Source organism: Vigna unguiculata, chromosome 2 (genome assembly GCF_037176805.1).
Source record: "Vigna unguiculata cultivar grain cowpea cultivar isolate G323 ecotype 2 chromosome 2, ASM3717680v1, whole genome shotgun sequence".
Taxonomy (NCBI): domain Eukaryota; kingdom Viridiplantae; phylum Streptophyta; class Magnoliopsida; order Fabales; family Fabaceae; genus Vigna; species Vigna unguiculata.
In genome coordinates this window covers 19,453,055-19,525,143 of record NC_140793.1, presented here as the reverse complement: position 1 = coordinate 19,525,143, position 72,089 = coordinate 19,453,055, and the positions used below count along the sequence as shown (strand labels likewise).

Sequence of the window (72,089 nt, the reverse complement as noted above, 5' to 3'; positions counted from 1 at the left end):
TGAGAGATGTGTTGTGCGGTGATGAGAATGGGTGTTGTGAGGTGAAAGAATTTTGTGTAGAAGTTAATAGTGTGTGTTTTATGAGTGAGTTGAGAGAGTGCTACGTGAAACAAAAAAAAATGTGTGGGGTGTGGGTCCCATGTGTGTGAGAGAAAAGAAAGTGAGTGAGGTGTGGGTTTTATAATGATTTTTTTTAATAATTAATATGCCTTGGTTGAATCAAAACCGAGGCAGTAATGATTCAAATATGCCTCGGGTTGATAACCGAGGCATAAAGTAGTGTCTTTTTACCTCGACAATATATGCCTCGAGTGCGCACCCGAAACCAAAAGTTAAAAATAACCGCTATCATTTTGCTTTCCTGCACTGGTGTACTCTTAAACTTTACATATATATATATATATATATATATATATATATATATATATATATATATATATATATATATATATATATATATATATATATATACATTCACCACCATATAATGATAAATAATAGGAAGAATTTCAGACTAGGCTTTTCCAAGTTAGATCTGAGGTATCCTTATGTTGTGCTGATGGAACACAGGAGCAATCCTCTACTGATCCCACACAAGACGAGAATATCAGGACTAGGTGTTGGATTGAGACGGTTGGAGAAAAAATAAAGGAAGACTTTATGGGGTTGGCCAACTTGTTTCAAAATATACAAGTTCAAATGTAAGCCTGAACCAACTACCAACTTCTTCCTCCTCTAATACCGAGGACCTCACAAATATTAGGCAGCAAATCTCAAGAAGCCTAAAGGAAAATGAACAATTGAGGTCTGAGTTTTGATCCTTTCAATCACTAGTTCTGCAATATCTACCTCTTAATGTTCAAGCTCGTCTTCAACAGCCAAAACCACAACCATAAGAGTCAAACCCTACTCAACAAAACTCTGAAATCCCTCAACCACAGTCTCAACAACAAATAATGAAGACGAAGATTATGGAGAATCTTCTCCAGATTATGAAGATTATTAGCTTTTCATTTCATTAAGAAAAATATTTAGCATGTACTTTTAATAAACTTGTGTTTTATTATGTTTTTACTAGGTATTGTGGTTATGTATATATTACTTAACAAATATTGTTATGTTATGCTACAGATTATTTGGTATGTTTGGTGCAATAAATGTCATGTAGGATGGAATTTCATGGGTATAATGAAATGCTTCAATTATTTGCAATGCTGGAATTGTCTGGAATTGTGTTAGAGTTTTTTATATGCAAGTAATTGGGAAATGTTGAATAAACAAATGCTGCTGGAAACAATTATTTACGTACCGACAGATTACCGACGGTCAAATCCGTCAAAAACTACATACGGTTATGCATTGATTTTACCGACGGATGTATCCTTCGGTAAAAATCGACGATTTTTGCGAAGGATGTGTCCGTCGGTAAATAATGATGGATCTCAAGCATCTGTCGATAAATTGTTACTGACGATGCGTTAATTAACGGATTTCTGGTCATCAGTAGTCCATCGGTAATACCATTTTACCGACAGATTTGTGTCGTTATAGATGGATTACTACCATCGGTAATTGCGATTTTTCTTGTAGTTTAGGGTTTAGGGTTTGAGACCCTGGGAAGTAATGGGGGTTCAAAACCGTCGATAATTTATAAGGGTTCAAAATCGTCGATAAATTATTCTTTTCTAGGGGTTACTAAAAATTGCTAGTAATCCATTAGCTATTTTGGTTTTACTAGGAGTAAGTCAAACTGCGAGTAACACTTTTAATTGGGGTTAAAACCTCAGAAACGCTAAATATAACCCTAACTAAAACCAATTTTTGTCGTGGTGACATGCTTACATATTTTGTATAAATTCTTTAAGAAACAGTCAACATAAAAAACTACATCACAGCAATGCATATGAATCTGATTTCAATCAATACTCAACAAAGGATCAACAAAGAAAGTAATGGCTAGTGCAGGGAACTAGCAGAATTAGGCATCAGATTTTACTCAAACAAAACTGACTCTGTGATTCAAACAAAATGAAATAGCTGAATGAAAATTGGATGCAATTAATATATCAACAAATTGGATATGACACAAAGAGAGTGAAAAAAAATTGAAAAGATGTGGTGCACTGAAACTGATATAGCCAAACTCAATGTTTCACAGTGAATCCAATATTCACTCCACAATGTTGTCAAACCACAATGAGATGTAGGATATTGGACACAAATTCCTCATGTCTCAGTTTAGTGCAACAATTAAGAAACATCACTGGAACAACTTATTCAAAGCAAGATATCATGAACAAATTAGATTCAACTATCAACTAGAGCAGTTTTTTTTCACGCAAGGCTAAACACACATGGCGAAGTAGACATATGGTTAAATTGAAGAACAATGGATACTAAACCAGTACTGGAAAGAAAGATAAACACAAGTACTAGTATTCAAAGCAAATAGACATGATTGTAGTTTGTAATTCAGATTCAAATTGCCAAAGACCAATCAATATTTTCAAAATCTGGATATGAGTCAATCAAAGCAAATTTGAATTGCAAAAAGAAACACAAAACACATGGATGCTAGACTGAGGTAGCGCCCAAACTTAATCAAAGTAATAAGCGAGCAATAGCACCAAAACACATATGTCAATAATGAAACATGACAGAGTCAATGAATACAAATTGCTCAAGACAAGACACTAACACAACCTATGCATTCACATGACCAAGCTTGAGTTTCCACATATATATTTTGATACAAATCAGATAGCACAGTGGTGGAATGCTCATGAAGTGCTTCGGTCTGGATCAATCATTTGCCAACAGATGAATTTCAAATAACAACAGATTCAAACTTAACAAAAAATGCAAGAAAAAAAATCAGCACGAATGAACAAGAACAGTGAAAATATGCAGTGCAAATAGTTGCTAAAGATCTAAGGGCAACTCTCGAACATACAGAACAAACACATGAACCTAATTATGCGAATGAAAACTAAACATGAACTGAAGCAAATATGAAACAGTGAACAATACTAAAAAAATTAGGTACAATTGCTATGGAATTAACGAACATGTAAAACAGCTACACAAAAACCTAAGACAAAACATGAGATCAAAAATATTTAAAGCTAAGTAAGAAAACGAAATTAAACCTAATTGACATGCATTGAGTGCCAGAGTGAAGATCTAGACAGTTCAACATCACAATATTGATTCAAGGCACAATTAAGCAAACTAGGAGGATTTCAACGAGAAGTTTTTTTTCTGAATTTTGGTATTTTAATGAAAATGATGTTTATGCCATTGTTAAGTGATATCATTCACCACTTCCTTTAATGTCCAGAAAACAAATGAAACTTCATTGAATCATGTTGAAATTCTTGTTTATGCAATTGGGGTGGAACCAAAACAAAACCAAGAAATTGAAGATTGAAACATAGATGATTCATAGAGGGCAAATTGGGTGTGTGCAACAATGTTAGGAGCCAAAAATGGTTTAGTCTCATTTGCATTATTAGTGATGGGTGTTGGAGTTGTCAAAGAGCAGTGCTTGGAAAACAATTTCTTTAACGAATTTAGTGTTATTTTACAATATTTTAGCTTCAAGTTGTAAACTTTTTATCTATATCCAATAGTTAATGTTATATTCAATATAATACAATCATTTTAGAATATTTGTCTTTTGTCTTTTTTTAATTGTCTTAGGTATTTATGTGCATTCAAAAATGCATTAAAAAAGACAACTAATGAAATTAATAGGGTTTTGAAACCCCCATGAAAAACAACTAAAAATAAACATGCACGTAGAATGGGTTTGAAAGCCCTAAGAAATAATGGGGTTTAAGACCCTGGGAAGTAATGGGGGTTCAAAATCGTTGGTAATTTATAAGGGTTCAAAATCATCGGGAAATTATTCTTTCCTAGGGGTTACTAAAAACTGCTAGTAATCCATTAGCTATGCTGGTTTTATTAGGAGTAAGTCAAACTGCAAGTAATACTTTTAATTGGGGTTAAAACCTCAGAAACGCTAAATATAACTCCAACTAAAACCAATTTTTGTTGTGGTAATGTGCATGTCATAGTTATTTTGTTGTATGTGTAATGATGAGTCTAGAACTAGACCTACTATAATCATATCTTGTGAATTAGATTTAACATGCATTTTCTTGAGAGTCATTTATTGTAACTTCTTAAATAAGAACTAAGTGAATAAGTTGATTTTATCTTTTGAAGTTTCATTCATGTTGCTTTTTAGCCTTTTATTCTAATAGGTCTTTTTGAGATGTTTACTCCACCATGGCCTATAACAAATAATCCATTTGAAAATGGTAAGTTGTTTGGGTTATTCATTAAGCAAATGACTAGATTTTAAATGGAACTTAGGTATAACAAAAGATATATTTGTTGCTTAATGGCTTCTCCTATATACTTTTTTTATAAAAAAATGATGTTTCATGTATCTAGCTTTCAGGTTAGTGCTCCTTAAAGGAAGGAATCTAAGATTAGGTTTGTTCTCAAATTATGTGTTACATACCTTTAGGAAATTGAATGTTTGAAGCATTGTTTATGGTCTTTTAAAGTGGTTATATTTTTTTTTCTTCAATTAGGAGAAGTTTTGATGAAAATAATGGGATAATATCATGTATTATCACAAGAATTTACACAAAGTGGCTTGAGAAAATCTTTTAGGCGGTTCCTATAAGACCCCTTTTTATTTCTATTCCTTTTCTGCCCTAAGTCTTAAGGGCCTGTCCTAAGCAGATGGGCCTAATGGCTAGCCCATAGGGTGCCCAGGCCCCTAAAGCAGCCAAGACTCATATTCTGCTCTCACTTTGCCAAAATCAAACCTTGACTCCTTTCCCTTACAGAACAGTAGCTCTGCTAGGGTTTAGAGCTCTGTCATCTTCAAGCTAGCTCAGATCCATTTTCTCCCCCGTGTAAGTATTTTTTTACTAGCTTCTACTGGTCTCCATTACCCCTCTTCGTATTTCCAGTTAGGGTTTCATGGTAACCCATTTCTTGGTTCTATTCCATTATTTCTTTCAGCTCTCCAGTTCGTACCTAAAGCTGCTACACTCTCTATGCTTGGCTGCCAAAGCGTCTTTTTGACCCCTTTCTAGCTAAGGGAAGTTAGGGTTTCGAGTTTTAATTTATGTTTGGCCTGTTCTTGGGTATGCTTAGTATTTGTATGGATTGTACGTTGCTATGGATATGTGGGATGACTTCTGTGACTGTTTGGATTCGAAAATGAGACTATTGCAGGTCAGAACAAGGACGTAAATTGATAATCTCACACAGGCGAGTCAGGATCGCCTAAGCGACACTGGCAGAGGCTCGCCCAGGCCTTCTGCGTGAGCTGTTAGCTCAGGCGGGTGGTCCTTATTTTGAGCGGGAGAATTCCTCCTCAAGCTAGGATAGCTCGCCTAAGCGACCTAGTGCGATTGGCCCCTGTTCTAGATTGTCGAGCTCTCGCCTGCGAAGGGAGCTCGCCTGATCGAGAGTCCCTCTCGCCTGAGCGAGACCCTTTGGCCTGAGCGAGGAGCTGGGCGAGGGTACTGGAATGTTTGTTGTTTTCTCTATTCTTTTGTGATTGGCAACTGTTTTGAGCTGATTTGTTATATTAAAAGCATGAGGAGAATGATTATGCATGAGTAGTATGATGCATGTGATCTTGTATGAGATGAAAGTCTATATATGTGAATTGGGAAGAATGAGATGGTATGGATTGAACATGGAATACGAATGGGAAGTGGTTACAATGGTTGATATGAGGTTTGAATGCTTGATTATTGTTATTTGATTGTTTGAATATATTTGTTATGTGTCAGTGTGTAATTCCTCGAAATCTCTAGGTGAGATTTCAAGGTCGTGCTTCAGTGGTCGGGACGTAATTCCACGACTCCTGTTAGTGGGTGTTCATGGTGGTGCCCCATCCGTATAATTGGGTAAGGATTCAAGGTAAGGTTGCATCCTGACACTCTAAGGAGTTAGTTAGTCTCACTTAGAGCGGACTGACTCTTGTGGTGAGAGTAGCAGGAGGCCTGAAACTCATTAAGGGCTAACCTTGTGTGTGGGGAATTGAAACATAACACTTGTAACACTTAGCTCGATGGTGAGCAGCTCGGGGGTGAACAGAGGTATCCACCACAAGTGCAAGCATCCGCTGAATCCGACTAGATTATACATATTCGGATGAGTCGAGTCAGAGTCTAGTGTATTGCTTGAGAAGTCATAACATGATTGGATGATATATGTACTGCTTGTAGGGGCGGAGCATAGTTGAGGCAGGGAGGGGCCACGGCCCCTCCAAACTTTTTCATTCTTTCAATTTTTTAATTTTTTTTAAATTATATATGTTTAAAATTTGTTAATTATTTATTTTTAAATTTTTTTAAATGCATATCTTTTTAAATTAGCTAATAGTATATTGAAAAGTTAATAAAAATAAAATTAGGTATTTTTTATTTCTATTATAGAGTATAACATTTAATGTTAATAAATTATAAAATATAAAATCAAATATAATAAAGTAAATAAATTATTAAGATAAATTTTATTTTTTATTCTATTTGTCGTTTTAGTTTTCCACATGTTGTATTTATCTCTCACTTTTACCTAATTTCATTTTGTTATGTTATGAAGAAACAAAAAAAGTGAAGAAAAAAATTATTATTTATCTCCTCATTTTTTATATCTTCTCCTTCCATTATTAAAAAAGAAAAAAAAAATAATTTTCTCCGGTCTCACTTGGTACTGAAATACGTTTAATATTTACCACTATCTTTTTATCTCATGACCCTTTTATTTATATTTATATTTATATATATATATATATATATATATATATATATATATAGACAATTTTTAATTGTGACTTGTTTATCATAATTTTTTAGTAATTATGTCTCTCAATTATTGGTTATATTATGATAAATTATTTTTTAGTCTTGAACTTGTTTTTTAAATAGGTATATTAATGAAAAAAAATTCATTTTTTAAAATTGATAAAAAATGAGTGAAGATTACCTTGTTTTGGCTCCCCCATAAATTTTGATCAAAATCCGCCACTGACTGCTTGGATCTTGTAATAGCATGTGATTGCTTGATGTATGGTATCTACTATAACTTACCTTGTTATCTTGTTTGATTGTCTTGTATGTAGTCCTTCTTCTTTTGCAATGATCATCAACTTGTTGATGTGAGCAGATGCGAGAGGCACTCGAGGTCAACCGGGAAGAGATGATTCCGCTGCATAGTCTACTTGGGTTGGACATCACGTTTTGTTTGGGCTTTTCGTTAGGGCTATGGCCCATGTATTGCTTTACTCTTTAATACCCTATCATCTACTGTTAGTCTTTGGTTCTTGTATTCTGTTATGTTTTGGCATCGTGGTGTGCCTCGAATACTGTAAGGAGTAAGGTTTAAACTCCTGGACCGCGTTTCTACTTTTTTTTTTGTGTAACGCTTCTATTAATTATTTTTATTATTTAAATGGGGTGTTACATTTATGGTATCAGAGCGGTCATTCCTTAGGTTTGTATACTTGGATGTCCGCTTAGCTTTCTCTGTGTCTTTCTGAGTGTTCTTAGTTAAATTCTTGTCTTATCAAGCCTAACCAAGTGATCTCCTGTGTGTCAGTGAATCATGGCACCTCATCGCAAGAACTCTCAATCCTCTCAAGGCGATGCACCGGATATCGCTAGAGCTATAGAAGCCATGGTGGCGGCCATGACGCAGCAGAGTATGGCGATGATGCAATAACATTAGGCATCGATGCAGCGACAAACAGCGTCGCTAGAACAACAACAGTTGGTAATGCAGCAGAGGAAGGCTGCAAGAGTGGCTGCTGAGGATTCTCACAGGCAGCATATGGAGGCCCTCCGCTAGTTAGAGGAGAACAGGGCGGCTGCACCTGCATTTGGTCCTGAGCCACGACTGCCAGTCAGAGAGTGGAGTCTGGAAGACTTCCTGAAACACCATCCAGTGAAATTTAATGGGAAGACTAGTCCTGATGCCGCAGACCAATGGCTGAAGGATCTAGAGCGGATCTTTGATGCGAAGATGTGCCCTGTGGAGAATAGGCTGGCGTTCTCAGTGTACATGCTCACCGGGGAAGTTGAGCATCAATGGATCAGCATGAAATCCATCATGGAAGAGCGAGAGGAGCCAGTGACTTGGGAGGCCTTCAGGGGGAAATTCCTCTCGGAATATTTCCTAGACAGCGTCTGGTATGACAAGGAGGTGGAATTCCTCCAGCTGACTCAGGGAGGCAAGACCGTGGCGGATTATGCTGAGAGGTTCAAGCATCTCAGCCGCTGCTATACCTTGCCATTTGATGAGGAGTGGAGATGCCGGAAATTCGAGAACGGCCTTAGGGGAGACATCCGCTTGATGGTAGCCCCTCTATCCATCAAGGACTTTGCTGCACTGGTGGAGAAAGTGCAAGTGATGGAAAAGATGAAGAACGAAGTGGAAGGCCAGCGCCCACAGCAACCCCAGAGGATTGGTGGACCATCTGGGTCCAAGCTGAGACATGAGGAGCGAAGGAGACCATATGATAGACCCTAACATCAGTCCCAAGGGTCTAGGAGCCTTCCTCCCCAGCAAGGCCGAGTGTAGTGCTACATATGCGGAGACCCTCATCTGAGGAGCGCTTGCCCGCGCATGGAAGGCTATCGTCAGTGCAACAACTGTGGCAAGGAAGGCCACTTTGGGAAAGACTGTCCCGCCCTTGCTAGAACAGCGACACGACCTCCAGTTCAGACTCCTGCGCAAAACTAGCAGAGGAACAGAGGCAACAGGCCTCAAGCGACGGGTAAAGTTTATGCCATGACAGGAGCAGAGGCTGTCGGCTCAAGTAATCTTGTTTTAGGTCGATGCATGATTACTGGTGAATCCTTGTGTGTGCTGTATGATTTTGGAGCGACACACTCTTTTTTGTCAGATGCATTTGTGAAAAGATTGAGTCTACCGGTGTGTGAGCTATAGTGTGAACTTGTGGTGTCTACTCCAGCGTCAGGTTTGGTCAGAACATCGTCTTTGTGTGCTAGGTGTCTAGTGGAGGTCGAGAGACGCAGGTACAAAGTAAATTTGATCAGCCTACATCTACAGGAGTTGGAGGTCATCCTAGGAATGGATTGGCTCTCTACCAATCGCATCCTTATAGACTGCCGAGAGAAGAAGTTGTTATTCCCCAACTCAGAGGAACCTGAGTTGTTATCGTCTCGCGGTACCAAGAACCGGTCCAATGTCGATGGAATTCTCTAGATCTGGTACCAAGAACCGGTCCAATGTCGATGGCTCCATACCGTATGGCTCTGACAGAGTTGGTGGAACTCAAGAAACAGATAGAGGAGCTGATGGAGAAGCAGTTCATCCGACCCAGTACTTCGCGTAGGGAGCACCAATGCTGTTGGTGAAGAAAAAGGATGGGAGTTCACGTCTGTGTGTGGACTATCGACAACTGAACAAGATGACAATAAAGAAAAAGTACCCTCTCCCGAGAATTGATGACTTGATGGATCAGCTGCATGGGTCATCAGTATTCTCAAAGATAGATCTACGGTCGGGATACGATCAGATATTGGTGAAGGCTGATGATGTGCAGAAGACAGTCTTCCGATCTCGATATGGACACTACGAGTATGTGGTTATGCCTTTTGGTGTGACCAATGCTCCAACAGTGTTTATGGACTACATGAACAGAATTTTCTGGTCATTCTTAGATAAGTTTGTTGTAGTCTTTATAGACAATATACTTATCTATTCCAAGACTCAGGAGGAGCATGTAGAACACCTAAGGTTGGTGCTTGGTGTTCTGAGGGAGAAACAGTTGTATGCCAAGTTGTCCAAGTGTGAATTCTGGATGGATGAGGTACAGTTCTTGGGGCACGTGATATTCGCTCAGGGGATAGCGGTGGATCCAGAAAAGGTTGATGTGGTGGTTAAGTGGGAGAGTCCCAAATTTGCAATTGAGATTAAGAGCTTTGTGGGGTTAGCTAGCTACTATAGGAGATTCATAGAGGGATTCTCCAAGATAGTGGCACCTCTGACACAGCTTACTCGGAAGGACCAACGCTTCACTTGGACGGATAAGTGCGAGGAAAGCTTTCAAAAGCTGAAGCGGAGATTGACCAGTGCTCCGATACTAGTGATCCCGGATGTCAGGAAGCCTTTCAAGGTCTACTATGACGCATCCCATCTCGGACTTGGCTGTGTGTTAATGCAAGAAAAGAAGGCGGTGGCCTATGCTTCAAGGCAACTTAAGGTGCATGAGAGAAACTACCCACTCATGACCTAGAGTTGGTAGCTATAATGTTTGCCTTGAAAATCTTGAGGAATTATCTCTATGGTGCATAGTTTCGTGTGTTCGGCGACCACAAAAGTCCTAAGTACTTATTTGATCAGAATGAGCTGAACATGAGACAGAGGAGGTGGATGGAATTCTTGAAGGATTATGATTTCGAGCTCTTGTACCATCCAAGGAAGGCGAACGTAGTGGCAGATACTCTGAGTAGGAAGGTTGTACATACGACTCACCTTATGATCAAGGAGGTGGAGCTACTAGAGAAGTCCAGGGATATGAAGTTGCAGGTGGAGTTGGGATCCGAATCCATTAGGTGTAGTACCTTAACTATATCTAGTGATTTCCTGGATTCAGTTAGGGAGAGACAGTTGTTGGATGTCAGCTTGAACCGGGTGCGAGAACAGCTTGGGTCAGATGAAGCAAAGGATTTTGCTATGGGTGATGATGGGATACTGCGGTTCCAGGGCAGAGTGTGTGTGTCCGACAACGTCGAAGTGAAAAAGTTGATCCTTGGGGAAGGACACAAAAGTCGTCTTAGCTTGAATCCTAGCATGACTAAGATGTATCAGGATCTCAAGGAGACTTTCTGGTGGCAGGGGATGAAGAAAGATGTGGTCCAGTTTGTATCAGCCTGTCTGACCTGTCAGAAGGCAAATGTGGAGCACTAGAGACCCGATGGGATCCTACAGCCTCTGGAGATGCCGATGTGGAAATGGGATAGCATCTCCATGAATTTTGTGACCCATTTGCCACAAACTTTCAGGGTGCATCACACCATCTGGGTTATTGTGGATAGATTGACCAAGAGTGCTCATTTCTTGGCGATGAACTTGAGGATGTCCATGGTCAAGTTGGCCCAGCTGTACATTAAAGAAATTGTGAGATTGCATGGGGTGCCTTCGAGCATTGTATCAGACAGAGATCAACGGTTCACTTCACAGTTTTGGCAGACGCTACAGAGTGCCTTGGGTAGCAAGCTCACCATGAGTTCAACCTATCATCCTCAGACCGATGGTCAGTTTGAGAGGATGATTCAGTCACTTGAGGATCTATTGCGTACGTGCATATTGGATCATCTAGGGGCGTGGGATGAAGTGTTGCCTCTGATAGAGTTCACATACAACAACAGCTTCCATGCGAGTATTGGCACGGTGCCATATGAGGCTCTATACGGCAGGAAGTGTAGAACTCCCCTATGCTGGTATCAGGATGGGGAAGCAGTGCTTGTCGGACCAGAGTTGTTGGAGCAGACTACTGAGAAGGTAAGGATGGTGAGAGACAGGATGCAGGCATCTCATAGTAGACAAAAGGCTTACGCTGACCGTATGAGGAGACCTTTAGAATTCGCGGCCGGAGATCATGTGTTCCTGAGGGTGACTCAAACCACTAGTGTGGGAAGGGCTCTCCGCTCAAGGAAGCTTTCTCCTAAGTTCCTTGGCCCTATCAAATCTCCAAGAGGATTGGGCTAGTGGCTTACGAGATAGCCTTGCCCCCTCAGTTTACAAATCTTCATCCGATGTTCCATGTGTCGCAGTTGAGGAAGTATGTGTTTGATCTGGCTCATGTGTTAGAGGCTGAGGATATACGAATCCGAGAGGACCTCACTGTAGAAGTACCGCCAATCGCGTTAGAGGATAGAAAAGTTGAGGAACGTAGGGAAAAACCGGTCAGTCTTGTCAAAGTCATATGGGATCAGAGGACATGTGACTCTACGTGGGAGTTAGAGGAGGATATGAGGAAATCACACCCGCATCTTTTTACCTAGTAAGTTCAATTTTCGAGGTTTAAAATTTTCTTGTTGGGGAGAATGTAAGACCTATTTTTATTTCTATTCCTTTTTTGCCCTGAGTCTTAAAGGCCTGTCCTAAGCAGATGGGCCTAATGGCTGGCCCATAGGGTGCCAAGGCCCCTAAAGCAGCCAAGACTCCTATTCTGCTCTCACTTTGCCAAAATCAAACATTGACTCCTTTCCCTTACAAAACAGAAGCTCTGCTAGGGTTTAGAGCACCATCATCTTCAAGCTAGCTCAGATCCGTTTTACTAGCTTGTACTGGTCTCCATTACCCCTATTCGTATTTCTAGTTAGGGTTTCATGGTAACCCATTTCTTAGTTCTATTCCATTATTTCTTTCAGCTCTTCAGTTCGTTCATAGAGTTGTTGCGCTCTCTACGCTTGGCTGCCAAAGCCCCTTTTTAACCCCTTTCCAGGTAAAGGAAGTTAGGGTTTCAAGTTTTAATTTATGTTTGGCCTGTTCTTGGGTATGCTTAGTATTTGTATGGATTGTACGTTGTTATGGATATGTGGGATGCCTTGTGTGACTGTTTGGATTCGAAAATGAGACTACTACAGGTCAGAATAGGGACGGGAACTGATAATCTTGCCCAGGCCAGTGAGGCTCGCCTAAGCAAGACTGGTAGAGGCTCACCCAGGCCTTCTGCGCGAGCTGTCGCTCAGGCGGGTGGTCCTTGTTTTGAGCGAGAGAATGCCTCCTTAGGTGAGGAGAGCTCGCCTAAGCGAGCTAGTGCGATTGGCCCCTATTCCAGATTGTCGAGCTCTCACCTGGGCAAAGGGAGCTCGCCTGAGCGAGAGTCCCTCTCGCCTAAGCGAGAGCTTTGGGCCTGAGCGAGGAGTTGGGCGAGGGTACTGGAATGTTTGTTGTTTTCTCTATTCTTTGATGATTGGCAACTGTTTTGAGCTGATTTGTTATATTAAAAGCATGAGGAGAATGATTATGCATGAGTCGTATGATGCATGTGATCTTATATGAGATGAAATTCTATATGTGTGAATTGGGAAGAATGAGATGGTATGGATTCAACATGGAATACGAATGGGAAGTGGTTACAATGGTTGACATGGGGTTTGAATGCTTGATTATTGTTATTTGATTGTTTGAATATATTTGTTATGGGTCAGTGCGTAATTCCTTGAAATCTCTAGGTGAGATTTCAAGGTCGTGCTTCAGTGGTCGGGACGTAATTCCATGACTCCTGTTAGTGGGTGTTCATGGTGGTGCCCCATCCGTATAATTTGGTAAGGATTCAAGGTAAGGTTGCATCTTGACACTCTAAGGAGTCAGTTAGTCTCACTTAGAACGAACTGACTCTTGTGGTGAGAGTAGTAGGAGGCCTGAAACTCATTAAGGGCTAACCTTGTGTGTAGGGGATTGAAACATTATAACAATTGTAACACTTAGCTCAGGGGTGAGCAGAGGTATCCACCACAAGTGCAAGCATCCGCTGAATCTGACTAGATTATACATATCCGGATGAGTTCAGTCAGAGTCTAGTGTATTGCTTGAGAAGTCATAACATGATTGGATGATATATGTACTGCTTGGATCGTGTAATATCATGTGATTGCTTGATGTATGGTATCTACTCTAGCTTACCCTGTTTGCTTGTTTGATTGTCTTGTATGTGGTCATTCTTCTTTTTTGATGATCATCAACTTGTTAATGTGAGCAGATGCGAGAGACACTCGAGGTCAACCAGGAAGAGATGATTGCGCTGCATAGTCTGTCTGGGTTGGACATCACATTTTGTTTGGGCTTTTCGTTAGGGTTATGGCCTATGTATTGCTTTACTCTTTAATACCCTATCATCTATTGTTAGTCTTTGGTTCTTGTATTCTGTTATGTTTTGGCATCATGGTGTGCCTCGAATACTGTAAGGAGTAAGGTTTAAATTCTTGGAATGCGTTTCTACATTTTTTTGTGTGGCGCTTCCATTAATTATTTTTATTAATTAAATGGGGTGTTAAAGTTCCAAAATAACATACTTAAAAACATGTTTTGACTAATGAAGAGAAAATGGACAAAGTGTGTTAATAAATACATTCTTATATATTTTCCTTCTAGCATTTTTAATAACAAAAAAGAATCATAAGGAATAGCAAAATATATTAAGTTTCCATTACCTAATGATGTATAAAAATCTACCTTCTAATATTTCCTAATTTCTTTATGACCTATTGTTATTGCACAAAAATATTGTGCTATTTTATGTGTGGAGAAAATATTTTCTGTTTCAATTTATATACGTGTATGATCTACTGTAACAATTCAGTTGCCTCAACTTTTAACTTCCGAGTTAATTTTAGCTTCAAACGAGAAGGGCCATTGAATGAAAATAACTCTCCTAGATATATGCAATGTTTCAAACTTAGAGTCCCTAATGTTCTGTACCTCTTATAAATTGAGTTGCAATTGTGTATTCATCAAAACAAAAAAAAAAAAAAAAACATAAAAAAGAAAATAACTTCAAATATGGCCTCAAAACCTACAAGATTTAGCATTCAGCTGACTCTGATGGTAGTTTTTCTGACAACCCAGGTTGTGTTGTCTGCCGATACACCAATGCCTTCTGATAAGACTCAATTAGGACAATGGTTTTCAAATAATGTAAAGCCTTTAAATAACAGAAAGGGTACTCTAGACAGTCAATTAGTAGCTGCTGAACAAGGTCAGACGGTGATTAAGGTAAGGCAAGATGGCAAAGGGCAATTCAAGACCATCACCGATGCCCTTAAAAGCATACCTAACGGGAACAAGAAGCGTGTAATTTTGCATATTGGACCTGGAACTTACAAAGAGAAAATCGTTGTTCCAAATAACAAACCTTTCATCACCTTCTATGGGACCCCAGGGCAAATGCCAACATTGACCTATGGAGGCACGGCAAAACAATATGGCACTGTTGAAAGTGGGACATTGTCTGTTTTATCAGACTATTTTGTGGGGGCAAACATAATAATCCGGGTTAGTATACTATGAATGCCTCAACATTTCTGTTAAAAAATTTCTTATGTGGTTTACGAATTTGATGTTTTAGAACTCCGCACCAAGACCTGGTCTAAACACGGTAAAAGGTCAAGCAGTTGCATTACGAATTTCTGGAGACAAAGCCACATTTTATAATTGCCAGATTTATAGTTACCAAGACACATTATTGGATGATGCAAATAGACATTTTTTCAAAGACTGCTACATTCAAGGAACTGTTGATTACATTTTTGGAAGTGGAAAGTCATTATATGTGGTATATAAAAATTCCTAAACTCCATTTACATTTAATATATGGTGCTCAAAATATAGTTTCAATAAATATTGAGGTTTTATTTTCTGATGCAGAATTGTGAAATAAGAACGCTAGGTGATTCAGGGCTTACTTTTATAACCGCACAAGCAAGAAAAAGTAAGAAAGAGGACAATGGCTTCTCATTTGTCCATTGTGAACTTACTGGAACTGGAACAGGTGCTTACTTGGGAAGAGCATGGTTTGGTTATTCCACAGTGATCTTTTCTTACTGTAACATGGGCAACATTTTCAACAAGGCAGGGTGGAGTAACAATAATCACAAGGAATATGACAAGTAACTTTCTAATTTAATTTTTCATGACAATGGTTTTGTGATGCATAATACTTCCTATTTCTTTGTTTTAATTATAAACTTCTAAACAATATTTCGTTTTCATACTTGATCAACTGCAGAACTCTTTATTTTGGAGAGTATATGAACACAGGACCTGGTGCAGATGCCACAGGGCGTTCTCATTTGACAAGGAAACTTAAATACGCAGAGGTTAAGCATTACCTTGGTCTTGGTATGATAGAAGGCTCAAAATGGTTACTTCCTCCTCCCAAAGTATGATTAATTACTACTACTCAACACATTCTAGTGCATCATGAATTGCTGGAATATTGGTCACCTTCTCCGATTGTGGTGTCCTATAATTTATTTCGTCTAGCTTAGTATTTTCAAATTATAGGTGAGATCATTGTATATTATGATTAGTCCATAGCCACCTAGTGCATGCATAGTCTTAACACCCTTCAGAAAATTCATCACTCAAGAAACCTTCTCGTTCTTATTGCATAATACTTTTAAATTAGTTATTATGCCCTTGTAATTACGATTATAATATGAATTATATTTTAATTTGAAGCCCTATTGTGATTATATTTGTAATTAATTAAATACATAATCAAATTGAAATTGAAGATGGTGAACATCAACAAAGTAAGTTGCACGTACAATAAATCCTTCTCAATATTGTAAAATTATTGCATCAACATTATAAGAAATACGTTACTAAGCTACTGAATTTAACTACCTAAATAAGGTGCTTGAAATTCAGTTATCAAATTCAGGTACTAAAATAAGTTTTGAATAGGATTTACAAGAATAAGTTATATCTGAAGTAACTTTTAAATAATATGTGGATAAAAGTATTTTACCTATATGCTTAAAAATAAATTATTGAGTAGAAATTCAAAATAAATAAAATTAAAAACAACAATAACTAAAGACGCAAAGTCACTCTAGAATGTATTTCCATTAATATATTTCTTTAAGTAAAACTTAAATAAGTATTATTTATCAATTATAATTATATAAAAGAATTAAGATTAAAATCAATAGACATACAGTTACGTACATTTACTTAAGATGAAAATATAAAGATTTGGTTTGAGATTTTCCTTCGTTATTTTAAAAGACAATTATTTAATAAAACATTTAAAATAGATAAAATCATGTTGAAAATACAAAAATTGGGTGTGAGACTTTCCTTCATTGTTTTCTCTCTCGGTGTCTCTTTTATTTTTATTTTTTTCTTTTTCTCACTCCACCTTCTTTCTATAAGTTCTTGCCTGATATCTCTCCTCCTTTAAATATGAGCTCATTTCACAATAGTTGACGAATTTAGGAAATATTTTTATTCAATTAGATTTTTAAATAAAGTTTTTATTTACTCTAAAGGCATTTTTAATCTTTTTTCCTTAAGATTTTGTTATTAATTTTGGTGGAATCAGTTGAGAAAAATATATCCTCTCAACTTATTTTTGCACACACCAAAATTTGGTTATTGTTCTTATAGAGCCAAATATATAATTTATAAAGACTTCAACTCCAAACACTCCTAGATTCAATTATACACTCTTGATTGCTATGATTCGGTAGTCCTCCTCTCTAGGGTACTCATTCTCTTCCCCAGTGTCAACACCCAATTTCAATGACTCTAACTAGGCTACATGCCCATAAACCAAAAGAAGCGTTACTGGTTTTGCATATTTCTAGGTGGTTCGTTGGTCTCCTGAAAGACTAAGAAGCATAGCACCATCTCTAGGTCCTCTTTAGAAGATGAATATATGGATCTTGCAACCACTACATGTGAGATCTAGTGGATTAGCTATATCCTCCAAGACTCACAAGTTCAAACCAATCTCCTTGTTGTGCTATGATAGTCAATCAGCAAGACACATCGCTCACAACCGCACCTTCCACGAACCTACCAAGCACATTGACATTGATTGTCATGTGGTTTGCAAAAGGATTCAACATAACTTGTTTCGTCTTCTTCCGATTCGTTCAAACAATCAACTTGCTGACATTTTTACCAAGGTCCTCCACCGCACCAATTACAAAGCAAACATTTCCACGCTTGGGATGCTGAGCATTCACCATCCAGTTTGAGTTAGTTTTTGTTGGTATCACGGAGCAGAATGTTTGGCGTTTGGGCAAAAACCAGGAGGGAGGGTGAATGGGTTCTTAATAAAAATTATGCTTTCAAAATTTTCCCTTTTAATATCAAAGATCAATTAAAATTCTTTCCTTTATTTTAATAAACATAATAAAATAAAGAGAGTAGAGAAGAGAAAATTGCACAAAGTATTTATACGAGTTCGGATCAAAAGACCCTACGTCCAGTTGTTAATCTCTAAAAAATGAGATTAATTCAATCACTAAAATAAACCAAACTTACAATCAATGATAAGAAAGATTAGGGTTTAGAAAACACCTCTCTTGAATCACACAAGAGATGAAGACACCTCCCTTGAAATCCACAAGGGATGAAAACACCTTCCTTGAATCACACAAGGAATGAACACCTCCTTTGAATCACACAAAGGATCATCGACTTCTCCTAGCAATAGTAGTAGCACTCAATCACTCAAGATCCCACTTGATGAAAGTTATCGCTCTACCCCCACTAGCTTTTTTAAAGTCTTCCCACAGAGAGTTCTCAAGTACTCAGACTTCTCTAACTTCTGTATTTTGATAATGAAAGCCTACCACTCTATTTATAGAAGCCTATTTAGAAATTAGGTTAATGTTCCTGCAGAAGAACAAATAAGATAGATTAGGCACAAGCGTCACCTTACCATGTAGCCCGCTATCTCCTCAGTTGGCCTCTTCCCGGTCGATACATGTTAGCTTGGACCCAGGAGGGGTTACCTGCAGAAGAGTCTCCGAAGCTCAAGTAAGTCAAAATTATCCTAAAGTCAAATCAGTGATTAATGAATATGTACCTTTAATTGCTGGTGTCCATGTGTATTTATAGAGCATTAATGATGTCTTATCATCCCATGGGCTAGGCCTTGACTTGGGCTCTAACTTGGGCTGTGAGTGGGCCTGGGCCCTAACCCAGACCCTTAAGGTTTATTGAACGCGGGGGCTTCCATCATACTGAGTTTATTGAAGTGGTCGGCCTAGGCTCTAATCTTATCGGATATGCTGGAGTAGTCGGTCTAGGCCGGCTACTTCCCTTGATGGCTTATGTTGGTGATATGAGGTGCAGGTTGTCCCCTTAGATGTTTAGTTTAGGTTAAAACCGGTACAGGTTAGGCTAACTCGGCCTAGGCTGGATACTTGGCTGCCTTGATATGCATATTGTTTACTTATTTGGTCGAGTTTGGCTAGGTGCGGTACACCAGTCCCCCAGCCTTGTCCGATATGAGTTGTCAGCCAAGGGTGATATGTGTTAATATGCTAGCGAAACCGGTTAGGTGTGATACACCAGTCCCCCAGCCTTTAAGTGTGGTGAACAGTGTTAAGGCTAAGAATTTGTAACTGTCAGAAGGTAGGTGAAGGGGTGTCAGTTGGTCAAATCGAAAAAGTTTTGGCGCCGTCGTTTTGAAGTGTCATATCCTTCGTAATGATGGTGTCGATTGGTTTGGGGTATCATTTTGGCGGGACGATTTTCGTCGTTTGAGATCGTGGACTATAAATATGGATTTGAAAATAGATGGGAGGTTACTTGTTTCATTTGCGAGAATTCTGAATCCAGAGATCTTGTGCACGTAATACTGTCCGACTAGTTCCCACTTTCGACCGACATCTTCTCGTAAAAAACAAAACCAGGTATGTCTAGTAGTGATAGCATGTCTACGTTTAGTAGTAGCGAGAGTACTAAGTCGGAGAGGAGTAAAGATAGGTTGTGACGAGGGTACGAGTTCTATGGCTGGTACCAGTGGGATGCCAGTGGAGGTTGTGAGGGAGGTTCGGGAGGATCCCCCCGAAGAGTTAGAGGAGAGCAACTGGCCGGCGAAAGGCGACTACGGGTGAGTGGCTGGTGATGTTCGTGATCAGTCGTCTCTGTTCAGGTGGTCCCGCTTACTGAACTCTTGGTTGAATTGCACACTTGTTATCTCCAAGGGTGTCAGTAGGGGTATTGTTTCTTTGGAGAGGGTCAGTGCTATCGACCGGGTATGCCACGGGCAGGAAGGGGCTACCGAAAAGTTCTTCTACATGTACATGTCCCACTTCTCTCAACTTCATGTACGATTGCCGCTAGACGATTTTACCATGGGCGTGTTGCGGGCGTTGAATGTGGCACCCACACAGCTGCATCCGAACAGTTGGGCTTATTTGCAGGCTTTTCGCATCCTGTGCCAGTCTTTATACTTGGAGCCCACTCCTTACGCTTTTTTGTATTTCTACGATACTAGACCTCGGCGGCTGGTTACTTGGCTATCCTTGATAAGCCGCCCTAGCATCAGCAGACTGGATGCCTTCTCCTAGTCTTTCAAGCATTTCAAGGACGGGTACTTCAAAGTCATCATCAAGGAAGGGGGTAAATCTCATTTTTTGAATGCGGATGGGAGTACCAAGTTTCCCTTTAGCTGGACCAACAATCCTTCTCGATATAAAGACATGGGAGTGGAGGAGTTGTCGGCTGGTGATAAGGAGGTGGTGGGGATGTTGTTGAAGTTTGTGGATAAGTTGCCCACTAAGGGCCTAGTTAGGGTTTATAATTCGGTGCATTCGATAATAGATATTGAAGGTATCTGCTTATTACTTAAGCTGTGTTAATAATGCTAAGTTGTTTTGATCCGAGTCGTGATATGTTATTGTAGGGCATATGGCGCAATCTGGCAAGAAGAATCTGGCGCTCTTTCAATCATTGAGGAAAGAAATGGCCGCTAAGGCCAAGGCGGCTGGGAAAGCTGATTTTCCCAACCTGCAGGAATCGGTGGTGGAGGTGCACGTACATGGCGGGACAAAAAGGAAGGCTGAGCTTCCGCCTCGACCCGGGAAGGGCAAAGATGTGAAGAAGATAAGGGCAGCTATTCTTGGAACGGCTAGCGGGGCGGGGTCGGCTAGTGGGGAGAAGGGGCCTGAAGCCAGGTTGATCGAGTTGCCGGAGATATCCGTTAGGAAGGATATCTCGATCGACCTCCCGGATACCGTTGTTAACTCTATCGATAATATGGACGTGGACCATACTGTGAGAACCATGGTAGAGTTTGGGAGCAAGGCCTTAGTCCTGAGCCGGCGTGTAGGGTCTCTTTACAGAAGGGAAGTAAAGGAGGTTGGGGAGTTGCAGGGTAAGGTGGATAAGCGGGAGGAGGAGAAGGCGGCTTTAGAAAAGGAGAAAGAAGGCTGGTAAGCGGAGAGGAAAAGGCTGGCAACATGGAAGGTGTGTTGCTTGGATTCTGAGGATAAACTGAACAAGCGTATAGGGGAATTGGAGGAAGACTATGAGGACCTGAAGGATAAGTATGATGGGGCTGTTGGGGAACTTGATGATTTGAAGAACAGCGTCATCCAGGAGCATATCAATGGTTTTGAGAAGGGGTTGCGGCAGGCGGCCTTCTTCCATCCAGATGTAGACGTCTCGAATTCAAGGTTCGGTGTAGATAAGGACATAGTTGATGGAAAGTTGATGAGGGAGAATGACGGGGATGCTGAGGAGGTGGAGGAGAAGACGACAGAGGGAGAGAGGAAAGCGGATGAGGCTGCAGAGGTGGCCCATGATTTAGTAGAGTAGGACATTGATTTTTTAAATTTGTAAAAGTATTATTGAGCCTATGTCTGTATTATCTGGTATAATATGTTCGTTGCGTTGGTACATTTCTTTGCGTTCATGCTTGATGCGATTAGTTTCTGTATGTTATCGAATTTTGACGATTTGTGGTGTATGTTATGTACGGCGTAAGCGATTGTATGTTTAAGGGTGTTCGACCCGGGTCGCTTACTTGGGGTAAGGGTGGGGAACTTAAACGAATTGACCATGAGTAAAGGGTGTTCGACCCAGACCGCTTACTTGGGGTAAGGGTGGGGAACTTAAACGAATTAACCAAAAGTAAAGGGTGTTCGACCCAGACCGCTTACTTGGGGTAAGGGTGGGGAACTTAAACGAATGGACCAGAAGTAAAGGGTGTTCGACCCAGGTCGCTTACTTGGGGTAAGGGTGGGGAACTTAAACGAATGGACCATGAGTAAAGGGTATTCGACCCAGACCGCTTACTTGGGGTAAGGGTGGGGAACTTAAACGAATTAACCAAAAGTAAAGGGTGTTCGACCCAGGCCGCTTACTCGGGGTAAGGGTGGGGAACTTAAACAAATGGACCATGAGTAAAGGGTGTTTGACCCAGACCGCTTACTTGGGGTAAGGGTGGGAAACTTAAACGAATTAACCAAAAGTAAAGGGTGTTCGACCCAGGCCGCTTACTCGGGGTAAGGGTGGGGAACTTAAACGAATGAACCATGAGTAAAGGGTGTTCGACCCAGACCGCTTACTTGGGGTAAGGGTGGGGAACTTAAACGAATTAACCAAAAGTAAAGGGTGTTCGACCCAGGCCGCTTACTTGGGGTAAGGGTGGGGAACTTAAATGAATTAACCAAAAGTAAAGACATAAAGTCATAAAGTAGGGAACCCTTCTTTTTATTTATTGAATAGGGGTGCCTCGTTAAAACCTCCTTGGCCAAAACCCTCCTTAGGGAAAAAAGACCAAAGTGAGGAAAAAGAGTACACTCGGGGTTACAAGTATTGGGTTCGATTACAATATACATTTAGCTGAAGCAGAACTTGAGGTGGGATACATTCCATGTGTTGGGAATCTCTTCCCCAGATAACTGCTCTAGGCGATAAGCTCCTCCTCCTGCATCTTCTCGTATGCGGTACGGGCCGTCCCAATTGGCGGAGAACTTGCAATCCTTCTTTCTAGCACTGCTGGCCATTCTCCATACTAGGTCCTCGACTACAAATGATCGTGGGTGTAGATTTGCATTATATTTCCTAGCAGCTCGTTGTTTGGCAGCTAGATTGCGTATTTGGGCTTTTTCTCTGAGTTTGGGTAGGAGGTCGAGATGTAAGGCCATGTTTTGGTGGTTGTGGGTTGGGTCGTATAGTTCTCAGCGCAGGGATGGTTCGCCAATTTCTACTGGTATCATGGTGTCTGCGCCGTAGACTAAGCTGAATGGGGATTCGTTTGTTGATGATTGAGGGGTGCATCTGTAAGCCAATAGTACTTCTATTAACTCTTCAGGCCATCGGCCTTTGGCGGTATCCAACCTCTTGCGCAGCTCTACGAGAATAACTTTGTTTGCTGCCTCTGCTTGCCCATTGGTTTGTGGATGTTCTACAAAGCTTGTGATGTGTTTGATGCCTAGGCCGGTGTAGAATTTGGCTAACTCCTTGTCAATAAATTGTTGGCCATTGTTTGTTATAATGGTATGTGGTACACCATATCTGCATATAATGTCCTTCCACACGAATTGCTGGACTTGCTGGGCCGTGATGGTGGTTAGCGGCTTGGCCTCGATCCATTTGGTAAAATAATCAACGGCTGCAATTAAGAATTTTACTTGCCCCTTGCTGGGTGAGAAGGGGCTGAGGATGTCCATTCCCCACTTAGCGAATGGCCATGGGGACAGTATGTGGTGTAGTTGTTCCTGTTTCTGATGAATAAGGTTGTCGTGCTTCTGGCATGGCTTGCACTTCCTGACATGATCCTGGCAGTCTGCTTCTATAGTGGGCCAGAAGTATCTGGCTCTGAGAACTCTTGTAGCCATGGTGCATGCGCCTGAATGATAACCACAAATTCCTTCGTGTAATTCTTTGATGATATATTGGGCTTGCTCTGCCATGACACATTTAAGTAGGGGTTGACCGTATCCGCGTTTGTAGAGGTCATCGCCTACCATAGTGTACCTGGCGGCTTTAGCCAGCCACGTTTTGTCTGCGTCGAGGGGGAAGTTGCCGGTTTTGAGGTATTGAATGTAGGGGGTGGTCCAGTCTTGGGTTTGGGAGGGGGTGACGTTGCTTGCTGGGGTGTGGGTTAATGTTTGGCAAGTGTGTGTGATGGAAGGTGTGGAGAGTGTTTGTTGTAGTAGGGATCGATTACGGTTTCTGAGTTTGGTGCTAGCCAATTTGGAAAGGATGTCGGCTCTGACGTTGTCGGTTCTCGGGATGTGTTCGACACGGACTTGTTCGAAAGCGGATTGAATAATCGCACGGACCAGATGGTAATACTGTAGGAGGATGGGGTCTTTGATTCGGAATTCATCATTTAGATGACCTAGGGTGAGTTTGGAGTCGGTTTTGCATGTTAACTTCTTGACGCCGACTTCACGGGCTAGGGAAAGGCCGGCGAGGATGGCTTCGTACTCGGCTTGGTTATTTGACGTTTTGAAAGCAAAGTGAAGGGATTTCTCGATGAGGATGTCGTTGGAGCCTTCTAAGACGATGTCAGCACCGGCACCCCTTGGGTTTGAGGAGCCATCTACATGAAGCGTCCACTGGTCCTCAACGGGTGTTTTTTGTAGGTCGTTGACGAAGTCTAAGAGACACTGGGCTTTGATGGGGCCGTGGGGTTCATAGCAGATGTTGAATTCTGACAGTTCCACGGCCCAAGATGACATGCGTCCGGCTAGATCCGGCTTTTGTAATATTTTTTGGATTGGGTAGTCGGTCTTCAAGGTTATGGTGTGGTTTTGGAAATATGGGCGGAGGAGGCGTGCTGCGTGGACCAAGGATAGGGCTAGTTTTTCTACCATCTGATACCTGGTTTCAGGATCTTGAACTGTTCTGCTCACAAAATACACAGGATGTTGTGTGCCTTCTACTTCTTGAACAAGCGTTGCGCTGACGGTATAGTCGGTGGCCATGATATATACCAGTAAGGGTTGGCTGGTGTCTGGTTTGTGGAGGATAGGGGGTGAGGTTAGGGTTGTTTTAAGTTTTTGGAAGATCTGTTCACAATCATCAGTCCACGTGAACCGGGCGGATTTCTTTAGGAGTTGGATTATGGGTTGAGTTTGTTCAGCTAGTTTGGGTAGGAAGCGAGAGATGGCTGTGAGGCGGCCGATGAGGCGTTGGACTTCTTTGATGGTAGTGGGGCTGCACATTTCGATGATAGCCTTGCATATTTCAGGGTTAGCCTCTATGCCGCGTTGGGTTAGCATGAAACCAAGGAATTTACCCCGGTCGACGCCAAATACGCATTTGTCGGGATTTAGGCGGAGGTTATATTGGCGCAGCGCGGAGAACACTGCCGCCAGGTCTTCAGCGTGTTGATGATGGCTTGGGGACTTGACAACCATGTCATCGACGTAGACTTCGACACAGTGTCTTGTTAGATGGCTGAAGACTTTGTCCATTAGTCGCTGGTAAGTTGCCCTGGCGTTTTTGAGGCCAAAGGATATGACCCTATAGAAGTAATTGACATCGTTTGTGATGAAGGCGGTCTTGTGCATATCTGCTGTGGCCATGGGGATTTGGTTATAACCTGAATATGCATCTAAAAAGCTAAGCACCTTGTTTCCTGCCGCGCTGTCTACGAGTCGATCAATGTTGGGTAAGGGGTAGGCGTCGCGAGGGCAAGCCTTGTTCAAGTCTGTGTAGTCTACACACATCCGCCACTTGTCATTGGCTTTCTTCACCAAGACAACGTTAGAAAGCCAAGTGGTGTATTGAGCTTCTTCTATAAATCCTGCGCTCAGTAACTTGTCGGCCTCCACCTTGGCCGCTTGTCGACGTTCTTCCCCAAGCTTGCGTTTTTTCTGGGATACGTAGCGGGCTTCTTTATATATGGACAGCTTGTGGGATGCCACCTGGGGGTCTACTCCAGGGAGGTCGGCGGCCGACCAGGTGAAAAGATCTGTGTTGTTAATGAGGATGGGTGTGATTGTGGCACGCTCATCAGAGTTTAAGTTAATGGAGTGGCCATTGGGGAGCTCCAGAGGAGTGGTGTCCTCGACTGGTTCAAGGCGGACATCCCGGCCTATTCTAGGGTCAAGGTCCTCGCCGGATAGGGCTATGCGGGAACCAGGGGGTCGTTCGATATGGTTGGTTTGTTGGATTGGAGTTGTGGTTGTAAGCTTGCCATGTAGCACTCGCGTGCCAAGCGCTGGTCACAGTGTATGGTCAGGATGTCGCCGGATGGGGCAGGGAACTCCGTGGCCAAGTGAGGGGTAGAGATGACTGCGCCAAGTGTATTGAGGGAAGGACGGCCCAGGAGTATGTTGTAAGATGTTGGCGCATCGACTATAAGGAAGCAGATTGGGATGGTTTTGGTTTGGGTTCCTTCCCGAAAGACGGTGTGGAGGTCTATGTAGCCCCGGGTGGATACTTGTTCGCCGGAAAAGCCGTATATGGGCTCATCATATGGGATCATGGCGGTGTCAGGAAGTTCTAATTTTTGGTAGGTGGCCCAGTAGAGGATGTCAACTGAGCTGCCTTGATCCACAAGGACTTTCTTAACAGCATAATTTTCGATTTCAACGGTGATGACCATGGGGTCATCCTGTTGGTGGTCGAGGCCGTGGAAGTCGTCATCTGTGAGTACGATGGGGGGCATACGACGTCTGTGGTGGGAATAGGTGATATGGTTGATGGATTGTATATGGCGGAAGTGTCTCTTTCTGGCAGACGAGGTGGAGCCTCCACTTGTGAAGCCACCAGAGATGATGTTAATGGTGCCTCGTAAGGGAGGGTCGGCAGGGGTGATGTCGGTGTGGGCGGGCTTTGGCTGTTGATTGTTGGGTTGGGTAGGGTGGCTATTGTGATGGGCGTCGTTTGGTTGGCGTCTGTGGTCAGGTCGCGGGGGGTGGCGGGATCGAGAGGAGGAGGAATGGTCATCCTTACGGATGAAGCGGCGAAAGTGGCCAGCACGGACCAGTTCTTCTATTTTATCCTGGAGTGCTTTGCATTCTTCCGTAGTGTGACCATGGTTGCGATGGTCCCGACAATATTTGGTCATGTCGGCGTTAGGAGGTGTGGTTGTCTTGCGTGGTGGGGGGAGAAGATCAGCTTGGAGGGCTTCGTCTAGAATGCGGGAGCGGGCTACTGTGAGGGGGCATATCTGGTGAAGCGAGGTTGGCGGGGTTCACGTGGACGGGTATCAGGGCGTGGGTGAGGTTGTGGGGTGGGGTTGGAGGTGTTGGCGGCGTAGTCGTTACAGAATTTGGTGTGAAGGGTTTGCATTTCGTCCATGCGGACGTAGTCGGCTGCACGTAGCTTGAGTTCGTACATGGAGGTAGATGTTGTTGGCGAAAGGGCCGGGTTGTAGGGTAAGAGTCATACATTGGAGGATCATCTCCTGGTTGAGGTGCGGTGTACGAAGGGCGGCTTTACTAAAGCGATCGATGAACGCTCTGAGTGGTTCATTGGGTTCCTGTCTGATACCCAGTAGGGATATGGTGGTGGTTTAATGTGGGCGGCTTCCAGCGAAATTGGTGGAAAACATGTGGGAGAGGATGTCGAAACTATCGATTGAGTAGGGCGGGAGAGTGGTGAACCATTCTAGGGCAGGGCCTTTGAGGGTGGTAGGGAAATCTTTGCAAAAGACTGCGTCTTGGGATGTGTACAGGGCGACATGGGTGATGTAGACTTTCAGGTGTTCGTCAGGGTCAGTTTCGCCGGTATAGCGATCCAGGTTGAATGGTTCCTACTGGGCCGGGAGAGGGGTGTTGGTGATGAAATCCGTGAATGGGTGGCGGCGTCTGGGCTGGTGAGGGGGGGCATGTGAGGTGGGGGTGGGTGGTTGATCATAGCAGGAAAGGTGGAGGTGATGTTGTGAGGAGGAATGTGGGTTGTGGGAAGATATTGTGAGTTGTAGGGTGGGATATGTGTGGTATGGAGGGCGGTGGGTATGTTGTAGGGGATGTGGGTGGTAGGGAGGGTGGGGGCGGGAGTTGGGGGTGCGGTGAGCCCCGGTTGACCAGATGGAAAGTGATGGGGATGGGTAGAGGTAACGGGTGTCTGTTGGGTGGTAGTGAAGGTGTGGGGGGTGGGATTGTATTCACTTTCTTCCTCTGTAGGCTGGAAAGCCGGAGACTTCACAGCTTCAGAGGTTTCTTTGGCTTTTCCCTTCAGGTTGGGATCCGCCTCGATCCTTCGCCTGAGGCGAGAGTTCTCTTGTCTTAGCGCCTCCATTTCTTCAGCACTGCGCTTCTTCAGGTCTGCGAGTTCTTGTTGCATCTTTGCTTGGCCGTCTAGGATGGCGGCCAAGTCAAGGGTGATGCTGGGAGGTCCAGAGGGACCAACATCCGCTTGCTTGTTCGCTCCAGCTCTGCTGCGGGTAGAAACCATCTTCAGAGAAAAAACTGGTACTAGAGGTGTTCGTCTCGTGCCCCACGGTGGCCGCCAATTGTTCCTGCAGAAAAACAAATAAGATAGATTAGGCACAAGCGTCACCTTACCATGTAGCCCGCTATCTCCTCAGTTGGCCTCTTCCCGGTCGATACATGTTAGCTTGGACCCAGGAGGGGTTACCTGCAGAAGAGTCTCCGAAGCTCAAGTAAGTCAAAGTTCTCCTAAAGTCAAATCAGTGATTAATGAATGCGTACCTTTAATTGCTGGGGTCTATGTCTGATCATCCCATGGGATGGGCCTTGACTTGGGCTCTAACTTGGGCTGTGAGTGGGCCTGGGCCCTTAAGGTTTATTGAACGCGGGGGCTTCCATCATACTGAGTTTATTGAAGTGGTCGGCCTAGGCTCTAATCTTATCGGATATGCTGGAGTAGTCGGTCTAGGCCGGCTACTTGCCTTGATGGCTTATGTTGGTGATATGAGGTTCAGGTTGTCCCCTTAGATGTTTAGTTTAGGTTAAAACCGGTACAGGTTAGGCTAACTCGGCCTAGGCTGGATACTTGGTTGCCTTGATATGCATATTGTTTACTTATTTGGTCGAGTTTGGCTAGGTGCGGTACAGTTAATAATATGAAAAGTTAAGTCGCAACTACCATAGATAATCGATTATCATAACTGGTAATCGATTATCAGATAAACTTTTATGAAAATATTTTTCTCGCTGTGATAATCTATTATCAGTCAGGATAACCTATTATCAACAGGTGATAATCGATTATCAGCAGTGATAATCGATTATTCTAGAGGCTTTTCTCAAAAATCAGTTTTAATTGAGATAATCGATTATCACTAAGAATAATCGATTATTCCAGTGAGTTTTGCAAATAAATAAAATTCTCTTGGTGCTCTACTACTTGAGTTTTGCCGTTTGACTCTTGACATACTAATTTAACTATTTCAAATAACACACACATATTACAAGACCTAAATAACTAAACTCCTAAGTCTTCAATGTATCTCTTGAATCGAAGCATTCTTTTAAGTCTTCAACATTTTTCCATGCATCATCATCAAGTCCTCCATACTTCTTCATAAGTCATCATCATCATCAAAACTCCTTAATGGAGGAAGATGTCCATCTTCTTCTTTTTGTCAACAGTTTTCTATCACTAATTTTCATTTAGTTACCTAAATGGTGTGGTCATGATATAGCGGAAACCAGTTGCATAGTTTTTAAACAAAACCGTTATTACCTTTGCTTGGGAATTAGGACGTGATTAATTTCCCAAAACCCATTTAGCTCACATAAAACTCTGAATAACAACACACATAACAAGGAAACATATGACATTCAAGCATCTATGGCAAGCATAAAATAAAATTAGAAAACAAGGTCAACTTCCCCTACTTAATAATTCTTCCTGACACATTTTGTTCCCAGCCTCAACCTCCACGCTCCACCATTCAAGTCCTCCTCTCTTGTTAGCCCCTTAACCTCATTATTGCCTTTCCCTCTTATCCCTCACTCTCCTACCAAACCCTAGAATCAAAGCCACTTATTTTCTTTGCTTTTGTGGTTACTTGCATCTAGAAAAAAATAAAAATGGAACAAAAAGAATATTATTCATTTGCTTTTTTTTAGTGGTAACAACGGTTGGAGAGAACAAAAAAACTAAAACCAACCTATTAAGTGCATCCATATTTAGGCCAACCATCTTAGTCATTTCTTCTTTTTAGTGGTAACAACAGTTGGAGAGAAGAAAAGAAAATATAAAACCAACCTATTAAGTGCACCCTTATTTAGGTCAGCCGGATTCAAACCCCTTGTTGCACACCAACACATATCTCCAACCACTAAGCCACATGCTTTCTCATAATAATATGCACACCACAAAATTATAAACATATATAGTTCACATTCCATAATTAAATAACTAATTAAAATGAATAAAATAACAACTTAAATCAATCAATTAATTTTTTCAATTAATTTTTTCATGTGTTTCTCTTTATTAGCACCTTATCACTACGCCAACAAAAGTTCTCATTAAAATATAAGTCACTTTATAACCTCACTCGAATTACTTTATGTTTTTCTCAGGTCTTACATTTGTAAAAATATAATTGCTCCAAATGCACACACCAAGAATTGAGCCTTTGACCAATAACCCATGAGAAGTTTCTAACTAACTATGCTACTTTTCACCTCTAATCGATGATCCCACTGGTCAAACTGAAGAACAACATATTAGCAATCAATTGTCAAAGTTTTAGCTCAATCTAACTGGTAACTAATCGGGAAACTTAATTTTACTAAAGCTGTGCAGACAAAAAAAACACACTCTCCCAACGTATGAAACTTATATGAAATTGCACAATTTTATGAATCTTTAAACACCCAACTTTGAAATACACCCTATAGTACTGTACCACACTAATCCACACTTAACCACCCACAAAACTTTGAACCATGCCTATCAATCTTCCATTCTAGGTGTATTTCACATCACCGCAACAAAGATTCAATCAACTAATTAAACAACTACGAATAGAAAAATGCACATAATGAATTTAAACTTGCCCTCAAGTAAACGATGCTCTTATGAGAATCCATTTCATTTACCAATTCATACAACCACAATGAACCAAATATAATTATGCACTTATAAGTTAGGCACATAATTTTACCACCAATTCACTTCAACATCACATTCACAACAACAAATTCAATCATAAAATACCAAACAATTTCACATGCAAAGAATCCCTACCACAACTGCAGATGAACATGAACCAAAATCAATAAACTTACCTATCATAAAGAAATCTCCGCAACCAAAAATTTCTCATAACAAATGTTTTGTTGTCCACACAAAAATATTTATCAAATGCCATCAAAATACATATTAATAACAAAAATTTCCATATATCCCAACAACCATAATACCTCATCATATCAACTTAACATTAAAAAAAAAATTCTAACCATGACAATAATATTTCCCGTACCAATATAAATTCTTAGATCACTTGTTCTTTCACTCAAAGATTACACCTAAGAAAAAAAGAAAAATTATTATTTCACCTTACAAGAGAATCCACTTTTTCCAACAGAATTATTACGTCAACAACATGGTATCATCATCTCACCATAAACTCATCCATAAAATAGAAGAGACATCCAAAAATAATATTATAATCATCTAGAAAATTCATCCTATCATCCCAACTTCAAACATTTTATAAAAGAAAAATATAGCCTCCTTTACAATTCCATATTCCCACTTCAAAATATTACTATGCATTTAACCAAAAACAAAAAAATAAATAAATAATGATTAGCTCCCTTACTACATATATATGATCACACTAAATCTTGCAAATGCATTCCAAAGAAGCAGAACCCACAACCATAATTCTTACCCCAAAGTTCCAAAGCAAAATTTATCCTCACAAAGACATTACAAGTAATACTAGACATCACATCCAACCAAGTAAAACTACTTCTGCATGATAATCACTACCCCACTCTAGCTTTCTTGTCACATGTTCCCTACCACATGATCCATTCTTCTAAAACCTGATGGTTCGAGTCGTCTTATCATCGCAACACCAGACATGTCTCCCCTACTCCTCAAGGACTTACGAGTAACAACTTCGGTGAATCACACATCGAGCACTATACTCAACAACTAGCTGGAACTTAGAGCAAAACATTTTTTCCTGTGTCAACTGCCTCGCACAGGCAAGAGAGTACAACACTCAAACTCATCATCTTCCACTACCTCACATAAGAAGAAGAGGATCCTTTCCACTAACTTGCACAGGCAAAAAAGTCATCCTTAGTTCTCTAGGTATGAAGGAGAACCCTACAACGACTTACCCTTCACGCTCACTCCCATGTGGGAGTGAAGTCCATACACAAGTTCCCAAAACTAGAACCAGAAGCTACCTCTACTCATCGATACTTATACCTAATAACCCCAACAATGATAAAACCAATAAAATTAAAAATAAAAAACAACGCGAGCCTTGGTACAAGCCTCCAAACCACTTCCCCTGATGCAACTCACTTAACTTTTCACGGAAAATTTGCTTCTCACGTTAAGACCACTAGCTCATTCCATTTTCATGTAACTCCTATACACTTTCAATCGATCAAAAACAGAGTTAACAGATTGATTTTACTGAAGATGATATCATCAACATACACTTGAACAAGTATAACATCATTTTCATGTTTTCTAATGAAGAGTGTTTTATCCACTGGACCTCTAAAATAACCTTTTGATAAGAGAAAATTGCTTAGCCTTTCATACCATTGTCTGGGTGCTTGTTTCAAACCCTATAAGGCGTTTTTCAATTTGAAAACATGGTTAGGATAGAGATGATCCTCAAATCCAGGAGGTTGTGATACATACACTTCTTCATTTAGGAAACCATTCAAGAATGTACGTTTCACATCCATTTGATGTAATATAAAGTTACACATGCAAGCATATGCTAAGAGTAATCTCATAACTTCTAGCCTAACTATAGGTGCATAAGTTTCATCAAAATCAATGCCTTCTTCTTGATTATAACCTTTAGCAACTAGTGTAGCTTTGTTTCTTACTATATTACCATCTTCATCCATTTTGTTTCTAAAAACCTATTTGGTTCCAATTATATTCATATCATTTGTTTTAGGCACTAGAAACCACACATCAATTCTTATGAATTGATTAAGTTCATCTTGCATAGCCACAATCCAATTACTATCATTCAAAGCATCATTCACATTCTTAGGTTCAATTTGAGATACAAATGTAACATGTTCACAAAATACAATCCTACGTATAGTAGATACTCCGTGTTTGATATCACCTATGATGTTGTCCTTTGATAAACCTCTAGGTTGGATCCAATCCTTGGGCAATTTGTTGTCTACAGCTTTTTCAGTCGACTGTTTTTCCTTTTCAGCCAACTGATTTCCTGCAGCAGTGGACTTTTTTACAGCAGAAATCTGCTCCTACAGTAGATCTTTTTCATCTGCATTCTTTGGCACTTGATCTTGTAACTTTGGGTTAGTTTCATCAAATACAACTTGCATAGACTCTTCAACAGTCACCAATCTCTTATTATAGACTCTATATGCATGACTTTGTGTAGCATAACCTAGAAAAACACCTTCATCTGCTTGTGCATCAAATTTGCCAAGACTTTCTTTGCCATTATTTAAGATGAAGCACTTACATCCAAATACTTTTAGGTGACTTAAAACAGGCCTCCTCCCTTTGAAAAGCTCATAAGGGTTTTCTTCAAAATTGGCCTAATTAACACTATATTTAAAACATAGCAAGCAGTATTTACTGCATCAGCCCAAAAGTACTTAGGTAGTGAGTTTTCATTCAACATAGTTCTAGCTAGTTCCTCAAGTGACATGTTTTTCCTTTCAACAACACCATTTTGTTATGGGGTTCTTGGTAAAAATTATGGTTAATGCCATGCTTTTCACAAAAGTGTTCAAACTTTTCATTTTGGAATTTCCAACCATGGTCACTTCAAATAGACACTATCTTGGAACTCTTTTCATTTTCAAGCATCTTGGCAAGTCTTTTGAAAGCATGAAAAGTGTCATTTTTGGCAGCTAAGAACAAAGTTCATGTGTACCTAGAGAAATCATCAACAATGACTAATGCATAAAGATTGCCACCAAGGCTCATGGTTCGAGATGGACCAAATAGATCCATGTGAAGCATCTCTAAAGGTCTTTCAGTTGAAACAAAATTTTTGGATTTAAAAGAGATCTTAGTTTGTTTTCCTTTTTGACATGCTTCACCATTCTCAAACTTGAGTTTTGCTAGTCCTTCAACCAGCTGTTTTCTATTCAGTCGATTGAAATGTTGCATGTGTATGTGACAAAGTCTTCTATGACATAACCAAGTATCATCCTCTTTTGTAAGCAAACAATGGATGCTAAATGATGCATGATGCAGGTCAAGTAGATATATATTATTGACACTTTTGCCTATCAAAACAATACTACCATGTGCATCGTATATCAAACAACTATTTGGTTCAAACATGACTTTAAAGCCTTTATCACATAGTTGACTTATACTTATCAAATTGTGTTTGAATTATACCATTTCCTAGGATTCTTCCTTTGTTGTTTTCTCCATAGGTTAAAAACCCTTCTTCCTTCAACACCAACTTTGAAAATTTGGTTTTATCTCCTGTCATATGTCTCGAACAACCACTATCAAGGTACCACAAATCTTTCTTATCACTTTTCATTACCTGCAAAACATATTTGGATTATTTGGTACCCTTTGATATGTTGGATCAATCATGGTTATGCCTTTCTAGATCCTTTTGGGATCCATTTCATAATCCCTTTAGGAACATCATATTTTCTAGCATGACAATTCTTAATAACATGACCCTTTTGCATACAATAGTTGCATGAAATGAATGGCATGTCACTTGGCATACTTTTTGAAAAGAAACTAGAGAACTTCTTGGTTTTCTTTTGAAAAGAAGGATTAAAACCAAGTCCAGCTTTGCCAAACACACAATTTTGTGAACTAAGAACAACCTCTAAGTTTGCTTCTCCTCTTGTGAACCTTGCACGGATCTTTATAAGGTATTTCACTTGATTTTTCAAAATTGTGCAGTTTTCACAGGATTTTGAGCTGACTGATTCTAAAACAGTCGATTGAATTACTGTAAATCATTTCCAAATATTCAAAATTAGTTTTTAAATCAGTTGTTTCTTTTTTCAGTTGACTAACTTTATTTTCCAGCCAATTGTTTAATCCTTTCAACCGATTATTTAATGCAGAAATCTTGTTTGCTTCATTATGCAACTCTTCAAAATTATGCAACAATTGATTATAGTCATTTAAGTCTAGAGAACTTACTTGGCTTGAGGAAGATGACTCATAACCAACCATGAGACACAAGTTGGCTTCTTCACTCTCATCTTGTGAGGAGCTACTTGTTGTTGAATCATCATTGTCCTCCCATGCAATGTATGCACGTTTCTCCTTTGGCTTCTTCTCCTTTTTCCTATAAACACTCTTCTCCTTTTCTTTGTTAGCATTTGGACATTCAATTTTGATATGTCCTTGTTTTCCACAGTTATAACATGTAAAATTAGAAGAGTTTGATTCATTGTGTTTGGAAGTATACCTCTTGGGATTACCTTTGATACCTTTCCTTTTGAAATACTTACCAAACCTCTTGACAAGGAGATTCAAGTTCTCACTTTCACTTGATTCAGCCACCTCATCCTTGAGTTCCTCATTTTTCTTGGTGTTAGTCTTCAAGGTTATGTTCTTAACCTTTTTCTCACTTGACTCAAGCTCATTAAGCCTTTGCATCTCAATCTCATGCTCCCTAAGCTTACCAAACAATGCAGCTGTAGTCAAAGTGGATAGATCTCTTGTTTCTGAGATAGTCGTGACCTTTGGTTGCCAAGATCTATCAAGACATTTTAGCACCTTGATGTTTAACTCTTCCTTGTCAAATTCCTTACCCAAGCCTATGAGATGGTTGATTATGTGAGTGAATCTCTTTTGCACATTCGTTATGGATTCTCCTTGTTTCATCTTGAATAGCTCATACTCTTGAATCAAGGCATGCTTTCTTGCTCTCTTAACATCATTGGTTCCTTCATGAGTCACTTCAAGAACCTCCCGCATTTCCTTGGCACTCTTGCATTATGAAACACGAAAAAACTCATCCATGTTAAGAGATGAAGTGATTCTTTTCATTGCAATCATATTGGGCTCTCCTCCTTTCTTCCTCATTCCATTGAGTCCATGGCTTATTAACTTTCACATCATCAAAAATATGCTTAGGAGTATATGGTCCATTTATGATTGCATCCCATATCCCTTGATCTATTGATTCAATAAAGATTTTCATCCTAATTTTCCAAAATTGGTAATTAATGCCACTAAACATAGGGGGTCTATGAATTGAGGCACCTTCACCAAAGGGTAACTTGTTTTCAACCATTTCAAGTAGTTCAAAATAGATTTAGGACCTTACTTGATCAAATTTCAAGTACCTTACTCTAGATACCAATTGTTAGTTTTGAAATGGTTCCAAAAGCCAAGAAGAGGGGGTTGAATTGGCTAGTTAAAAATTTAGGTTATCTTTGCAAGCTAGAAACCACCTTTAATTGAATCAAATAGATCACTAAGTTAAGATGCAAACGATACTGAACTATACACTTTCAATCGATCAAAAACAGAGTTAATAGATTGATTTTACTAAACAGATTATGTTCTGGTATAATCAATTGATTGAAACAATGCTCAAGAATGATCAAGATCAGTTCCAAATGATTATACAAACATGCTCAATGCTGCATATGCTATGAAAACATGCAAGAACATGAAAAAGATGGTTAAAGCACAAGTTTTTGAAACTTTAAAATGAAAATACAAGAGAGAAAGGTTAGAGAAAAGAGGACACCACGAATTTTTATACTGGTTTACTCAAACCTGAGCTACATCCAGTTTGTCAAGGCAACCTTAGCTTGACTTTGCACTATTTCAAAAGTTTTACAAAGTATCCACCCTTACACTTCCAAAATATGCAAAAACACAAGAATCACACCAGCAAGCAAGAACCCTCTTACAGACCTAAAAAACCACCAGGCACACACACAAAGCTTGAGAAAGATCAAACCTTAGTGGTAGCACAGCCTAGCCTACCACAAACCACCTTCTCCAAGATTCAAACCAAGCCAAAAGCTCCAAAAATTGATCCAAGATCAATCTTCAACAGTTGCAACACCTATGATCACGAAGGAGAGAGTTTCCACAAGTTTCCAGAACCAAATTGTGCTCTAAAATGATCAACTTACCTCTCTTTCGAAAATCACAGCTTAAATAGTCAAACTGTTACGAAATTCAACAGGTTGATTTTCAAATCAATCAGTTGATTTCACTTGACTTAAGTGAAATCAGTCGATTAAAAACTAAATCAACTAATTGAATTTGTTGTACTTTAAGACTACTGCAGCCAACCTTTTAACCTGTTAAAAAATCATTCAATAGATTAAAAGAGACATTTTAACCTGTTGAAAAACCATTCAGCAAATTAAAAACACAATCAAGACCAAACTACATCTAATTAATGCTATAAGGTCTACCACATGAATTACAAACTACAAATACACTTTCTTAATGATGTAACTACATGGAAAGCACACGTTCCAGCCTTGATCACCATGGATATCATCAAATCTCCTTTCCTTCATCAATGTAGGCTTCATTCCAATGGTAATGGCTTCAAGATAGTTCAAAAAAGCTTCATTCAATCTTCATCAAATCTTCAAGAAGCAAACCACCTTGGCTTCTCATATCAACAGTCAGGCGCAACAGGTGGGAAATAGGACTCACGTGGAACACCTTCAAAATGGCTCCAAAAATAGCAACGACAAAAAACCCAATTCAAAACAGACCCAAAAAATTTAATTTAGGTTGATTCCATCTGCCTGATTTTATATGATGATGTTTGTGCACATAAGTGATGACGTGTTATGTAGTTTTTGGTAGAACGTGAGTTGTCTATAGTTTTTGAAGAATCATGTTATAGTGGTATGGGGTAATTTTGAACAATCATGTTTTTGAGTCAATATGGGGTACTTCTAATTAATGTATGATTGATGTCATTTACCTGAATTGTAACTTAAGCTATATTCAAAATTGTGTTGATTTTTTTTAATTATGTGATGACCTATGGTAAATATTTTGCAATGATTTTGTAGGAGTAAATTATTCGCCATTTTAGTTATCAATTAAGTTTACAATTGTTAGAGATGGGTCGTAAACACCAAGTAAGTCTTTCTCCAAAAGTGTGCAGTAAAAGCAAGAAGACAAAGAAGGAAGACAAGGATGAACAAGTTATTTTTTAGTCCTTGTGTTAATTTCAATAGAATTGTTTATTTTTTATATTTGAGTAACATTGTTTTCTCGTGTAAATATAGGTCCGAATTGTGCATATGTGTGACACTAATTATATGGTTGAAGCCAACAATCTACTCAAACCCAGTCATCGTAAAAGAATCCAAGTTACACCTTTTAGGTGGTGTTTGGAGTTGGGAAAGGTGTTAGAAATTAACTACCCCTTGATTAGGGAAGTTTTGTATCAGTGGGTTCTTGATGGGGACTTCATTCGTGTTGGGCAGCAGTTGGTCCGGTTATCAGTATATGATGTTTGTATCTGCTTAGGTGTAAGTATGGTTGGTAAATCTATTGAGTTTGATAGTGATGTAACTGGCTTAGTAGGTTCACTTTTTGATAACAAACCTAATTATAGTACGGGACATAAGTGAGAAGATTAAGATCTGTTGGTATCGCGCAGCGGAATGACTAAACAACGGTCAAAAACCAAGAGGGGGGTGGATTGGATTTTTAAAAATCTTGACAGGTTTTAAAAAATTTTCTCAAATTTAATTGATTAACTTAATTAACAATTACTTTGAAAGAAAGTGCAGATAAATAAAAAGTTTGAGGGAAGAAGAGGCACATTGATATTTATACTGGTTTAGATCAAAAGACCCTACGTCCAGTTGTTAATCTCTTAAACAAATAGATTAACTCAATCACTATAATAAACAGATTACAACCGATTATATAACAGTAAGGATTAGAAAACATCTCTCTTGAACAACCACAAGAGATGAACAAAACTCCCCCTGAATCATACAGAGGATGACCAACTTTCCTAGCAACAGCACAACACTCAATCTTCTAAGAAGTCACTTAGAAAAAGTTATCACTCACTCACACTAGGTTTTTCAAAGCTTTCTTTAAGAATCTCACAGAGCAACACTTTGCAATCACAGCACAAGAACTCTAAATCTTAAAAATGTATTTTCGAAGTTGAACTACAACTCCTTAAATAGGGTTTTCGAAAATTAGGTTAAAAACTGAAACGTCATGTGCCAACTGCCAAGGATAATCGATTATCATTAAGAATAATCGATTATTCCAGTAGGTTTCCTGAAAGACAAATTTTGAACAGGATAATCGATTATTTCAGGAGATAATCAATTATTCCAGTAGGATTTCGAAAATTAGGTTAAAAACTGCAATGTCATGTTCCAACTGCCAAGGATAATCAATTATCAATAGTGATAATTGATTATTCTAGTAGGTTTTCAAAAAATACAAGTTTTGCACAAATAATCGATTATCAATAGTGATAATCGATTATTCCAGTAGGTTTTCGAAAAATAAGAGACCTTTAGAGAGACGAATGAAATGTTGCTGATTCTAAGTTTAATTAAACTATTCTACAATACACTTACTTTATTTTACAAAGTAACATTTAAACATTTTGTCTTCATTCTTGCTTGATCATCATTCATTTCTTGATCATCATTCAAAATCAATGGGCTTCCTTCTTTTTGCAAATAATCTCCCCCTTTTTGATGATGATAAAAATATGTTTAAAGTACCTGTTGCTTCCTGCAATTTAGAAACTTACAAAGAGAATAGTTAAGATAAAATAGTGTCTTCTTCTTTTAAACTTATTCTCCCCCTTTTTTATCATTAGAGAAAAGGACGAAAGTTCCCCCTATTTGGGATAATTTTTATACCACAAAAAAAAATGAAACACTTGATCATTAATTTATTCATAAATAAATAAAAATAAAACATACAAGCAGTGGTAAAACATAAGTTAGAGATTCTCCCCCTAAAATTTTGCACTCATGTCATCATCATGAGTGAACTCCTCATCAAACCAATGTTCTAGATGGGAAATTCTAGTATCAATCTCCCTAATTAGCCCAACATCCTCTTCATGATGAGAGTTAGACAGAAGAAATAATTTTTCTAGTCGTTTGTTCATGTTTGTTATGTTGTCTTCTATAGAGAAGGATGAACTAGCACCACTTGAAGATCCAACATGTGGTGCAGTAGGGGGTATGGGATCAGTAGGCGGGAGTTCTTCATCTTCAACTTCATAATTTGGCATATCATCTCTATACCAAGAGGAACGAGCTTTAACTGTTTGAGAGATCTCTCAACAATCTCGTTTGCACGGATGGTACTTTGACAAAGCTCGACGGTGGTGTCAACTCCCTTGTATTCGCAAATCCTTCAAATTAAGAGAGAATATGGGAGAGGATATTGTGGGTACCTCTTAGCCTTGAGCATAGTGTCAAGAATTAAACTAGACCTTTTTATCGGAACACGATTTAGAATCCCATACATGATGAGAAGGTCAGCCTTTGACATATGATTCACATAGAAGATTGTCTTTGAAGGACATATATGGCAAGCCTCCTATGAGACATTATTTCTTTAGCTTTAGAGTAGTCACAAGCTTATGTGGTCACACTTTCTGTGCCATAGCGACTTAGCTTCCTGTGTGATCATGAGGCAGGATACCTTTTGAGTTCTCATTTCATCCATGTAAATCTTGTACAATAGTTTTGAAATAATGTACTCTCCTATGCTTTTTCTTCCAAGAATTGATTAAAATTTTGGTTCCGCATATTCACTTGTGCTTTGAATGGAACATTTAAGCTTAATCTAACAAAAGAGGATCAATGTTAATAATTAAAAGGAATATATTTATATGTATTTAATAAATAATTTTAAATTTAAAATAGCATTATAAGTTTCTTTATTTCTTTTTTGTATTGGCCTTGTTGACATTGACGAGTTATAATAAATATTCTAGCTCGTGACATATAGGAAAAGAAAAACCCAATAAAAATACATTTAAAGATTAAATTTTTTCTAGGGTACCTAAAATTTCAAATCAAATTTTAGATCTGCAATGTAAGAGTTTATTAATGTTATGTGAAATAAGGCAACCTTTTTGAAGTCTTAAACTATTTAATTTTAGTGAAATTTTTAACTTAAATGTTGATCTTTTTTTATACTTACATTTTGGCAACTAATAATTTATAGCACTTTTGCAAAAATTCGGGCCTAATGGATATGTACCACACCTAACCAAACTAAACCAAATAAGTAAACAGTGCATATCAAGGTAGCCAAGTATACAGCCTAGGCCGGCTTAGCCTAACCTATACCGGTCTTGACCTAAACTTCTAAAAGGACAACCTACACCAACGTAAGCCATCAAGACAAATAGCCGGCCTAAACCAACTACTCCAGCATATCCGCTAAGTTTAGAACTTAGGCCGACCACTCTAATGAACTCAACATAATGGAAACGTCCACATCCAATAAACCTTAAGGGCTTGGGTTTGGGCCTTGGCCCACTCACAAGCCCCACCTAGAGCCCAAGTCAAGGCCCAGCCCATGAAATGGTCAAACGTCATTAATGCTCTATAAATACGCGTGGACCCCATCATTTAAAGGTACACATTCATTAATCACTGATTTGACTTTCTGAGAACTTTGACTTACTTGAGCTTCAGAGATTCTTCTGCAGGTAGCACCTCCTGGGTTCAAGCTGACATGTGTCGATCAGAGAGAGACCAACCGAAGAGATAGCGGACTACTTGGTAAGGTGACGTTTGTGCCTAACTTATCTTATTTGTTCTACAGGAACAGGATACTTTGTCAAAACCTTCTTGATACAAAAATGTTAGCTAACTTTGTTTTTGTGTCACTTTTCTTCATGAGATTAAGAGCCATTTGAACCAAATAATACAAGGTTTCAAAACAACAATATAATTGTTAAACCTCTAATCTTAAGAACTCAATTCCACACAAAAATATTAAAACATGATGAACCTTATTACCAGTTTATAATCTTTCAATGCGTTTGCCGGGAGTCGAACCCAGGTCTATTGCTTGGAAGGCAATTATCCTAACCGTTGGACTACAAACGCTTGATGCTCTTTCCAAACTTTCTTCAATTATTTTAATGAATATTCCTTATGCACAAAGTAAAGGCTAAAACATAATGATGATATTAGGTTTTCTAAATTTACATACGATTATTATACAGGGAACTACACTTTAGTCAGTACCCAACTTAAGAAAATATTAATGAAAATTACATCATAGATTTGAAACATTCACTTGAATGACTTTATTTCTTTAATTTTAAGTGTTGGCCTTTTTTTAAATAACTTTTAAAATAAAGACATTAGCGAAGAAAATAATTAATTATTGCTTTAATATTCATACTGCATCAAAGAAAAACAAAAAAATAAAGGTATTAATTTGGAGAGTATGTCACAAATCGTGGACAAGTATCTAGTTATAGTTTTAAAAAAATATAAATTGTATTTAAAAATATTTTTCGATGTCAAAATTTTAATTAAAGGGATTTATAAATTTAAAGAGATTAAATATATTATAACTAAAAAATATTTCTTTGTATAGGGAAGAAGATCAACATAGATATTTATACTAGTTCGGATCAAAGGATCCTATGTCCATTTGTTAATCTCTTAAACAAAAAGATTAACTTAATCACTATAAGAATCATACTACAATGAGATTAAGAAAGTAAAGGTTTAGAAAACACCTCTCTTGAAGACACAAGAGATAAATAAACACTTCCTCTGAATTACATAGAGGATGATCAACGTTCTTAGCAACAACAGCAACACCTAATCTCTTAAGAACCCACTTAGGAAAAGTTATCGCTTTATCCACACTAGGCTTTTCAAAGCAATTTTTAAGAACCCTCAGAGAAACACTTTGCAATCACAACACTTGAACTCTGATTCTTAAAAATGTAATTTTGCAAGAGGAAAAGAGTTCTATTTAAAGAAGTTCGAAACCTAGGTCAAGAAGTTGGAAAGACAAATTCAAACTACTAGGGATAATCGATTATTTCAATGGGTTTTCTGAAAAATGAACATAGCTTAAGATAATCAATTATCCTAAGTGATAATCGATTATCAAGTGAATTTTACAAAAATAAAAGGATCTCAGAAAGATTTAGAGTTGGTTTCCAATTCTAAGCTAATTTGAGCTACTAAAAACAAAAGTAACTTATTACAAGAAAGCATTAAACATCAATCAACTTGCTTGAGATTCTTTGTCATCATAAAAATCTTTTTAACTTTAAATCTTCCTCTTCTGCCAACACCCAAATTTCAAGACAAATTATAGTTGTGCAATGTAAGAGTTTGTTAATGTTATGTGAAATAAGGCAACCTTTTTGAAGTCTTAAACTATTTAATTTTAGTGAACTTTTTACCTCAAATGTTGATCTTTTTTTTATACTTACGTTTTGGCAACTAATAATTTATAGCACTTTTGCAAAAATTCGGGCCTAATGGATAATTTGTCAAAACCTTCTTGATACAAAAATGTTAGCCAACTTTGCTTTTGTGTGACTTTTATTCATGAGATTAAGAGCCATTTGAACCAAATAATACAAGGTTTCAAAACAACAGTATAATTGTTACACCTCTAATCATAGGAACTCAATTACACAAACTTTAAAAATAAGAGCTAAACAAAAAAGTATATACAACTTAATTACAAAATTTCAGAAGAAAGAAAAAAGAAAAAAGATATGTGACTAAAAAAAAGAAAAGAAAAGAAACTCAAACATGAAATCCTAACCGTTGGACTACAAACACTTGATGCTTTTTTCAAACTTTCTTCAATTATTTTAATGAATATTCCTTTTGCACAAAATAAAGACTAAAACATAATGATGATATTAGATTTTCTAAATATATACCTATGTTTATTATACAGGGAACAACTTTAGTCAATACCCAACTTTAAAAAAATAGCAATGAAACTTACATCATAGATTTGAAACGTTCACTTGAATCATTTTGTTTCTTTAATGTTAAGTGTTGGCCTCTGTTTTAATAAATTTTAAAATAAAAACATTAGCAAAGAAAGGAATTAATTGTTGTTACTATTCATACTGCATCAAACAAAGACAATAAAAAGTTTTAATTTGGACAGTACGTCACAAATCATGGACAAGTATCTAGTTACACTTTTTTTTTTAAAATCAATTGTATTTAAAAATATTTTGTGATGTCAAAATTTTAATTAAAAGGATTTACAAAATTGAAGAGATTAAATATATCTATTTCAAGAAAAGAATATACTACTAAAATTACTACATTACCCATTTTTTTTTATTGACACGTGTCATAAAAATTAGTTTTTTCGTCATTTTAAAACTCTGGTACAAAAGGACCTGGGTTCAAATCCTACAAAAGTCAATTTATTTTTCATTTATTTATGATTTCAACTATAATATTAATTATAAATATTATTATTATTTGTAGTATTTTTATAAGTATTAGTATTTCTAATTATTAATAATATTTTTATTATAAATATTATTTATAGTGATAGTAGTAAAATTATAACAAATATTAGTATTATAATAATAATAATAATTGTTATTATTATTATATGTTACTATTATATATTATTAATATTAGTACTATTAACATTATTAGTAGTAAAGTTATTACTCTTATTTGTAATATATAATATTATTATTATTATTATTATATATTTTTGTTAGTAATTACGTCTCAATTTTTATTAGATTATGATAAATTATTTTTTTGTCTTAAACTTAAAAACAATAGGTATATTGATAAATATATGATTAGTTTAAAATTTCACTCAAACATTTCATTGTTGATGTTCATACCCATTCAAATTTGAAGGATTTGTTGACTATTATTGAATTATGTCAATCTTTAACAAAAACAAACAAATTAAATATATTTTACTTGATTGATTGTCTAATTCATTTTATTTGACTCCTAATGTTTCATTATCTACAACGAAGATTTTCAAAACAAAATTCGGAATAAGATGAAAGATGAATTTTTTTGAATACAATATGGTTATTTACATTCAAAAAGGAATAACTGAAGATTTTTATTTATTTCAAAATATATTTAGAATAAATATATAATTGTTATTATATTTATTTAACCATTAAAAATAATAATAATAATATTATTATTAATATAAATTATAAAATTTTTAAAAGAATAAAAATCTATTTAGCAAAAGTATTTAGTATAATAACATTTTTATAATTAAAAAAAAAGCACTTATACTAATAACATCACTATGAATATTAATAATAATAATAATAATAATAATAATAATAATAATCATACTAATAATAACAAACAAATGATAATAATAATAATGTTTATGCTATAAATATTAATGTCAATGCAAATACCAAGGCTAATGTTAATAATCTATAATTATATATAAATATATATACATCAACAACAAAACAAGTAAGAAGGATAACTAATTGAAATATGATCTCATAGTAAATAAAATTAAGATGTGTGTCTAAGTATAATAATAATAATACTACTACCATCATAATAATATCCCGTAGTGATAATAATAATAATAATAATACCATTATAATAATATCGCGTAGTGATAATAATAATAATACCATTATAATAATATCGCGTAGTGATAATAATAGTAATAATAATAATAATAATAATAATAATAATAATACACTAACCAAATATATAAAGAGATACACAATTTTTATGTCTTTTTTTTATTTTTATAATTTTATTCTCTTAATTATTATTTATTAAATTTAAATAATTATTCATAATAAAAAATTATTTGTCAGTTTTATCATTCTACTAATTTTAGTAACTAATTTTTTTCAATTCAAAAAATACCAAGATATAGAGATAAAATAAATAATAAAATACATATAAAAAGCAAGTAATTGAAATATAATCCCCTAGTAAATAAAAGTAAAATATGTGTCTAACTATATTAATAATAATAATAATAATAATACCAATATAATAATATCGCGTGGTGATAAAATAATAATACTAATACTACTACTACTAATAATAATATTAATATTAATACAACTACATATATAAAGAGATAAATATCTTTGGTGTTTTTATATTTTATCAATTTTATCCTCTTAATTATTATATTTTAAATTTAAATAATTATTTATAATAAAAAAATATTTTTCAGTTTTATTACTTTACTAATTTTAGTAAATATTTTTTAAAATTGAAATAATTGTTCAAATGGAAAGATAAATGAACAACAAAACAAATAAAAATGACAAGTAATTAAAACATGATTCCTACATAGTAAGTAAAAGTAAAATGTGTATCTAATAATCATAATAAAAACAATAAAAATAATAATAATTATTATAATAACTATAGTTCTTAATAATAGTAATAGTAATTGTACCACACCTAGCCAAACTCGACCAAATAAGTAAACAATGAATATACCAAGGCAGCCAAGTATTCAGCCTAGGCTGAGTCAACCTAACTTGTACCGGTTCTAACCTATACATCTAAAGGAATAGGTAGCCGGTCCAGGCCGGCTACTCCAGCAGACCCGGTAAGATTAAAGTCCAGGCCGACAACTCCAATAAACTTAGTGAAAATAGAAGCCCCCGCGTTCAATAGGTCTTAAGGGCCTGGGTTAGGGCCCAGGCCCACTCATAGCCCAAGCTAGAGCCCAAGTCAAGGCCCGGCCCATGAGGTAATTAAACATCATTAATGCTCTATAAATACGCGTGGACCCTAGTAATTAAAGGTACGCATTCATTAATCACTGATTTGACCTTCTGAGAGCTTTGACTTACTTGAGCTTCGGAGACTCTTCTGCAGGTAACCCCTCCTGGGTTCAAGCTGACATGTACCAACCGGGAAGAGACCAAATGAGGAGATAACGGACTGCATGGTAAGGTGACGCTTGTGCTTGACTCATCTTATTTGTTCTCTGCAGGAACAGTAATATAATAATAAAAATAATTATAATTAATAATAATGATAATAATATTTATAGTTGATAGTAATAATGATTATTAATTATAGTTGATAATAATAATCCGTGACGAATCTTGACCAATAATTTTGGAGGAGCCAAAATAATTTATATTAAAAAAATTTGAACTCATCAATAATTTATTCGGAATAAAAATCTCCAGTTATTCCTTTTTGAATGTAAATAACCATATTGTGTCAAGAAATTCATCTTTCATCTTATTCCGAATTTTATTTTGAAAATCTTTGTTGTAGATAATGAAACATTAAGAGTCAAATAAAATGAATTAGACAATCAATCAAGTAAAATATCTTTAATTTGTTTGTTTTTGTCAAAGATTGACATAATTCAATAATAGTCAATAAATCCTTCAAATTTGAATGGGTATGAACATCAACAATGAAATGTTTGAGTGAAATTTTAAACTAATCATATATTTATCAATATACCTATTTTTTTAAGTTTAAAACAAAAGTAATTTATCATAATTTAATAAAAATTTAGACATAATTACTAACAAAAATATATAATAATAATAATAATATTATATATTGTAACGTCCCAAATACATAGATAAACCCATTTAATAAAACGCCACATGCATAATATCCAGAGAGTACGAAGATTTGGTATATGAAGAACTCAGTGCCCCAACATATCCATAAAACATAAAAGAGGCCCCACATGGCCTAAAATAGGAAATACTAGAGAACTAATGGTACTAGATCTTATACAAACAAGAAAAGCATAGCTAATAAATTCTTCAGCGATGGGCCCCATAGTGGGCCCAATACCCGTCCAATCCATCAAGTTGTAGCATTCCCACCATCATTACCACTGCCAGGGTTCTCCCATCTGCTCACATCAATAAAGTTGATGATCATCACAATGGAGGAAACCACACACAATCATACAAACACACGAAAGGGTAAGCTAGAGCACCAGATGATTATATTATAACACACAAGCTCCATCACATAGTCAAGCATAATTACTAGAAAACCACACAGGAGACACCAAACCATTACCACTCAAAATACTAGAAAAATCCAGATACGTATAACGAGGTGCCACCACAAATAGTGGAATTATGCCCTAGCAGTGAGGCGTCACCACGAGGCCTTCGCGGAATTACACCCTTACAAGAGGCACCGCCACGTGGCCTTCGTGGGATTACGTCCTGGCCGTGAGGCACCACCACATTATCCTCGTGGAATTACGTCCTGTTGTGTAGGCACCACCATGAACCCTCACCTTTAGGTTCGTGGAATTAAGTCCAATGAATGAGGCACCACCATGGACTCCCCTAAGAGGGCCCTTGGAATTACGTCCATTAAGGGGCACCACCATAAGCTCTCCCTACAAGAGCCATGGAATTACATCCCACTCACACTTTGTACACGTTTCACCAACCAATCAGAAAAGTTTCCTTAATACAAACATCATGCATAAACAAAATTCAGACATCTCATGCTTCTCAGTTCATACAACAAGCAATCATACCAGTGGGTCATTCGTGTTGAGCACCAAAACCTGCCCCAGTCTCGCTCAGACCAGAAGGCCTCGCTTAGGCGAGAGACCCTCTCGCTCAGGCGAGTTCCTCCTCGCCTAGGCGAGAACTCGAGCCCTTAAACAACGGTCACTGCAGATTCTCGCTCAGGCGAGTCCATTATCGCCTAGGCGAGATCACGCCTCGCTCAAAATGAAAACCAGTCGCCTGGCGATAGTTTGCACACAAAACCTTGTTAGTCTCGCCTGGGCGAGACACGCTCGCCTGGGCAAGAAAGATAGTGCCCACCACTGCATACACGCGAAAACATAGCACCCAACATCAACAGAAATCATCTATTCACCACTATCACACAATCATCGATGAGCATACATCACGCATATGATTCAGACCCAGAAGCATACGACAAAATCACAGGAAACTACAAGCTCAAGCTTCCCTTACCTGGAAAGGATTTAGCAAACAACTTCGACTCCCGACTCAACGAACCCAATAGCTTTGAACACGGACTCAAGAGCTGTGGATAAAGACACAAAAATAGCAAGGTTGCTACAGTGAGCCCAGCAGAACCATGAGAACCAACTTAAAACGCGAAGAGTATGGTTCAAGAACCACTTACGTGGCAGGAGAACGAGGTTTGGCTAGCTTGAAAGGGGCGTAGGATCAAACACTAATAGAGCTTCCGGGGAGAGGTTAGGGACTTGACGGCTGCGTTTTCTACGAATGAATAGAAAAGATTAGGCTGTGGCAGACTTAGGGTATGGTTCCCCTTCTTGGGCCAGCCCTAGGCTCAACTAACTTTGAGGCAACCCTTAAGGATTAGGCAGAAAATAAATGGGCCTTACATATATTACAAATAATAGTAATAACTATACTACTAATAATGTTAATAGTACTAATAGTAATAATATATAATAGTAACATATAATAATAATAACAATTATTATTATTATTATAATACTAATATTTGTTATAATTTTACTACTATCACTATAAATAATATTTATAATAAAAATATTATTAATAATTAGAAATACCAATACTTATAAAAATACTACAAATAATAATAATATTTATAATTAATATTATAGTTGAAATCATAAATAAATGAAAAAAATAAAAAAAAATTGACTTTTGTAGGATTTGAACCCGCGTCCTTTTGTACCAGGGTTTTAAAATGACGAAAAAACTAATTTTTATGACACGTGTCAATAAAAGAACATGGGTAATGTAATAATTTTGGTAGTATCTTATTTTCTTAATATGAAATAGATATATTTAATCTCTTCAATTTTATAAATCCTTTTATTTAAAATTTTGACATCACAAAATATTTTTAAATACAAGTTATTTTCAAAAAAAAGTGTAACTAGATACTTGTCCATGATTTGTGATGTACTGTCCAAATTAAAACTTTTTGTTGTTTTTGTTTGATGCAGTATGAATAGTAACGCAACAATTAATTCCTTTCTTTGCTAATGTTTTTATTTTAAAATTTATTAAAAAAAGGGTTAACACCTAACATTAACGAAACAAAGTGATTCAAGTGAACATTTCAAATCTATGATGTAATTTTCATTGCTATTTTCTTAAGTTGGGTATTGACTAAAGTTGTTCCCTGTATAATAAACATAGGTATAAATTTAGAAAATCTAATATCATCATTATGTTTTAACCTTTACATTGTGCAAAAGAAATATTCATTAAAATAATTGAAGGAAGTTTGAAAAAAAGCATCAAGTGTTTGTAGTCCAACGGTTAGGATAATTGCCTTCCAAGCAATAGACCCAGGTTTGATTCCTGGAAAAGAAATTGAAATATTATAAATTGGTAATTGGTTTCATCATGTTCTAATATTTGTGATCTTTTTTCATCATTGAAAAAACAATACATTTTCGTTAACGAATTTCATGTTTGAGTTTCTTTTCTTTTCTTTTTTTTGAGTCACATATCTTTATTCTTTTTTCTTTATTCTGAAATTTTGTAATTAAGTTGTATATACTTTTTTGTTTAGCTCTTATTTTTAAAGTTTGTGTAATTGAGTTCCTAAGATTAGAGGTGTAACAATTATACTGTTGTTTTGAAACCTTGTATTATTTGGTTCAAATGGCTCTTAATCTCATGAAGAAAAGTGACACAAAGACAAAGTTGGCTAACATTTTTGTATCAAGAAGGTTTTGACAAAGTATCCATTAGGCCCGAATTTTTGCAAAAGTGCTATAAATTATTAGTTGCCAAAACGTAAGTATAAAAAAAGATCTTGAGCTAAAAAGTTCACTAAAATTAAATAGTTTAAGTCTTCAAAAAGGTTGTCTTATTTCACATAACATTAACAAACTCTTACATTGCACAACTATTATTTGTCTTGAAATTTGGATGTTGGCAGAAGAGGAAGATTTAAAGTTAAAAAGATTTTGATGATGACAAAGAATCTCAAGCAAATTGGAAGATATTTTGAAGACAAGTTGATTGATGTTTAAAGCTTTCTTGTAATAAGTTACTTTTGTTTTTAGTAGCTCAAATTAACTCTGAAATGGCAACCAGCTCTAAATCTTTCTGGGATCCTTTTATTTTTGTAAAATTCACTTGATAATTGATTATCACTTAGGATAATTGATTATCTTAAGTTATGTTCATTTTTCAGAAAACCCATTGAAATAATCGATTATCCCTAGCAGTTTGAATTTGTCTTTCCAACTTCTTGACGTAGGTTTCGAACTTCTTTAAATAGAACTCTTTTCCTCTTGCAAAATTACCTTTTTAAGAATCAGACTTCAAGTTTTGTGACCGCAAAGTGTTTCTTTGAGAGTTCTTAAAAATTCCTTTGAAAAGCTTAGTGTTGATAAAGCGATAACTTTTCCTAAGTGGGTTCTTAAGAGATTAGTGTTGACATGAGAAGCCAAGGTGGTTTGCTTCTTGAAGATTTGATGAAGATTGAATGAAGCTCTTTTGAACTATCTTGAAGCCATTACCATTGGAATGAAGTCTACATTGATGAAGGAAAGGAGATTTGATGATATCCATGGTGATCAAGGCTGGAACGTGTGCTCTCCACGTAGTTACATCATTAAGAAAGTGTATTTGTTGTTTGTAATTCATGTTGTAGACCTTATAGCATTAATTAGATGTAGTTTGGTCTTTATTGTGTTTTTAATCTGTTGAATGGTTTTTCAACAGGTTAAAATGTCTCTTTTAATTTGTTGAATGACTTTTTAACAGGTTAAAAGGTTGGTTGTAGTAGTCTTAAACTACAACAAATTCAATCAGTTGATTTAGTTTTTAATCGACTGATTTCACTTAAGTCAGGTGAAATCAACCGATTGATTTGAAAATCAACCTATTTAATTTCGTAATAGTTTGACTATTTAAGCTGTGATTTTCGAAAGAGATGTTTGTTGATCATTTTAGAGCACGATTTGGTTCTGGAAACTTGTGGAAACTCTCTCTTTCGTGATCATAGGTGGTGCAGCTGTTGAAGATTGATCTTGGATCAATTCTTGGAGCTTTTGGCCATGTTTGAAGCTTGGAGAAAGTGGTTTGTGGTAGGCTAGGTTGTGCTACCACTAAGGTTTGATCTTTCTCAAGCTTTGTGTGTGCCTGGTGGTTTTCCAGGTCTGCAAGAGGGTTCTTGCTGTGCTGGTGTGATTCTTGTATAATTCAAGAGTCTTTTGTGGTGTTTTTTGTAACATCCCTAAGGAATATTACTTAAAAAAACAAATAAACGAAATTAATTAAATCTAGAGTCATCTAGATAATAATTCCAATGCGGGAGAATTTAACTTTATAAAAAAGCACACGCCAAAACTCATAACATAAACATTAAATTGTTACAAGTTTCCAAAATTTATGTTCATAATAAAACATAGTAAATACACAAGAGGAAATCCCTAGCTCTAATCCCCAAAGCTAGCCCTCACTTCGTCGGCTGGACATCATCAGCTCCACCTATTTCAACATCTGCTCCCGTGTAACGAATCACACGATCATCGCCATACACAAATAGAAAGGGTGAGCTATGAAAAATAAAATAACAGATATACAATATGCAAAATAAAGCATACACCCATCTTATTCATTCTACATAGTTCTTGGCCAAGACCTTAACCCCAAGGCTTTATAGCCTTCAAATCACACAACTGATTAGCCTTGGACTCGGGAATATGATGCTCACACGAACCTGCCCGCTCGTGGTCCTACCTCTACGAACCTCCCCGCTCGTAGTCCTACTCTACGAACCTCCCCGCTCGTAGTCCTGCTCTACAGACCTGCCCGCCCGTAGTCCAACACATGTGATCCACCAGCCCCGTACCTCCCCGCACGTGGCATCTCTCAGACGTGAGCTCGGAACATACGAACCTACCTCGCTCGTATCCCCACGTGAGAGTAACTGGATATGAACCTCCCCGCTCATACCATCACATGTTAACTGTAACACCCCTGGCGCACCAATCCCTGGTCCCAGAGCATGTCAGGTTACTACAGCCAGATGCACCCCAACCCCTCACCCTTCTCCGTCCATTCATACTGGGTGGGTTGTTGCCAGTGGGGATCGAACCCCCAACCTGACCTTTAACACCCCTGGCACACCAGAAGATGCTACCCGTTGTGCTGCAGCATAACTGGTAGCATCTGCTGGCGTGCCAGAGGTGTTAAAGGTCAGGTTGGGGGTTCGATCCCCACTGGCAACAACCCACCCAGTATGAATCGACGGAGAAGGGTGATGGGTTGGGGTGCATTGGGCTGTAGTAACCTGACAACCTTTGGGGCCCGAGGAGGGGTAGCCAGGGATGTTACATTAACCACCATCCATGAACCTACCCGCTCATGGCACAGCATCTCCCGAACTAAGTGTGGAAGCATTGCTCAAACAACACACCAAGTAAACAAAGGACATCAGCATTTCCGCCTGGCTCGGCCCACACGCCGCCAGGCAAAATCGTCCCAAACCGCCTGGCGGTATCTTGTCACCGCCAGGCGCCAACACCCTTCCAGATCCACTGTGTTCTCGCCACCGCCTGGCGAAGCTCACCGTGTCGCTAGGCGCCCCTCAGTGAAGTGTTCTCTTACGCTAAGCCTATCGCCTGGCGGTTATCAGTGGACCGCCAGGCGCCCTACCAGAAGCACTCTACAGCTGATTTTGGTACACACACTGATTGGTTCAAAAATAGGATATTACCACAAGCAACACTCTTCCCATGCATCAGTACATTATACAAGGTTACACAACCATATCGCAATCAATTGAATTACTCATAACCATACTCATAGGTAACTATATTCCCCACACGAAATTCTCCAAGTTCTCTATCCCAACATAATGGTTCGTTCAGTCTTGAAGAGATTACCTAATTCATTTCCTTTAACTTACTCAAGTCAAAAAAATGGGATTTATTCACCCCCTCAACTATCCAGGGCTCAAGGTAGAATAGTTGCTTAACTCCATTAACACTAAATTGCAGTCAATTCCCCAATTCTTATGCTTACTAACTTATTACATGGTTCTATTCTACAATTCTTCATCGATAGACTTACCAAAGCGCAACATTTTATACTCACCCGTAAATTGCAGATACACTCTTCTTCCACTACATTCTTATATTAGATCATTCATCTTCACTAAAGTTTCCATTGCCTAACTAATCATCAATACCTTACAATATATTCACCTTTCTCTTCTCTTACTCTATTAACCTCCAAAATATTTCATTAATTAAAGCTTCCTATCAACCCACACACTGACTTTTGCCTTTTCTCTCGTCATTCCACTTCTGCATGGAAACAAGTCTGCACCTAGCATCGCCTAGCGGCAAGTGTAATGCCGCCAGGCGGCATTCCAGTACCAGACTAGAACTCCAATTTTTTTGCTGCACCTGCGAAGGTCCTCAACCCCCAAAGTCTAACCAGTCATCAATCTCAAAGCCCAGTTCGATCAACATGACTTAACAAACCATCACACTACTATATCATTCAATTACTATTCTCATTTCTTCCAATCACATAGCAATCATACCTAACCTGCAATTCATACCATTCTTTGATTCCCGTACAAATCTTACATGTCTCCAAACAATTTCTTACTATGCCCAAAACCCCAGAATACATAAGATATCACAAGATTATTCAATTACCCGGACATGGAAAATCCAATTATAAATCCCATATGTCATAATTTCAACAGAGTGCAATAAAACAGTGACAGCATCGCACATCGCCTGGCGGTTCAGCCTCGCTGCCAGGCAGCTCATGCCACAAAACCCAGAACAGGCTAATACTGACGTGCCGCCTGGCGGCACCTTCATGTCCGCTAGGCAGTTTCTGGGTGAGAACCCAGAAATGTTAAACAAATTGCATAATTAGGCTCAGAAACTCATCCAATTCAATTCAATCAATCACAATACAGTTAGCACGAGTCAGAACAAATAAAAACAACTCCCCTTACCTCTTATCCTCGCTCCAATTTTGGATTGAATGTGACTCTAGCCCAAAATCACCCTTGTTCTTGGTTTACACTCCCACACTGATTTCCCACTCCAATTCTCCTCTGCAATTCGTGCTAATATACTCAAAATCTGTAATTTAGTATGCACCCACTGTCTCAAGCCCCTAACCCCGTGATTATCCACTCTCACTCCAATTTTGTCCACTCTTAATTTCCCCTTAACCCTTAAAACGAAAATTAAAATAAAAGTGTGTCTTAATGCCTATTCAATACCCCTCCCAATACATTTTCCAGCACCCACGACTGCCTCCTTGGCTACTAGGTTTTCCAAACCTTTTCACCTTCATGCCAAAGGAAATTTGGCAAAAAGAAAACAAATTTTGTTCTCCACAAGGTTTGAAGTCACACACCTCCAATCACAAGTCAAGTGCACAACCAATTCAACCAATTCGCATTTGTGATAACTCCTAAAATTATAAAGTTATGCAACCACATCACTCTTTAAAATATACAACTTAAAAATTCATAATTAAATAACACACAATGGCACACATTGTTAGGACTCGAACCCAAGTCCTCACACACAATAAAGTATTCTCAACCATTTGAGCTAATACTTTTCCACGTCATAGAACTCTTCATTAAATACTTTAAACGATCCTCTTACCCGCATTTATTAAATAATTATTTAATTAACTATTTAATTTTTCTCGGGTCTTACATTTTTGCATATTTTGGAATTCTTGCATGTTTTCATAGCATCTACAACATTGAGCATGTTTGTATAATCATTTGGAATTGGTCTTGATCATTTTTTAGCATTGTTTTTGGTTCAAAATTCAAATTTGCATTTCTGCATTTTTCCCAGTATTTCAGTCGACTATTTTTTTGTTTCAATCGATTGGTTATACCAGAACAGAATCTGTTTAGTAAAATCAATCTGTTAACTCTGTTTTTGATTGTCTGAAAGTGTACAGTTCAATACTGTTTGCATCCTAACTTGGTGATCTATTTTGATTCAATTAAAGGTGGTTTTTAGCTTGCAAAGATAGCCTAAATTTTTAAACTAGCCAATTCAACCCCCCTTCTTGGCTTTTCAACCATTTCAAAACTAACAATTGGTATCTAGAGCAAGGTACTTAAAATTTGATCAAGTAAGGTCCTAAATCTGTTTTGAACTACTTGAAATGGCTGAAAACAAGTTACCCTTTGGTGAAGGTGCCTCAATTCATAGACCCCCTATGTTTAGTGGCATTAATTACCAATTTTGGAAAATTAGGATGAAAATCTTTATTGAGTCAATAGATCAAGGGATATGCGATGCAATCATAAATGGACCATATACTCACTTCATCACTTCATCTCTCAACATGGATGAGTTTTTTCGTTTTTCACAATGCAAGAGTGCCAAGGAAATGTGGGAGGTTCTTGAAGTGACTCATGAAGGAACCAATGATGTTAAGAGAGCAAGAAAGCATGCCTAGATTCAAGAGTATGAGCTATTCAAGATGAAACAAGGAGAATCCATAGCGGATGTGCAAAAGAGATTCACTCACATAGTCAACCATCTCATAGGCTTGGGTAAGGAATTTGACAAGGAAGAGTTAAACATCAAGGTGCTAAAGTGTCTTGATAGATCTTGGTAACCAAAGGTCACGGCTATCTCAGAAACAAGAGATCTATCCACTTTGACTACAGCTGCATTGTTTGGAAAGCTTAGGGAGCATGAGATTGAGATGCAAAGGTTTAATGAGCTTGAGTCAAGTGAGAAAAAGGTTAAGAACATAGCCTTGAAGACTAGCACCAAGAAAAATGAGGAACTCGAGGATGAGGTGGCTGAATCAAGTGAAAGTGAGAACTTGAATCTCCTTGTCAAGAGGTTTGGTAAGTATCTCAAAAGGAAAGGTATCAAAGGTAATCCCAAGAGGTATACTTCCAAACACAATTAATCAAACTCTTCTAACTTTACATGTTATAACTGTGGAAAACAAGGACATATCAAAATTGAATGTCCAAATGCTAACAAACAAAAGGAGAAGAATGTTGATAGGAAAAAGGAGAAGAAGCCAAAGGAGAAACGTGCATACATTGCATGGGAGGACAATGATGATTCAACAACAAGTAACTCCTCACAAGATGAGAGTGAAGAAGCCAACTTGTGTCTCATGGCTGGTTATGAGTCATCTTCCTCAAGCCAAGTAAGTTCTCTAGACTTAAATGACTATAATCAATTGTTGCATGATTTTGAAGAGTTGCATAATGAAGCAAACAAGATTTCTGCATTAAACAACCGGTTGAAAGGCTTAAACAACTGGCTGGAAAACAAATTTATCCAACTGGAAAAAGAAACAGCTGATTTAAAAATTGATTTTAAGCATTTAGAAATGATTTACAGTAATTCAACCGACTGTTTCAGAAATCAACCGGCTGAAAAACCCTGTTAAACTTGCACAGTTTTGAAAAATCAAGTGAAATACCTTATAAAGACCTGTGCAAGGTTCACAAGAGGGGAAGCAAACTTAGAGTCTGTTCTTGGTTCTCAAAACTGTGTGTTTGGCAAAGCTGGACTTGGTTTCAATCCTTCTTTTCAAAAGAAAACGAAGAAGTTCTCTAGTTTCTTTTCAAAAAGTATGCCAAGTGACATGCCATTCATTTCATGCAACTACTGTATGCAAAAAGGTCTTGTTATTAAGAATTGTCATGCTAGAAAATATGATGTTCCTAAAGGGATTATGAAATGGATCCCAAAAGGATCTAGAAAGGCATAACCATGATGGACCCAACCTATCAAAGGGTACCAAATAATCCAAATCTATTTTGTAGGTCATGAAAGGTGATAAGAAAGATTTGTGGTACCTTGATAGTGGCTGTTCGAGACATATGACTGGAGATAAAACCAAATTTGCAAAGTTGGAGTTGAAGGAGGAAGGTTTTGTAACCAATGGAGACAACAACAAAGGAAGAATCCTTGGAAATGGAGTCATAGGCAATGGATCCTCTTTCAACATCAAGAATATGCTGCTAGTTGAAGGACTCAAACACAATTTGATAAGTATAAGTCAACTATGTGATAAAGGCTTTAAAGTCTTGTTTGAACCAAATAGTTGTTTGATATATGATGCACATGGTAGTATTGTTTTGATAGGAAAAAGAGTCTATAATATATATCTACGTGACCTGCATCATGCATCATTTAGCATCCATTATTTGCTTACAGAAAAGGATGATACTTGGTTATGGCATAGAAGACTTTGTCACAAACACATGCAGCATTTCAATCGGCTGAATAGAAAACAACTGGTTGAAGGACTACCAAAACTCAAGTTTGAGAAGGATAGAGTGTGTGAAGCATGTCGAAAAGGAAAGCAAACTAAGGTCTCTTTTAAATCCAAAAAATTTGTTTCAACTGAAAGACCTTTAGAGATGCTTCACATGGATCTATTTGGTCCATCTCGAACCATGAACCTTGGTGGCAATCTTTATGCATTAGTCATTGTTGATGATTTCTCTAAGTACACATGGACTTTCTTCTTAGCTGCCAAAAATGAAACTTTTCATGCTTTCAAAAGACTTGCCAAGATGCTTGAAAATGAAAAGAGTTCCAAGATAGTGTCTGTTCGAAGTGACCATGGTGGGGAATTCCAAAATGAAAAGTTTGAACACTTCTGTGAAAAGCATGGAATTAACCATAATTTTCCTACACCAAGAACCCCACAACAAAATGGTGTTGTTGAAAGGAAAAACAGGTTACTTGAGGAACTAGCTAGAACTATATAGAATGAAAACTCACTACCTAAGTACTTTTGGACTGATGCAGTCAACATTGCTTGCTATATTTTAAATAGAGTGTTGATTAGGCCAATTTTGAAGAAAACCCCTTATGAGCTTTTCAAAGGGAGAAGACCTATTTTAAGTCACCTAAAAGTATTTGGATGTAAGTGCTTCATCTTAAATAATGGCAAAGAAAGTCTTGGCAAATTTGATGCAAAAGCAGATGAAGGTGTTTTTCTAGGCTATGCTACACAAAGTCATGCATATAAAGTCTATAATAAAAGATTGATGACTGTTGAAGAGTCTATGCATGTTGTATTTGGTGAAACTAACCCAAAGTTGCAAGATCAAGTGTCAAAGAAAGCAGATGAGGAAGATCTACTGCAGGAGCAGATTTCTGTTGCAGAAAAGTTCAATATTGTAGGAAATCAGTCGGCTGAAAAGGCAAAACAATCGACTGAAAAAGCTGCATACAGTAAATTGCCTAAGGATTGGATCCAGCCTAGAGGTTTATCAAAGGACAATATCATAGGTGATATCAAACAGGGAGTATCTACTGGACGTAGGATTGTATTTTCTAAACATGTTGCATTTGTATCTCAAATTGAACCTAAGAATGTGAATGATGCTTTGAATGATAGTAATTGGATTGTGGCTATGCAAGATGAAGTCAATCCATTCACAAGAAATGATGTGTGGTTTCTAGTTCCTAAAACTAATGATATGAATATAATTCGAACCAAATGGGTTTTTAGAAACAAAATGGATGAAGATGGTAATATAGTAAGAAACAAAGCTAGACTAGTTGCTAAAGGTTATAATCAAGAAGAAGACATTGATTTTGATGAAACTTATGCACCTGTAGCCAGGCTAGAAGCTGTGAGATTACTCTTAGCATATGCTCGCATGTGTAACTTTAAATTGCATTATATGGATGTGAAAAGTGCATTCTTGAATGGTTTCCTAAATGAAGAAGTGTATGTATCATAACCTCCTGGATTTGAGGATCATCTCTATCCTAACCATGTTTTCAAATTGAAAAAGGCCTTATATGGTTTGAAACAAGCACCAAGACAATGGTATGAAAGGCTAAGCAATTTTCTCTTATCAAAAGGTTATGTTAGAGGAGAAGTGGATAAAACACTCTTCATTAGAAAACATGAAAATGATGTTATACTTATTCAAGTGTATGTTGATGATATCATCTTTGGTTCAAATAACAACACATTGTGTGAAAAGTTAGTTGTAGCTATGCAGGGAGAGTTTGAGATGTCCATGATGGGTGAGCTTACCTACTTTCTAGGGCTACAAGTCAAACAACTCAAGCATGGAACATTTTTAAATCAATCAAATACTGTTTGACTTGTTGAAAAAGTTCAAAATGGAGGATTGCAAGGAAGCTACCACTCCAATTGCAACAAATTGTCTTATGGATGCATATGAAGCTGGCCAACCAGTGGATTCAACCAAATATAGAGGGTTGATTGGGTCTTTGCTCTATCTTACAGCAAGTAGGCCAAATATTCAGTTTTAAGTATGCTTATATGCTAGATTTGAAGCAAATCCAAAGGAATCACACTTTAAGGCTGCAAAAAGGATTCTAAAGTATCTCAAAGGAACAACCAATGTTGGTTTATGGTATCCATGTGATTCTAACATATCTCTTAGTGGCTTTTCAGATTCAGACTATGTAGGGTGCAAATTGGATAGGAAAAGCACAAGTGGTACTTTCCATTTGCTTGGATTAAGTCTAATCTCATGAAATAGCAAAAAGCAAGCTTGTGTGGCACTTTCCACAGCTGAAGCTGAATATATTGCTGCTAGACATGGCTGTACATAAATCATATGGTTGAAACATCAACTTTTGGACTATGGTGTAAGGCTAATCAATGTACCTTTGTATTGTGATAATACTAGTGCAATCAACTTAACCAAGAATCCAATACAACATTCTAAAACCAAGCATATAGAGATTAGGCATCATTTCATTCGTGATCATGTTCAAAAGGGAGACTGTGAAATCAAATTTGTTAAAACTGAAAATCAATTGGCGAATTTGTTTACAAAACCATTGGCTAGAGATAGGTTTAACAAGCTAAGAACTGAACTAGGCATTTTAGACATCAAGAATGTGGTATGATGTGTTTGTAGCATGTTAATCTTATGTACTCATCCATTGGTTTCATAAAAATCTGCTACTGTATGCAAAAGTTAAAAACTGTCATAGTCAACCTGTTGATTTTGCATTTCAATGTGTTGATTTCACTTAAATTTGCCTCTATTTGCACAATTCATGATCTATCAACCTGTGTTTATGTATTTCAACATGTTTATTTCACTTAAACTGCTACTGGATGATGAAAAATTGATTTGCTATGATTTTTAATCCGCTGTTTTCATAATTCAGTATGTTGATTTCATTAAAACTGAATCTGGAAAAATGAAGTTCAATTTCCCGATTTTCAATCGATTGATTTTCAAAATCAGTCAGCTAATTTCACTTAACCAGACTCTGTTATTAATTTCTGATGCTCTGATGTTGTTTTAGTCGACTGATTCTATTTTTCAACGTGTTGATTTTACTTAAATTGTGCATTTACTCACGAATTGAATTGTTAAGCTGACCTAGTCAAAGAAAGCATCTTTTTGTTAGGTACTATCTGCTCCTAACTGCCAATTTCATCAGCCATGTGTTAGTTTTACATAATTGTTTGACGAAAAAGCATTCTAGTGTACAATTCCGATATGCATGTAGCTCACATGATCTGAACTGATTGGTTCTCTCATAAAAACACATTGAAAACATCATGAATGAATGAGATACTATTTTGGACTGCATTGAATTGATTTGGGTAACATAAAATGAGTTAATTAGAAAAATCTGCACCATTTAATCAACTATTTCTGAAAATCAGTTTGTTGAATTATAAATACTGCACTTGTATTGCTGCATCTACATCATACATCTCTTAGAAACAGCCATACCAACACTCATCATGCCTCGTCGTTCCCAAAGAGCTACCCAATCTGATGATGAGCACTCCACTCCTCCTACTCCAAGGTCTCCAAATCATGAAAGCCATGGAAGAATTGAAGCATGGTTTGAGGATCATGAGGACAACATTCAAGTGTTCCTCATTGAAATAAATAGAAAGCAGATAAGCATTCCTAAGGTGCTGAGGTTCTCATGGCTAAGGGCTGAAGGCTTTGAGAGCCTATTCCAACAACTAAAGCATCAAAAGTTGAAGTCCTTCCTTGAACTTTCTGGGAAAATCTATCCAAACTTGGTAAAAGTGTTTTTCACCAACTTGGAGTTCAAAAATGTTGTCCTACTGTCCAGCATCAAGGGTGTTCAAATGGAGATCAACAAGAGAGCTTGGAAAGATGTGGTTGGACTCAAACCAAGGGGTGTGCAAGTGAGAAAAGGTGAAACTGGGGCTGTTCTAGAATTCAACAAGATGCAATACTATGGCCAATGCTTGAGAAATCCTATTGCTGAAATCAAACACTTCCATATTGGTGGTCTCAAGGTGGATCAAAGGTTACTTGGTATGATTGTCACAAAAATCCTTGTTTCACGTGGTAGCAACCATTCAACATTGAATGAGGGAGATTTGATACTCATGTATTGCATTCAACATAACATTCAAGTGGATTGGATCTATGTTTTTCCTGATCACATGCTCAAGGCCAAGAGGCTCACGAATTTTTGGGAACTGGATGGACAACTACTGGAGCTGTTGTTGGTGGTGCACATGACCATGAAGTCGGTCCAAGTGGTGCAAACCAAGAGGAAGAACCAACTGTTGGACCTATGGACTTAATTACCTACAACCCTTCAAAGGATAGAGGCCTTGTGTACTCACATTTTGAGAGAATGGTGCTGAACCAGCTGCATAAGCTCAATGTGTCTCAACATGAACATCACAACTATTGCAATGAGAGGTTCAATGAATTGGATGGCCAAATCCATGACATCCATGATATGCCCCACTCATTCCAGACCAGAAATGATCGTCAAGATGACTGAGTGTGGTGGTTGTTTAGGATCATGCATTGCATCCTTGTGTCTGTGATTTTATAGTTTGAGTTCTGTCTGTTTCAGTTGGTTGTTTTTCATTTCAGTCGGCTGATTGTATCAGCTTTATGCATCTGTTTTTTGTTTGATGAATCTAAAGGGGGAGAAAATTGGAAACATTGGAAAATGGATAATTGATCACATTAAACTAAGCATTAAAATTGGAATCAATAATCAAATATGAATTTGAACCCATATTATTGATAGGGGAGCATGATCACAATTGTATACTTGCTAGCTTGTGTGTATTGTTGTTGTAAATGTTTTTTAGGTTCACAAGCTTCAAGCTAAGGTTTTACTTCATCAATTGGTGGTATCCAATAAAGGGAAGCATTTTGTAATGGAAGATAGAAGAAGATAGATGGAATAGAGGTTGGCTTCATCAAATCAGGCGGAGATTGTTGACATGAGAAGCCAAGGTGGTTTGCTTCTTGAAGATTTGATGAAGATTGAATGAAGCTCTTTTGAATTATCTTGAAGCCATTACCATTGGAATGAAGCCTACATGGTGATCAAGGCTGAAACGTGTGCTCTCCATGTAGTTACATCATTAAGAAAGTGTATTTGTTGTTTGTAATTCATGTTGTAGACCTTATAGCATTAATTATATGTAGTTTGGTCTTTATTGTGTTTTTAATCTATTGAATTTCGTAACAGTTTGACTATTTAAGCTGTGATTTTCGAAAGAGAGGTTTGTTGATCATTTTAGAGCACAATTTGGTTCTGGAAACTTGTGGAAACTCTCTCCTTCGTGATCATAGGTGGAAACTCTCTCAATTCTTGGAGCTTTTGGCTTGGTTTGAAGCTTGGAGAAAGTGGTTTGTGGTAGGCTAGGTTGTGCTACCACTGAGGTTTGATCTTTCTCAAGCTTTGTGTGTGTGCCTGGTGGTTTTCCAGGTCTGTAAGAGGGTTCTCGCTGTGCTGGTGTGATTCTTGTGTGATTTAAGAGTCTTTTGTGGTGTTTTTGCATATTTTGGAAGTGTAAGGGTGGATACTTTGTAAAACTTTTAAAATAGTGCAAAGTCAAGCTAAGGTTGTCTTGACAAACTGGATGTAGCTCAGGTTTGAGTGAACCAGTATAAAATCTCATGGTGTCCTCTCTTCTCTAACCTTTCTCTCTTGCATTTTCATTTTAAAGTTTCAAGAATTTGTGCTTTAATAATCTTTTTCATGTTCTTGCATGTTTTCATAGCATCTACAACATTGAGCATGTTTGTATAATCATTTGGAACTGGTCTTGATCATTCTTGATCATTGTTTCTGGTTTAAAATTCAAATTCGCATTTCTACATTTTTCCCAGTATTTCAGTCGACTATTTTTCTGTTTCAATCAATTGATTATACCATAACATAATTTGTTTAGTAAAATCAATCTATTAACTCTGTTTTTGATTGATTGAAAGTGTACAGTTCAATACTGTTTGCATCCTAACTTGGTGATCTATTTTGATTCAATTAAAGGTGGTTTTTAGCTTGCAAAGATAGCCTAAATTTTTAAACTAGCCAATTCAATGCCCCTTCTTAGCTTTTCAACCATTTCAAAACTAACAATTAGGTGTTGTTGTTGTTGCTAAGAACGTTGATCATCCTCTATGTAATTCAGAGGAAGTGTTTATTCATCTCTTGTGTCTTTAAGAAAGGTGTTTTCTAAACCTTTACTTTCTTAATCTGATTGTAGTATGATTCTGATAGTGATTAAGTTAATCTTTTTGTTTAAGAGATTAACAAATGGACATAGGATCCTTTGATTTGGACTAGTATAAATATCTATGTTGATCTTCTTCCCTATACAAAGAAATATTTTTTAGTTATAATATATTTAATCTCTTTAAATTTATAAATCCCTTCAATTAAAATTGACATCGAAAAATATTTTTAAATACAATTTATATTTTTTTTAAACTATAACTAGATACTTGTCCACGATTTGTGACGTACTCTCCAAATTAATACTTTCTTTTTTGTTTTTCTTTGATGCAGTATGAATATTAAAGCAACAATTAATTATTTTCTTCCCTAATGTTTTTATTTTAAAAGTTATTAAAAAAAGGCCAACACTTAAAATTAAAGAAACAAAGTCATTCAAGTGAATGTTTCAAATCTATGATGTAATTTTCATTAATATTTTCTTAAGTTGGGTACTGACTAAAGTGTAGTTCCTTGTATAATAATCGTATGTATAAATTTAGAAAACCTAATATCATCATTATGTTTTAGCCTTTACTTTGTGCATAAGGAATATTCATTAAAATAATTGAAGAAAGTTTGAAAAGAGCATCAAGCGTTTGTAGTCCAACGGTTAGGATAATTGCCTTCCAAGCAATAAACCTGGGTTCGACTCCCGGCAAACGCATTGAAAGATTATAAATTGGCAATTGGGTTCATCATGTTTTAATATTTTTGTGTGGAATTGAGTTCCTAAGATTAGAGGTGTAACAATTATATTGTTGTTTTGAAACCTTGTATTATTTGGTTCAAATGGCTCTTAATCTCATGAAGAAAAGTGACACAAAAACAAAGTTGGCTAACATTTTTGTATCAAGAAGGTTTTGACAAAGTATCCATTAGGCCCGAATTTTTGCAAAAGTGCTATAAATTATTAGTTGCCAAAATGTAAGTATAAAAAAAGATCAACATTTGAGGTAAAAATTTCACTAAAATTAAATAGTTTAAGACTTCAAAAAGGTTGCCTTATTTCATATAACATTAACAAACTCTTACATTGCACATCCAAAATTTGTTTTGAAATTTTACATAGCCTAGAAAAAATTTAATCTTTAAATGTGTTTTTATTGGATTTTTCTTTTCCTATATGTCACGAGCTAGAATATTTATTATAACTCGTCAATGTCAACAAGGCCAATACAAAAAAGAAATAAAGAAACATATAATGCTATTTTAAATTTAAAATTATTTATGAAATAGATATAAATATATTCCTTTTAATTATTAACATTGATCCTCTTTTGTTAGATTAAGCTTAAATGTTCCATTCAAAGCACAAGTGAATATGCGGAACAAACATTTTATTCAATTCTTGGAAGAAAAAGCATAGGAGAGTACATTATTTCAAAACTATTGTACAAGATTTACATGGATGAAATGACAACTCAAAAGGTATCCTGCCTCATGATCACACAGGAAGATCAGTCGCTATGTCACAAAAAGTGTGACCACATAAGCTTGTAACTGCTCTAAAGGTAAAGAAATAATGCCTCGTAGGAGGCTTGCCATATATGTCCTTCAAAGACAATCTTCTATGTGAATCATATGTCAAGGGTAAGCAAGCTAAAAGTTCTTTCAAAAGCATAAATGATTTTTCAACACAAAGCATATTGATCTATTCTGTCCAACAAGAACTAAGTCTCTAAGTGACATACGATATGGTCTAGTAATTGTTGATGATTATACTAGATGGACTTGGGTTGAATTATTAAGAAATAAAGATCAATCTTATAAATTCCTTTTCAAGTTTATTAAGCTAGTTCAAAATGAAAAAGGTCTATCAATTGTTTTTATAAGATTTGATCATGGAGGAATTTCAAAATGAAAATCTTTTTGAACTATTTGAAAGTTTTGGCATTACTCATAATTTCCCAACTCCAAGAACACTGCAACAAAACGATGTAGTAGAAAGGAAAAATATAGCTTTGCAAGAAATGACTAGAACAATGTTAAATGCTAATTCCACACCAAAACGTTTTTAGGCAGAAGTATTAACAAAACTTGTTATTTACAAAATAGAGTTTACTTAAGACCTTTAATTAAGAAGACTACTTATGAATTGTGGAAAGATAGAAACCTACAATTTCATATTTTCATTTTTTTATGTGCAATGCTTTATACTGAATACAAAAGATAATCTAGGGAATTTAATTCCAGATGTGATGAAGGTGTTCTTCTTGGCTATTTAGAGACGTTCAAAGCTTATACAATATTTAACCTTCATACACGTACTATGAAAGAAGCCTTACATGTGAAACTTAGTGATTGTAAGCTTGATAAGAAATTATCTAAGGTAGAACAATGTTCTAGTTTTAAAAGGTAGGTTACAAAGAATACTATGACATAATTACACTAGTAGACAATCCTTCACCAAACGAGAAAGAAGTAAGTGTTGAAAATGACTCATCAGAAGGACTATACACTCCCAAAGAAGAAAAGGAACCCTTTTATCACATGCAAAAATTACCATCCATCTAATGAAATCTTAGGTGATGCCAAGAAAGAAGCCACAAGATGATCAAAGCTTAAAACCAAGAAGCAATGATATCTCAAATGGAGTCTAGAAATGAGGATGAAGCTTTAACAAATGAAAGTTGGATACATGTAATGAAGGAGGAGCTAGGCCATTTGGAAAAGAACCTACGCCAAAATTATCAATACACAACTCTTTATTTGTTCATAGATCACACATTTTTTATGCTCCCTCTATTGGAGCGATGTTTATTAATAGAGAGCGCTTACATCATTTCTCCAAATAAGTGCTCTCTATTTGCATATTAATACACAACGCTTCTCTAACTGTGAGTGGTCCACAAGTAATATTTCCAGTGAAATATGGTCATGTGATGTGGGTTAATCGAGACAAGTTATCCCATTTTAGACCACCCTAATATTATTTATACGTGAAAATATTTTATTATCAAGGTATGTCTTTGTGAAGGTGGTGATTATTTTTTATACCCATAGGTGATCTGATATTGTTCTGTGGTACAACAAGTGGTAAGGAAGTCACCACTTAACTGTTGATTGGTCTACAAGTAATATTTCCAGTGAAATAAGGTCATGTGATGTGAGTTAATAGAAACAAGTTATCTCATTTTGAACCAACCTAATATTATTTATGCTTGAAAAGATTTTATTATCAAGGTATGTCTTTGTGAAGGTGTTGATTATTTTTTATACCCCATAGGTGGATCTTATATTGTTCTGTTGTACAAAATGGGGTACCACATTCTTTGGTACCGTTGTAATTAGTGACCATGAAGTTGGTATTTCCACATCCCCAAGGACTCATCTACACAACCTTGGAACGAATACCACAACCAACATGGTCAGTTTTCATTACATTATATAGTGTTTTTATTTAAATGAAAAGAACTAATTATTTTAAACGAAACCATGTCCAAGTCTTTGACGTACCAAGCACAGGGATTTTATTGCTATTAACTTCAGTTGAAAATACTCATGTTTGTGGAAGTTGAGAAATATTGAGGTTAAATATGCATATCCTATATTTATTTATTATAATTTATTATGATGGTAACGTTTAATTAATGTATGACACATTTTATGCAGGAAATAATTTGCAAACAACATCCATTTTTGGATCATTCGGCATGATCAACATGGCATTACCAAACACCTTTTGGGATTATGATTAGTGTTTGTGAATGACATGTTTAGTTATGGATAGATTCGTAGTTTTCAAGTATGTTGCTCTAGTATCGTTCACTACAGTGGTGTATGTGATCAAAGGAACTATTATGTCATGATTACTCATGTAGTACGTGATGACCAACCCAATACTTTTTGTACAGGAGCACCATTCAGCTTCATCCATACTTCTGAAAATTGGAATCCCTTGTTTCAGACAATTAAATCATGGTATTCTATTTTTTTTGTGGAGGTTAATAAAAACTTTGGTGCTTTAATGTTGGCAAAGTTGTGATAAAAAATTAGAAACAACAAATCTCCTAAGTTCACTAGAAATCCTAAGTGATCATCACTCACGCAGAACGTGATGACCAGCCTAATACTTTTTGTACACGAGCACCATTCAGCTTTAGCCATACTTTTGAAAATTGGATTCACCTGTTTCACATAATTAAATCATGCTATTTTATTTTTTTGTGGAGGTAATAAATATCACCATAACATATTCACCGTGGTCTAAAATTATGACATTGAACTATTTTATTTTCGAAGTGCACCAAATAAGTGAACTAGTATATTCATAAAAATGTTGCATAATAAAAAAAAGTTATCACTGTCAATGCATACAGAGAACAACTTGTTGGTTGTTGAAGCACACAAATTTACATAATTTTTACATAATCAATCTGCACCAATAACATATACACTGAAGTAAACTTGTAGAATGTACTACCTACTTAAACAACATATTTGCACTAACTCCTACAAATTGCCTTATAACTTCTACTTATATAGAAATGGTTGAAATCTTTTAATAAGGCTCTTTCCATGTATATTTTAAGGGTCAAGAATCCATTCACACACATATTGTTGTCTGAAATGTTGGAGCTCCTCCTGTGGCAAAAAAAAAACTCCATAATGGTATGTGATAAAATATCCTTTGCATCAATGTAACAGAAGAGTAAGGGGGCATGGTTTTACCATCAAATCTTTTAAGTCCTTCCCACATATCAAGATACTTTAAGACCAAAATGCCATAATCATGCTTGAATATAGGGAACATAATATTAATCCACACAAACAAAAATAATCTAACTTAAAAGTCTGATTATTGAACTTCTTATCCTTACAAATTTGGTTGTTCAGGAAGATCAACAACGACGAGTTCAAAGGATGCTTTGTCTTGGTTCTTATCACCCATCAAAAGCCACAATAAGTTTTCCAAATTATACATCTGTGTACACTTATAAATAACAAATGACCTCTGAAATTTTAATATCCTCAAAACATATGGCAAAATAGTTATCAAAGTAGTTGAATTACCACATTATTATCTATTTGTTTCTTTTGCCGACACTTGTGTGGAAGAGAATCCAAGACAATAAAGTAATTGCTTTCAAAATTGATTGCATAGAACCACCAGTGTCCATCATAAACAACTTGGGCAAACAACTGGACAAAACTAAAATTAAACACACCAAAGCAATATAAATTAAGTCATTTGATAATCAAACAGTGTGCCAAACTCACAATATATGTTGTTAGTATTTCCTCATGTGAAACCAAACTGCATGGTAGGTAATGTCGGTAGTAGTCTAAAGTCCATACATGTCTATTTAATTTCCTCTCATTACAATCGATAATCACAACATTCTACCAAATCAGGTCTACAAATGTTATATGTACACTAACATTTCCAACAAATAGATTAGAGGATTCCACTTACCGTAAACAAAGGATTGAATATTAATCTATTTACTTGGCCAATCAGTCTTTTCTCTTTGTATATGTAATTGCTGGCTGCAAACAGAACAGACTAAAAACACCACGAATCATTATTATATTCGATGACTTTCAAATTAAAATTCAAAGTTCATTGTTTTAGCTGCAAGCATTTACCATGTTATGAATCCAGCCACGAGGATGAAATCCATGATACTCCACACTTCTGAATAATTGCCCATTGATTTCAGCATATAGAAACCTAAAAAAAAATTAACAAATTACAATTATCACACTTAAATTAATGATAAATCTAATAAGCACACCATGACATGGCTTTGCTAGGAAAAATTTGGATTACATACCTTGCCCAATGAGCAGTAGTGACATTCTTGTACAATTAAGCCATATCTATAATCATTGTACTAGTTTGGCCTCTAATGTAAGGGACAATGGCCAAGCACTCAGATTTTGAGCATTCTTTAGTAACACTGGTGTTATCCTCACTTTCACTAGAATGATCAAGCTCTATACACTGCTCAGGTTGGGCAAAGGCATGTGCCACTGAAGGAGTATTGTCACCTTTCCCACCCTCCTTCTGCTGCGAAGAAGAACAAACACTTGGATTTAAATATTTTGTTCACCATGACAATGGTCAAATTCAACTTTTGTTTAGAAATCATCGTGGATATTCATTTCATTTGCTTGTTGACACTACTCTTGGTGAGAAGGAGAACCCCCAACTTGAATAACATCATTTCCTTCATGGCCACGTCCTTGTGAAGGAGAAGCATCACCTTCATCACACATATTCTGCTACGAACTAGAACCCACAACTGAATTTAAATTCTTTTCTTCATCATCAAAAGGAGCCTATTCATCTACTGTTGTGAAATCACCATGGACGTTCTTTTCTTCTACCTATTCACACTAATTTTGTTCAGAGGGAGAACCCCCAACTTCATTAAAATCATTGCCTCTAGGCGCAGGAGGGTCAGCATGACCACTTCCAAAATGCTCATTCCGCAAGTTTTAAATTTCAACCTTCATCTCCATTACAAGCCTCTCGTGCTTTTCAAAATTTTATTGTAAAGTTGCATTTTGATTAGAACAACCATCACCGCTGTAACATCCCTAAGGAATATTACTTTGAAAATATCACAAACAATTAAATAAATGAGACTAAATACGATAATATAAAAATTTTCCTCATTTATTTAATTGTTTGTGATATTTTCAAAGTAATATTCCTTAGGGATGTTACAGTTGGTATCAGAGCAAAAGTTTCGAAAATGTTTTGAAAAACATGTTTTGGGGCTTTTGGGGAGTGAGCTTGCTATGTGTGTGCATGTTATTATGTGTGTTTAAATCTAAGGAGGTAAGATTGTGTTAAACTAATGGAATGATGTTTAACAGTTGAATATGTGGCGTATCCAAGCAATGGCAGCTAACAGAAGAAGAAGGAATGTTGGCGGTGCTGATGACATTGCAGAAGCCATTCATCGCATGGTAGATGCAATGCAATAACCTATTCCAACACAGCCGAGAGTGGCCCTAGCACCAGCAAGAGCGCCAACAATAGAGGATTTTCTATGCCATAAGCCCGCAGAATTCACGGGTGGGGCCACCCCAGACGAAGCTGATGCCTGGCTTCGCAAGTGCGAAAAGATCTTTGGAGTGATGAATTGTGCTGACGAGTAGAAGCTGGCCTTTGCTGTGTACCTGCTGAATAATGACGCCGAGTACTGGTGGGCAGGCATGAAACAACAGATGCTGGTTAGGGAGGAGCCAGTAACCTGGGAGAATTTCCGAACCCGCTTTTTAGAAAAATATTTCCCAGATACTGTTAAACAGGACAAGGAAGCAGAGTTCCTGGCTCTACAACAGGGAAACATGTCGGTGCAAGAATATGTTAACAGATTTGAGCAATTGGCAAGGTATTATTCCCAGGCAATTACTGAAGAGTGGAGATGCCTTAAATTCGAGCGGGGGCTCAAACATGAGTTAAAGAAGGTGGTCACGCCTCTGAGAGAAAGAAGGTTTCCAATCTTGGTGTAACAAGCCAAGAGTGCAGAGTACCTAGAGAGAGGGTCGAACCCAGCAAGTCGACATCAGAAGAGTATTGCAAAGACAAGACAGGTGAAGAAACCATATAGTCGACCCCAGACTTCTCAGAGCCCTACGTGTTACTAGTGCGGTGGGCCCCATTTAAAGAGGAATTGCCCTCAGATAACCGGTGGGGTAGGAGGGTCAGGAGATCGTCGCAAATGCTTCATATGCGACAAGCCGGGCCACTTTGCCAATAACTGCCCGGAGAAGAAGAGTATCGGGGTGAAAAAGCCAACAACGTCCCCAACTGAGAGAGCTAGAGCAGCGGGAAGAGTGTTCGCTATGACTTCCACTGAGGCTACCCAGTCAGGTAACCTTATTCTTGAGCCCTGTTCGTTAATTGGCCAGTTAGTTTTGGTGTTGTTTGACTCTGGAGCAACACATTCCTTCATTTCTAATGCTTGTGTGGGGAGACTGAATTTGGTGAAACGTGATTT

The 72,089-nt window shown here is 37.3% G+C and overlaps 1 protein-coding gene, 2 non-coding genes and 1 pseudogene across 3 annotated transcripts; 3 read left to right on the top strand and 1 right to left on the bottom strand.

Annotated features, from left to right (window-relative positions):
• Window positions 1-14,527: 14,527 nt before the first annotated feature.
• Window positions 14,528-16,250, top strand: LOC114174356 (putative pectinesterase 63). The gene is made up of 4 exons (XM_028059194.2): window positions 14,528-15,063; window positions 15,137-15,343; window positions 15,436-15,677; window positions 15,797-16,250. The coding sequence occupies exons 1-4, from the start codon at window positions 14,572-14,574 to the stop codon at window positions 15,954-15,956; spliced, it is 1,101 nt and encodes a 366-aa protein (XP_027914995.1). The 5' UTR covers window positions 14,528-14,571; the 3' UTR covers window positions 15,957-16,250.
• A 25,404-nt stretch (window positions 16,251-41,654) lies between these two features.
• On the bottom strand, window positions 41,655-41,726 carry TRNAG-UCC (transfer RNA glycine (anticodon UCC)). The gene has a single exon. It is a non-coding gene; the product is annotated as a tRNA-Gly (tRNA).
• Window positions 41,727-56,101: 14,375 nt separating this feature from the next.
• Window positions 56,102-67,829, top strand: LOC146888394 (uncharacterized; annotated as a pseudogene).
• TRNAG-UCC (transfer RNA glycine (anticodon UCC)) lies at window positions 64,724-64,795 on the top strand. The gene has a single exon. It is a non-coding gene; the product is annotated as a tRNA-Gly (tRNA).
• Window positions 67,830-72,089: the final 4,260 nt, after the last annotated feature.

What these genes read in the sequence shown, in the direction of transcription:
- LOC114174356 (XM_028059194.2), top strand. Translation starts at nt 14,572, where the DNA reads ATGGCCTCAAAACCTACAAGATTTAGCATTCAGCTGACTCTGATGGTA. An exon ending in GGGCAAACATAATAATCCGG is followed by an intron (nt 15,064 to 15,136) that starts GTTAGTATACTA and finishes TTGATGTTTTAG; the next exon opens with AACTCCGCACCAAGACCTGG. An exon ending in AATCACAAGGAATATGACAA is followed by an intron (nt 15,678 to 15,796) that starts GTAACTTTCTAA and finishes GATCAACTGCAG; the next exon opens with AACTCTTTATTTTGGAGAGT.